This window comes from Triticum aestivum, chromosome 3B (genome assembly GCF_018294505.1).
Source record: "Triticum aestivum cultivar Chinese Spring chromosome 3B, IWGSC CS RefSeq v2.1, whole genome shotgun sequence".
In the NCBI taxonomy this organism is placed as follows: Eukaryota; Viridiplantae; Streptophyta; class Magnoliopsida; order Poales; family Poaceae; genus Triticum; species Triticum aestivum.
The window spans coordinates 444,316,091-444,388,179 of NC_057801.1; the positions used below are offsets into that span (position 1 = coordinate 444,316,091).

General features: G+C 43.2%; 1 protein-coding gene across 1 annotated transcript; it reads right to left on the reverse strand.

The window, feature by feature from the left end:
* Nucleotides 1–42,577: 42,577 nt before the first annotated feature.
* On the reverse strand, nt 42,578–44,409 carry LOC123070271 (uncharacterized). Its single transcript, XM_044493382.1, has 2 exons — nt 44,092–44,409; nt 42,578–43,991 (listed from the first exon to the last, which is right to left on the reverse strand). The coding sequence occupies exon 2, from the start codon at nt 43,937–43,939 to the stop codon at nt 42,743–42,745; it is 1,197 nt and encodes a 398-aa protein (XP_044349317.1). The 5' UTR covers nt 43,940–43,991; nt 44,092–44,409; the 3' UTR covers nt 42,578–42,742.
* Between the last annotated feature and the right edge of the window lie 27,680 nt (nt 44,410–72,089).

Below are 72,089 nucleotides of genomic sequence, written 5' to 3' on the forward strand. Positions count from 1 at the left end.
AAACTGGTTCATGTCAATCCTTCACAAAATTCTGTGTCTTGGACATCTTCTGGTAATTGGTAAACCGCCATGTTGTCATCATTTCTGGCTGTTGTAAACCGACATGACGTCATCATGAAATTTGTCATTTATAACGCCCTCTTTTAACGGCAGCTCCTGGATCCGCGCGCTTGACCTAACTCTGTTGCCTTATAAATAAGACCGAATGGTCATCTCCTTTCTTTTCCCCTCGTCTCTTCTTCTTCGTCTTCCTCGCGTCGCCAGCCTTGGAGCTCCGCCGCCACCGTCGACCTCGGCTTCGTCTTGGGCCGCTGCATCAACCTGAGCGCACCAGAGCACTGCGGTATCGTACCGCATCTTCTCTGTTCCCAGTAAGCTTTCTCCTCTTCTTGACCTAGATATGTTCTTAGGGTTCCATGTTCGTGCTATGTTCGTCACTTGCTCATACTTGTATTTCGACTCTTGGATGAATCTGTAAACTCCCGCTGTGTTCAGTAGTAATCTTTAAGCATCCGCCTGTTATTTCTTATCTAAGCCCATAGATCTCACGCACATACCCGCTCAATGGTTCACTTCCGTTCCGCCTTACTCTTCGGAATATTTTCTGTTTTTGTGAGCTCGTTGTAGATCCGCGGCTGTAATAAGATCTTGTGAAACCTGTTTCTGTATACCTAGTTGTCCATAGCTTCAATTTCTTCCGATGTTTAGGTCAGGCGGTTTAACTTATCATAGAAAAAAGTTACTAAACCGGTATATACCATTAGTCCCCTGGTTGAACCGCCAGAATCCACATGATGCCGCATTGTGGAAGACCGGTTTATATGTACTGTCCCCGGTTTATCGTAGTTTAGATCAACACCTTCTTTTACCCAGCGTGTTCTTGAACCGGATCACCTATTTCTTGTAGATCTCGCCATGGCCAAACAAGTGTATGAGTGCAATTGGGTTCCTTCTCGCGTCACGGAATCACAGTTGGATGATCTAGTCTTGATCGGCGCTTTAGACAGTAAAGATACGATCCACTGGAGGGTTCCTGGAAATGAATGTCCACCTACCCCCCAGGAAGGAGAGGTTGTGGTCTTCGCAGATCACTTGGCCCGGGGCTTCAAACCGCCCGGCTCTAAATTTTACCGGGATGTGTTAGCCAATTTTCAGCTCCATCCACAGGATATTGGCCCCAACTCTGTTACCAATCTATGCCACTTCCAAGTGCTCTCTGAGGTATACTTTTAAGAGGAGCCTTCAGTCGAATTGTTTAGAGACCTCTTCCATTTAAACCGTCGCACTGAATTCACCGATGGCCCCAACACTGAATTGGGCGGTATGGCCATTCAAAAGAGGAAGGAAATCACTTATCCCCACGTCAAACTCCATACTCACCCCAAGGAGTGGAATGCAACTTGGTTTTATTGCAAGGATACCTCCCCTGACAATGAAAATCCCTTGCCTGGTTTCCGTCCGGAACGGCTCAGCAACACGCACCCTTTTCCACAAAGACTAAGCGCCAAGGAAAGAATTAAATACGCTCCGCAACTGTCCAAGCTCCAAGCTTTTATGGCCAACGGCTTAACGGGAATAGATCTTGCACGCTGTTGGATATCATGGAGCATACTGCCTCTGAGTCGGTGCTCCAATTTGATGTGCAAGTATACTGATAGTGTCGATGACCCACTCCGACACACTAAAATCCAACTCCCCGATGACGAAGTCACAGAATCTGTGAAAAAAGATGCTGAATGAACCGGAGCACCTCTGTGCTCAAACCGGTCTACCTCCTTACTGCACCACCAACAAACCGCCAGCGGTAATATTTTAATTGCTCTATTGTTGAACCGGTTACTGCTTTATATGTTTGACATTTAATTACTGCTGATCCAGGGCGATAATCCATTTTGGAGCAAGAAGCTTTCTCAAGACAAAACGGAGAAAGCAGGGCGGCCAATCCGTCCCAAGACCAAGGTTATTAAGAAGCCAGCTCATAAGAGAAAAACCACCGCTTCAACTGATCCAGCTATTGATGACGATGTGGGTAACCCGGACCTTGAGGTAGAACTTGACTCGCTTGGCTTATTTTTTACACGCCTTATTGATGATGATGCTTGTCAGGATGACGCTGAAGCCAGCAATGCGGAATTCGTTGAGGTAACTATTCTCTCTTCCAATTCAGAAATCTTGCCTTTGCCAAAATTTCGACAGGCAAACCGGAAAGTTAAATTTTCTCATCCTCTTGCTTATTTGGATCCTAAATTTCATATGAAGACTCAGCAACATGAAGCTCGCCGCACAACCCGGCACAGTGGCCAGGTAGTTACCTCCACCGGTTTACCAAACAGTCCGGTTCGAAAACGCCGCTCCGAGGTCTCTGACCTTTTTTTTGATTTACATCCTAAAGCGGGTTTCTTCCGTCAACCTCTTAACCCATCCGACTCCGATTATCAGGTTACTTCTCATTCATCTTCTGGTGAATCGTCGGCCACTCAGCTGCCACCGTTAAAAACGGTTCTTGGGTAAGCTAAGCTGAACATATGCTTCCAGTACACTATGTAATGGCTTATGCTTTTCCTTGACTCTTTGGTTTTCTTTCAGGGCCAAACCTAAACCGAGCAAGAAAGCCCGCCTGGATAAAGCGGTTGAAGAAGATGTAGCCCAAGAACATGACAAAACGCCAGATCTTGAGTCATTTGCTCCTGAGGATATTCCCAATGATCCTCCTTTACAAGACGATGCTATTCCCGAAGAGAGGCCTATTAATACTTCAGTCTCTGCTGACCCGCCTGTCAGCTCCGTCCGGATTGAGAAATCCCACAGTCTTGCTGACAAACCGATCACACTAACACAAACCGGCGAGTCCAAAGATGATGATGTTGTGATTACCAACAAATAGGTTTGCAATAGTCCTTATAGTAGTGGTTTGCTTTCTTATACTAACGGATCTAACGAAGGTTTGTTGAGTTTTGTGTGATTGAAGTTTTCAAGTTTTGGGTGACCTTGCGATGGATGAAGGAACAAGGATTAGCAAAAGGCTAAGCTTGGGGATGCCCGAGGCACCCCAAGGTAACATTCAAAGAAGTAGCAAGCAACTAAGCTTGGGGATGCCCCTGAGTGGCATCCCCGCTTTCTTCTAACAACCATCGGTATTTTACTTGAAGCTATATTTCTATTCATCACATATTTTGTGTTTTGCTTGGAGCGTCTTGTAGGATATGAGTCTTTGCTTGTTTTGATTTGTGTTTCAAGTCTTGAATCCTTGCTGAACACACCTTTTTGAGAGATCCAAAAATTATGCTATGCTTGCTCCTATGCTTCACATAAATTTTTAGAGCCATGGATTTGCTCTAGTGCTTCACTTATATCTTTTTGAGCACGATGTGCTTTGTTATTTTTGAAGAAATGCTCTCATGCTTCACTTATATTTATTTGGGAGTTAGTAAAATTTTCAGAAATTCTCTCTTGCTTCACTTAGATTATTTTGAGAGAAAGAAAAATTATGCTCATGTTCTTCACTTATATTTGTTTGAGCTTATCAAAAACAACATATGAAAATAGTCCCAAAGTGATAGATATCCAAGGAGGATATAATAAAAACTTTCATGAAGATCATTAGAAACTTGATTCTTAGTAATGGTTTTGAGATATGACGATATGATATGTGAGCCATGTTGATGAGTAATTGTGCTTTAGTAAGAATATTGATGTTAAGGTTTGTGATTCCATATGCAAGCAGGAGAGTCAATAGTTATGCAATGAAATTTATATCCTACTTGTGGTGCATTATTTGGTGTTACTTATGCTTGATGCTTGGGTACAAGATTTTTAGCTTTTTGGTTGGTCACTTCTCAATCTTTTTTCTAGCCTTCGTTTTGCACTAAGTATGATCACTACTTGTGCATCCAAAATCCTTTAAACCAGTTTTGCCATATGAGTCCACTATATCTACCTATATGCGGTATTTCCATGCCGTTCTAAGAAAATTTTCATGTGCCATCTCTAATTTTCAAAATAAATTTCTCTTTTGTGTGCTCTACTGCTCGCGAGGCGGTGAGGGGTGGCCAATATTTTCCATGCTAGATGTGTTATTCTCACGATGAGTGTTTATTCACTTGTCATTGCACGAGAGTATGGCAAAGGTATTAAGGATGCCAAGTCTCGAAATGAAAAATGAATTTACTTTATGTTGTAAAATAATAAATTCCTTGGAAAGTGTTGGTATGGAGGGCACCCGTGGATACGGTTAGCCATGGAAAGTGAAAGTAGTGATGGGCAAAGGAACAAACTTTATTTTCTGTTTGGGAACCGCCTATGATGTATCTAGCATGGAAAGTGTTGGGAGCTCTAAGTCATTTTCGTTGGTGGGAAAAGTATGCCTCTCAAAAATGTTTTTATCTCTCAATTTAAGCTTTGAGCTCTAGCACCTCTACAAATCCCTACTTCCCTCCATGAAGGGCCTTTCTTTTACTTACGCAATTTTTATTTCGACTTCTAGTCTCCATCTTCTCTTATAAAGCACCAACTAAGGGGCACTATGATCGTATTTGAGCATTGAGTGTAGCTAATATTCGAGTGTGTTTCATGAATGGATCAACGATTGAGCATATTAGGCTAGCGATAACTTGCTTTAGTGTTGATATTTTGAAAGACATGGTTGCTTGTTGGCATGCTTCAGTATTAAAGTCTTCATGTCAAAACTAGACTATTGCTTTGAATCATATAAAAGTCCAAATGTCCATGCCATAAAGAAAAGAAATGTGATGAACATGTTAGTCAGCATTCCACATCAAAAATTCTATTTTTATCATTTACCTACTCGAGGACGAGTAGGAGTTAAGCTTGGGGATGCTGATACGTCTCCAATGTATCTATAATTTTTTATTGTTCCATGATGTTATATTATCATTCTTGGATGTTTTACAATCATTTTATAGTCATTTTATATCATTTTTTGCATGTTCTTTACATTGTAGGAAATCAATACCAAACTGAGTCCAAACGCAACGAAACTTTTTGAGGATTTTTTTTGGGCCAGAAGACATCTAGTGGGCCAGAAACGCACCTGAGGGGAGCACTGAGGGGAGCACAACCCACCAGGGAACACCTGGGGGCCCAGGCACGCCCCGGTGGGTTGTGCCCTCCTCGTTGGCCTCCTGCACTGCATCTTTGCTCTATAAATACCCCAATATTCTAGAAACCCTAGGAGAGTCAACGAAAATCAATTCCAGCCGCAGTAATGTCCAGAAACACAAGATCCAATCTAGATACCATCTCGGAGGGGTTCATCATGTCCATTGGTGCCTATCCGATGATGCGTGAGTAGTTCTTTGTAGACCTACTGGTCCGTAGTTAGTAGCTAGATGGCTTCCTCTCTCTCTCTCTCTCTCTCTCTCTTCATTATCAATACAATGGTCTCTTGGAGATCCATATGATGTAAGCCTTTTTGCGGTGTGTTTTTTGGGATCCAATGAACTTTGAGTTTATGATCAGATCTATGTTTTTATCCATGAAAGTTATTTGAGTCTTCTTTGATCTCTTATATGCATGATTGATTATAGCCTCGTATTTCTTCTCTGATATTTGGGTTTTGTTTGGCCAACTTGATCTATTTATCTTGCAATGGGAAGAGGTGCTTTGTGATGAGTTCGATCTTACGGTGCTTGATCCCAGTGACAGAAAGGGAAATGACACGTATGTATCATTGCTATTAAGGATAACAAGATGGGGTCTATTTATACATAAATAGATCTTGTCTACATCATGTCATCGTTCTTATTGCATTACTCCGTTTTTCCATGAACTTAATACACTAGATGCATGCTGGATAGCGGTCGATGTGTGGAGTAATAGTAGTAGATGTAGGCAGGAGTCAGTCTCCTAATCTTGGACATGATGTCTATATAATGATCATTGCCTGGATGTCGTCATGATTATTTGAATTTCTATCAAGTGCCCAGCGGTAATTGTTTTCCCACTGTTTGCTATTTTTCTCGAGAGAAGCCACTAGTGAAACCTACGACCCCCGATTCTCTTTTCATCATATTTGCCTTTGAGATCTGTTTTCTTTTGCATTTATTTTCAGATCTATTAGACCAAAAATACAAAAATACCTTGCTGCAATTTATTTGTTCCGCGATCTATTTATCCTATCTATCACTTTTACCTCACGTTATTTGCCTATCTTGAGGCATCGTCCCCGAAAGGGATTGACAACCCCTTTAACACGTCAGGTTGCTGTAGCGACCACGATCCCAATGGACCGAAGTCTCTGTGCTCAAGTGTCATCCCTGGATCGGTAATGCTGACACACACAGTACTCAAGGAATTATAGCAGAGTTCAATCACACACTTATTACATCGAGGTCCTCATAAAGAGTATGATTACACAAAATAATATGGCTGAAGGCCATCTAAACTAAATAATTGTGGAAGCTTTGAAGGTAGATGAGTCCATCAACTCCAACGGCATAGCTGAGTGCATGGCAATGACCTATCGCACCTTATTCGTCGTCTGCGTAGTCTGCAACATGAGACGTTCCAGCCGTGTAGGTCAGCACATTGAATATGCTGGCAGAGTTACACTATACACCAATGAATGCAAGAACTATATCTACGTGCAATATTTGGCTGGTGGAGGCTCTAAGTTTAAGATTTTGTACAAAGGTAATTTTTCCCTACAACAAAGGATTAAATTTTTATTTACTACTCCCAAGTTGTACCAATATTTGAGAAGGTTCCTCCAACTCAATTCCCAATTAAACAAGTATCATCATTAAACCCAATTCAATTAATTTATAGAGTGATGAGATCAACAATAATATCCAATTCCAGATATCCAAGATTTCCATAACCGGGGACACGTCTAACCATGATTAGTTTATACACTCTGCAAAGGTTGCGCACTTTTCCCCACAAGACTCGACCGCGTCCATGATCAAAAGATCAAGACATGGTCTTTCTGAAGCATTAACTCTCTACTCTGGGCAGGCCGGTACGCCTACTTTCCCCTACATCTGGTAGTCCACCTCTTCGAGAGCTCATACAACTTACTCAACTATGCCAGAGCCCATAATGGCTTGTGGCTGCACATGGAAGTTTCTAGTCATGAAATATCATATGATCCCTTTGAGTCTGGGTGGCGAACTGAGGAAAAATCACACGGGTACTCCGGGATTTCCCAAATGGACAAACACTGGATTCTCCAGGTGCCCCAACCAATCCACCCAGATGTGTATTAAAGTTGCCACCTTAATGTTATCCAAGATTAATAACTCTCATAACTTCCATGTGTATCACGAACCAATCCCCGTCTACGAACATGGCTAAGCAATAATAGAGCATAACGTATATTCCCGGGGTGATCAACGATATTAGGTTCCTACCTCAAATACTACAACCAAACCACATGTTCCCAATCCTACTCATGCAAATATTTGGGGGGCAAAACTAATGCATAGTAAAAACTGGGTATATAAGAGTATGATCAAAGTGTAACTTGCCTTGCTGACAATCTGCAAACTCTAGGGATTCGTAGTAACAAGCTTCGCACTTTAGGTATTCTAGCATGGACAAACAGTAGCATACATAAGCAACCACTCAAATGAAACAAAGAAAAATCAAGAAAAGATCCAAATCAAACTCGAAACAAACAAATGACTAAACTAAACATAAAACAAAATCTAACAGCATTATTTTCATGTGGATTAGATCTTAACAGTAGGTACATGTGATTAGCTACGATTTGCAAAAAGAAACAACTCAAACGGAGTTACGAAACTCAAGATACAAACGAAACAAGATCGAATACTAATCTGAACTAAAGTCAAATTTTAAATTGTCAAAATCATGTTCAAGTTGGTTTACTGGAAAGAGGGGATAGTTATGAAGATTTAGGCATTGGTTTCATCTAATTTGGATAAACAAGCAAAAAAGTTACGCTGGTGCTAAGATCAGGGGCTAAATCGTGAGAAAACTATTCGTGGATAGGTCCCTGGTTGAAAATAAAACTAAAAAGAAAAATCTATCGGACAAACGTCCGCTAACAGAACCTAACAAACGAATTCGTTGGTTAAAATAAACTAATGCATGAACGTTCGTCAAATAACAAACTAAAAATAAAAACTGATCTATATAAAAAAGTGTAAACAAAACCGGCGAACCGGGCGGTTTTTACCGGCTAGCCGGAGTCGACCGGCGGCGACGGGGTCCGGCGGGGCGGGGCACGGCTCTGGCGGGCGAGGTGGGGCGAGGCGACGCGGGGCGGAGGGTGCAGCAGCAGCAGCGGTGACGACTAGCGGCGGCGTCGCGACTCGGTGGAGGCGGGGCTCGGTGACGGCGGCGACTTGGAGAGGAGGGGGGTCCGACTCCTTATAAAGGGGGAGGAGAGGCGGCAGCGGCCTCCGACTTGGGAAGGGGGTCAGGCGGCGCGGGGCGTGCTCGGACTCCCACCGGAGTCCGGCGGCGGCGTGGCGCTGGGCCGGCCTAGGATTTTTTTTAACGATTCCCGCGAATAAAATCCTAATAAGTAAAAATAAATCTAAAAATTTCAGAAACAATTTTCACCGTCCAAACCTAATATTTGGGACAAAATGAATGTTTTTCTAGACTAAATGCAATTTTTTTAAAATGCATATTTTTCTCTAATTCAAATAAAACTGCAAATAAAATTACAAATAAAATATTAATTTGATTTCAAAATTTCTTTTCCAATATTTTATCTCTGTTTTGAAGAAGTCATTTTATCTTCTCTCATTTATTTTTATTGTTGGAATTAATTGGAAAGAAATTATTGAAAATCAAATTGATCCACTTTTCAAATTTGAAATAAATTCAAAATGAAAATTTAGATGAAACCTCCAACTCTCTCCTTGGGTCCTTGAGTTGCTTCAGATTTTGTGGATCACAACCAAATGCAAATAAAATATGATATGCATATGATGATCTATGTATAACATCCAAATTGAAATTTGGGATGTTACAGTTGTGAGTATTTGTTATTTGTGTACAAGTGTTGTTTACGTGGTGTGAGGAAGTTCTCCTACTGGTTCGATAACCTTGGTCTCATCACTAAGGGAATTACCTAGCGTCGCTATACTGCATCATCTCTTCCTCTTTGGGAAAATACCGACGTAGTTCTAGCAGACATCAAATACCTATTCTGAACAACTCCAAATGTCCTAAAACTTTATGGAGAATTTTTTTGGAATATATATAATATATTGGGCGACGAAACAACAGAGGGGGACTCACCAGGTGGCCACAAGCCTGGGGGTGCGCCCTACCCCCCAGGGTGCGCCTCCAAAGCTTGTGGGCCTCCTGGCCAGCCCCCGGTTCCCATCTTCTGCTATATGGAGGGTTTTGACCTACAAAAAATCACAAGGAAGTTTTCACTACGAAGCGCCGCCATCTCGAGGCGGAATCTGGGCAGAAGCAATATAGAACTCCGGCAGATCGATTTTGTCGGGGAAACTTCCCTCCGAGAGGGGGAAATCGAATCCATCATCATCACCATCGATCCTCTCATCATGGGAGGGTCAATCTTCATCAACATCTTCACCAACACCATCTCCTCTCAAATCGTAGTTCATCTCTTGTATTCAATCTTTGCCTCAAAACCTCAGTTTCGTACCTGTGGGTTGCTAGTAGTGTTGATTACTCTTCGTAGTTGATGCTAGTTGTTTTATTTGGTGGAAGATCATATGTTTATATCCTTAATGATATCCAGTACCCCTCTAATATTGAACATGAGCATGCTTTGTGAGTAGTTACGTTTGTTCCTAAGGACATGGGAGAAGTCTTGTTATAAGTAATCATGTGAATTTGGTATTCGTTCGATATTTTGATGAGGTGTATGTTGTGTTTCCTCTAGTGGTGTTATGTGAACGTCAACTACATGACACTTCACCATGATTTGGGCCTAGGGGAAGGCATTGGGAAGTAATAAGTAGATGATTCGTTGCTAGAGTGACAGAAGCTTAAACCCTAGTTTATGCGTTGGTTCGTAAGGGGCTGATTTGGATCCACATGTTTCATGTTATGGTTAGATTTATCTTAATTCTTCTTTCGTAGTTGCGGATGCTTGCGAGAGGGGTTAACCATAAGTGGGAGGCTTGTCCAAGTAAGGACAGCACCTAAGCACCGGTCCACCCACATATCAAATTATCAAAGTAACGAACGTGAATTATATGAGCATGATGAAAACTAGCTTGGCAATAATTCCCATGTGTCCTCGGGAGCGCTTTGCTTTACATAAGAGTTCGTCTAGGCTTATACTTTGTTATAAAAAGGATTGGGCCACCTTGCTGCACCTTTGCTACACTTGTTACTTGTTACCTGTTATGAATTATCTTACTACCAAACTATCTGCTACTGGTAATTTCAGTGCTTGCTGAAAATACCTTGCTGAAAACCGCTTGTCATTTCCTTCTGCTTCTCGTTGGGTTTGACACTCTTACTTATCGAAAGGACTATGATTGATCCCCTGTACTTATGGGTCATCAAGACTCTTTTCTGGTGCCGTTGCCGGGGAGTGAAGAGCCTTTGGTGAGTGAAATTTGGTAAGGAAAAATTTATATTACGTGCTAAAATTTACTGTTACTTGTCACTATGGAAAATAATCCTTTGAGGGGCTTGTTCGGGGTATCTTCACCCCGACTGGAAGAAGAAGGAGTTGCTCCTCAACCTACTGCACTTATTGAAAATATTTATTATGAAATTCCTTCGGGTATGATAGAGAAACTGCTGGCTAATCCTTATGCAGGAGATGGAACACTACATCCTGATATGCATCTAATCTATGTGGGTGAAGTTTGTGGATTATTTAAACTTGCAGGTTTACCCGGAGATGAAATCAAGAAGAAGATCTTCCCTTTATCTTTGAAGGGGAAGGAATTGACATGGTATGGGCTATGTGATGATATTGGAGCTTGCAATTACAACCAATTGAAATTGGAATTTCATCAGAAGTTTTATCCTATGCATCTGGTTCATCATGATAAGAATTATATATATAATTTTGGCCTCTTAAAGGAGAAAGTATCACTCAAGCTTGGGGGAGGCTTATGTCAATGTTATATTCATGCCCCAATCATGAGCTCTCAAGAGAAATTATTATCCAGAATTTTTATGCTTGACTTTCTTGTAATGATCAATCCGTGCTCGTTACTTCTATGAAGAAGACTATTGAATTCAGATGGGATCTTTTGGAAAGAACTAAACGCAACTCTGAAGATTGGGAGCTCGATGAATGTAAGGAGTCAGGTATAAAACTTGAGTTTGATTGTGTTAAATCTTTTATGGATACCGATGCTTTTCATAATTTTAGCACTAAATATGGACTTGACTATGAGATAGTAGCTTCTTTCTGTGAATTATTTGCTATTCATGTTGATCTCCCTATGGAGAAGTGGTTTAAATATCATCCTCTCATTGAAGTAAAAATAGTAGAACCCATTGAAGCTAGAGAAGAAACCACCACTTAAAATGTTGATCCTGTTATTTCTACTGCTTACATTGAGAAACCACCTTTTCCTGTTAGGATAAAAGAACATGCTAAAGCTTCAGCCGTGGTTCGCAAGAGTTAGACAAGAACACCTACACCCTCTGAACAAATTAAAGTTGAACCTAATTTTGCTATGGTTAAAGATCTCTTGGCTAAAAATATTGATGGGCATGTTATTTATTTCTATGATGAAACCACTAGAATTGCTAAATGCGATGGAAAGATAAACATAGACCTCTTGTTAGCATGCATGTTGTCTCTGTTAAAATAGGAGATCATTGTTATCATGGCTTATGTGATTTGGGTGCTAGTGTGAGTGCAATCCCATTTACTTTATATCAAGAAATTATGAATGATATTGCACCTGTTGAGATAGAAGAAATTGATGTTACTATTAAACTTGCGAATAGAGATACTATTACACCACTTGGGATTGTTAGAGATGTTGAAGTCTTGTGTGGGAAATAAAATACCCTATTGATTGTCTAGTTCTTGGTTCCCCACAAGATGATTTTTGTCCCATATATTTGGTAGACCTTTCCTGAACACTGTTAATGCAAAGAATATATTCTGAGAAAGAAACTGATGATCTCTTGATGCATTAGTCCCACTCTATGTCAGCATAAAATTAATATGGAACCTGATGCTAAACTAGTTGTTGATCACTAGGGACGGTTAAATCCTAAGATGAAAGAAGTGGTAAGAAATGAAATATTAACTGGAAGCAGGTATAATCTATCCTATTGCTGATAGTAGATGGGTAAGTCATGTTCATTGTGTCCCTAATAAGGGAGGTATTACTGTTGTCCCTAATAATAAAAATGAATTTATCCCACAAAGAATTATCACAGGTTATAGAATGGTAATTGATTTTAGAAAATTCAACAAAGCTACTAGGGAAGATCATTATCCTCTATCTTTCATTGATCAAGTGCGAGAAAGACTATCAAAACATACACATTTCTGCTTTCTAGATGGATACTCTAGTTTTTCTCAAATACATGTGTCACAAGAGGATCAAGAAAAAACTACTTTTACATGCCCTTTTGGTACTTTTGCTTATAGATATATGCCTTTTGGTTTATGCAATGCACATACTACCTTTCAAAGATGTATGACTGCTATATTCTCTGACTTTTGTGAAAAGATTGTTGAGGTTTTCATGGTATGATTTTTCGTATACAAAACTTCTTTTGATGATTGCTTAAGCAACCTTGATCGAGTTTTGCAGAGATGTGAATAAACTAATCTTGTATTGAATTGGGAGAAATGTTGTTTTATGGTTAATGAAGGTATTGTCTTGGGGCATAAAATCACCGAAAGGGGTATTGAAGTTGATAAGGCTAAAGTTGATGCTATTGAGAAAATGTCATATCCTAAAGACATCAAAGGTATAAGAGGTTTCCTTGGTCATGTTGGTTTCTATAGGAGATTTATTAAAGACTTCTCTAAAATTTCTATGCCTCTCACTAACCTTTTGCAAAAAGATGTTCCATTTGTCTTTGATGATGATTGTGTAGAAGCATTTGAAATCCTTAAGAAAGCCTTAATTTCTGCACCTATTATTCAACCACCTGATTGCAACCTACCCTTTAAAATTATGTGTGATGCTAGTGATTATGTTGTTGGTGTTGTCCTAGGACAAAGAGTTGATAAGAAATTAAATGTTATCCATTATGCTAGCAAAAATCTAGAAATTGCTCAAAGAAATTATGCTACAACTGAAAAAGAATTTTTTTTAGCAGTTGTGTTCGCTTGTGACAAATTTAGATCTTACGTTGTTGATTCTAAAGTAATTTTTCACACTGATCATGCTACTATTAAATATCTTATGGAAAAGGAAGATGCTAAACCTAGTCTCATTAGGTGGATTCTCTTGCTACAAGAATTTTATTTACATATATATGATAGGAAAGGACTTGAGAACCCCATAGCAGAAAACTTGTCTACGTTAGAAAATATTCTTGATGACCCACTACCTATTGACGATAGCTTTATTCATGGTGCCTTTCGTAAATTGCTTGCTAAGTATGATGTTAACCATAGAATTGCATCTCCATATCATCCTCAGTCTAGTGGTCAAGTAGAATTATGTAATAGAAAAATAAAATTGATCTTGCAAAAGTCTGTTAATAGATATAGGAAGAATTGGTCTAAGAAACTCGATGATGCATTATGGGATTATAGAATTGCTTATAAAAATCCAATGGGTTTGTCTCCATATAAAATGGTTTATGGGAAAGGATGGCACTGACCTCTTGAATTGGAACATAAAGCTTATTGCACAATTAAAGAACTCAACTATGATTTCAATCTTGCCGGTGAGAAGAGGCTATTTGACATTAGCTCACTTGATGAATGGAGAACCCAAGCCTAAAAATGCCAAGTTGTTTAAAGAAAAGGTTAAAAGATGGCATGACAAAAGAATACGTAAGCGGGAATTTAATGTAGGTGACCATGTCTTGCTATACAATTCTTGTTTAAGATTTTTTGTAGGAAAACTTCTCTCCAAATGGGAAGGTCCTTACATTATCGAAGAAGTTTATCGTTCTGGTGCCATCAAAATCAACAATGCCAAAGGCAACAACCCAAAGGTGGTGAATGGTCAAAAAATCAAACATTATATCTCAGGTACACCCATAAATGTTGAAACTAATATTATTCATTCCATAACACCAGAGGAGTACATAAAGGAAACCTTCCAGAACGCTCCAGAACCCTGAAAAGGAATAGGTATGTGATACGGTAAGTAAACTGACTGCAAAAGTTTTCCAAAAGCAATTTTACTCCGTTTTGGAATATTTAAAAAAGGAAAATAAAAAGTAGTCTGAAAAGTGCAAGAGAAGGCGACAAGCATGGGGGGTGCGCCCTACCCCCCTGGGTGCGCCTCCCAAGCTTGTGGCCACCTCATGTACGTCCCGGACTCTGTTTTCTCTCAGAATACTTGTTTTTCATGGTAAAAATTCATTATATAATCTCCCAGAGGTTTTGACCAACGTATCACGCCAATATCCTCTGTTCTTGTCTTGAACTATTTTCTGACAGATCTAGATCGCCATGACGTCTCCAAGTGCCCCCAAGGACAAGTTATACGAGAAGGTCATCAACCCCTACCTTTCAGAGGTGATGAAACAACCTCAAATCATTGAAATGCAAGAGGGGGTGCTTCACATCCGGGATGTTCAAGGGCCAAGGAGGACCAGAAGCGTGGAGGCCAGGTTCGAAGTGGTGGAGCAGGAGGTCCTCAAGTGCCAAGGGATGGTGGAACGTGGACTCAACGCCAACCACTCCATGATCACGGAATTTACCCGTGACCATAAGATGGACAACAATGATATTGGAGAGTCTATCTTCAAGCTTCATGAGAAAATCGATCACCTCCAAGCCCAGATCTATGACCTGCAAAATCAAAACTGTGAGTATGAATATAGATTTAAGAGGCTAAGTTTGGCTGCAGATCTGAGGATTCCAGAGACCCGTTCATCCTTCTACGATGGTGAGCCTATGCCTTAGAAGACGGATAATAAGCCTACCACATCATCAACTTCATCACCACCACCTCCTAAGAAGGAGACTTGAGTACATGGGTATGGGAACTCTCCTTGGCTTGTGCCAAGCTTGGGGGAGGTGCCCCGGTATCATATCACCATCACAACTTTATCTTTATCATTTATCTTAGTTCGATCTGAAGGAAATATGCCCTAGAGGCAATAATAGAGTTGTTATTTTATATTTCCTTATTCATGATAAAGGTTTATTATTCATGCTAGAATTGTATTGATTGGAAACTTAAATAGATGTGTGAATACATAAACGAATGTCGTGTCCCTTGTAAGCCTCTACTAAACTAGCTCGTTGCTCAAAGATGGTTAAGGTTTCCTAACCATGTACAAGTGTTGTCATTTGATAACGAGATCACATCATTAGGAGAATGATGTGATGGATAAGACCCACCCGTTAGCTTAGCATAATGATCGTTCAGTTTATTGCTATTGCTTTCTTCATGTCAAATACTTATCCTTCGGCTATGAGATTATACAACTCCTAGATACTGGAGGAATATCTTGTGTGCTATGAAACATCACAACGTAACTGGGTGATCATAAAGATGCTCTACAGGTATCTCCGAAGGTGTCTGTTGAGTTGGCATAGATCGAGATTAGGATTTGTCACTCCGAGTATCGGAGAGGTATCTCTGGGCCCTCTCGGTAATACACATCATAAGCTTGCAAGCAAATGACTAAGGATTTAGTCGCAAGGTGATGTATTAAGGAACGAGTAAAGAGACTTGTCGGTAACGAGATTGAACTAGGTATGAAGATATTGATGATCGAATCTCGAGTAAGTAGCATATTGATAGACAAAAGGAATTACATATGTTGTCATAATGGTTCGACTGATAAAGATCTTCGTAGAATATGTAGGAGCCAATATGGGCATCCAGGTTCCGCTATTGGTTATTGACCAGAGAGGTGTATCAGTCATGTCTACCTAGTTCTCAAACCTGTAGGGTCCGCACGCCTAACATTCGCTAACGATATAGTGTTATATGAGTTATATGTTTTGGTGACCGAATGTTGTTCAGATTCCCGGATGAGATCACAGACATGATGAGGAGTCTTGAAATGGTCGAGAGGTAAAGATTGATATATAGGACGATTGTATTTGGACACTGTAAGTGTTTCGGGGCATACCGGGAAGGAATCGGGTCACCTGAAGGGGTTTCGGGCACCCCCGGCAAGATATGGGCCTTAGTGGAGGGCCTTAGTGCTATTAGTTTTATCTTACTAAATTCGTGCATGTACATACTTGTTAGTATTAATTTGATGTCATCCAAACACTATCGTTGTGCTATTGCATTTATATTTAGCTTCCTCATAAAATGTCCAGTTTGTTATTTATAGTACATGATTAAGAACTTGTAGCGTTGCTGCAGTTAATTATGGCTTGTGATGTTCCTGAATTTGGTTGTTGTCTCGGTAGCAATTAATTCATTTACACATTGATCTATTTGATAAGATATGTCATAATTAACGTGTTTCTTTAGTTTTTCAAAATATGTATGTGGTGATTTTCTATGTTGCTAGAAACCCTTTTTCCCTACAATTGTAAATGATTTAGTTTTAAATATTATAGGATGAACAGAAGTGTTCTTACCTGGAGTGAGTTGATCAAGAGCGGACACAATCTTTGAAGATGTGCCTAGAAAAGCTCTAGGGCATGTATGAGGAAGAGGACAGAGATAGGCTTAGACAAAATGTTGTGAACACTGAAAAATATTTCAAGATACGGGAAAAAAGAGAAAGATGGAGAATGAGCTGAATTTTTTTTAAATTAGACTTTGTTAAGATGGTGCTTGCAAAGGAGGATGCACTTTCCCAGTTGGTCACTGCAAAACAGGTTCTTGCTGAACTGAAAATAGAGGTGGAGAAGACGAATTTGGCTGATCATGCATCAGTCGATTAGGGAAATGAATATATTGTTCTAATATTGTGCTCAACATACTTTCTGTTTATGAAGTTGAACTAGCTATATGATGTATTGTGCTATTTTCACGTAGCTATCATACTATGATGTTAAAATATATTTGTGTGCTTGATATGGAAGTGGCAAACAGTTGTTTGATATGAATTGTGAATTTGCTTAATATTGGAATTATTAATAGTAAACTAATAAACCTGCTAAATGGGTCATGGAACTTTACAAACGTTTCTAGCAGTAAAATTGTGTGTGATGGACAGCCCAATGTCATACAATTTTCCTCATCGAATCGTGTGGGATGTACTTGAATAACGCAAATGGTTAACGGAGGCAGTGCATGATCATTACACCTATCACAGACGAGCCTATATAGAAAACTATGTGAGATGGCAAGACAATCTCCCACAGCTTGTCCTACGAAAGCGGTTGCATTGTCTCCCCGGATGGCACACGAACGGAAAGTTATGTGTGATGTACATACGAACGGGAACGTTTGTCTGGAATTCACTGTGTAGGATGTACATACAACGGAAACATTTGTCTAGGATTCACTGTGTGATATGTACATACGAACGGAAATGGTTGGGGTTGTATAATTGTATCTGATGGCTCGCCCGATCGCACACGAGCTCATTTTGCCCCACGTGTGTGACCGAAGGACCTATCGCCGACAGTTTCTAGGCTGTGTGGGATCGACCCCTATCACACACACGCGCAAGGTGACGGTTTAAAACACCCTTGCAGAAAGTGGGTACAATATCACACAATAGGCAAGGTGATGGTTTAAAACTCCATTCCGGAAAGGGGTAAAAACCCATTTGTATAGCAGGTCACTGCACGTCTGCACCAGTGATCATCGACACGCCAATGAAACGCAAATGTCAACACTTCATTGCCAGGTCTTCATCAATGTAGTCTTCACCAAAATATTCGTCAACACACACCATCGCTACTTTGTTCACAATATGGACATCTCCAATGTCCTCTAGCAGTACTACTGCAAGATGCATGTAAGTGCAACTAATCCCCAAATGGTTTTGGTAATTCATAACAACATATACATCATTGAACTAATGTCTATTTAAAGAACATTTCAGGAAAGTTCAATTAGATATGTCAATAAGATGTGAATGTGGACCCCTCAAATGCAAAGGATAAAGCATTAGCAAAAGCTCCAGGACTCTACATTTTTTGTTTAGTGATCAAAGATCACATTGAGTCCATAGGAAAGCCAATACTATTAAAAGAGTATAAAATTTTGATCATGAGTCATTTGCTAAAGTGCTTAGAGATATTACTCCAAAAAACCTCAACCGCACCCACACATTCCTATCTGTCCAAAACCATAAAGTCAATCTCGGTCCCACTGATACACATCTTCCCAGACCCACCAAGATACACTTGATAGAGCCACTGCCTAAACCCTAGAAACTCGGCCTCACCGAGATGACGTTCGGTCCCACCAAAGTGTACATGCCTTCTATAACCAATCGACTTCATCTCATAATTTTTGAGTGGTTTCAATCCATGCCACTGAATTGTGGAAAGTGGTTAGGTCATCACCAATAGATTTCACCAAGTGGTTTCATCGAGTCTCACCACAAAGCGTAAAGTTCAAACCTTTTTCACTAGTCGGTCTCACCGAGTGGTTTCACCCGGTCCCAACGAGTTGTGCATAAAGGTGTGTAATGGTTAGATTTTTAGTGATGGCTATATACACCAACCACTCCACCAACTCTCAAAGAGAGCGACCATGACAAAGCTACAACTTCCTATATCCATTTTCCGAGAAAGAACACCTACACTTGTGTTCAAATCAAGGGGAATCCACTCCAACCTTTGATCCTTGATTTCTAGCCCCCTCAAGTTCCACTCCAATCCTTCTACTACCATGCCAAATCTGTGAGAAAGTGATTGAGTGTTGATGAGACTATCTTTCGAAGCACAAGTGCAAGGAGTTCATCATCAACAACAACATCTATTGCCTTTTGGAGAGTGGTGTCTTCTAGATTGGTTAGGTGTCACTTGGGAGCCTCTAAATCTTGTGGAGTTGAACCAAGGAGTTTGTAAGGACAAGGAGATTGCCTAATTCCTGAAGATCTACCCCAGATGAGGCTAGTCCTTCATGGACGAAAGCCATGATGGCATAGACAAGGTTGCTTCTTCATGGACCGTTTGTGGGCGGAGCCCTCCATGGACTCGTGTAGCCATTACCATCTGTGGGTTGAAGCCTCCATCAACGTGGACGTACGATAGCACCACCTATAGGAACCCCACCAAAAATCACCATGTCTTCATTGTGTTTGATTTCTTCAGTCCCTCCTTTACGTTCATATGCAAAGTCTTTACCTTCCGCTGCCTACTATCTAGACTTGCATGTGTAGGGTGTTGCTTGACTTGTGTGAATTGCTAAAACTTGCCAAGAACTAAGATAGGGAAAATGCTAGGTTTTATTTGGTCAAGTAGTCTAGTCACCCCTCTCTAGACCTACTTATGATCCTACAACGCGTCATCAATGGCGGGAAGGACCATGCCATACATGACAACATGATTGCAGCGACACGGTGTCACTGTAGTGGCGACCCCTGCACAGCCACACTGTGCTGGAAAAACCAATATGTGCTCAGTCGGTTTCCTTTGGTCCTGGCAAAACTAGTGGTCTCATCACCAATGGCACCATCTTACACCCGCAAGGTGCATCGTCCACGACTGCAACTTCGTCATCTACAAGATAGCGCAATTTTTTGCGCCTCCGGCTTTGTGCGGCTTCATCATCCACGATGACTACAACATCAATCATGTCTACCTCAACCATGGCTACTGCATGATCAGCTACATTGACACCGAGATAGAATATTTAAACAAACGATGACATATCTTGTACACCAAGTATAACCCCATGTTGTAATCTGTATATACCCCTATAATTGTCAGACCAATACTTCATAATAATTGAGCCATCCTATAATTTCTACATAATGTACATATATTAGAAGAAAATTTGTGCCTTGTTGTGCCGCTCTTGTTTGTGGGATTTATCATTTTTAGTTTATTGTTGGATGACAATTGATCTTTGTCAGATCCTCTTTGTGGACCTCAGTTTTATTAAGTGCATTTCTCTAGTTTGGTAACTTTGCTCTTTGTTTTCATGAATAGAGAAGTGTTGTTGGACCTTCCTTTTTTCTATTTATTGGTGGCCGACAGTTTATCTTTGTTGGGCCTATTTTCAGGGTATGATTTTATTGAGCAAGGTGTATTTCTCCGACTTGGCATCTTTGGTGTTTTTCATGTGATTTGTTGAGGAATAGAGGATGATGTACCTAGAGAATGCATGATAATCTCCAAGTGTATGGAGTATTGTAGCACTTTCCAAAGTGGACGTGGTAAGTATGAAGTGTCAAACCCGAAAGAAGATAAAGGGAGTATTCGTATTCTCTCGGGTTCTATCGGCCACTGACACAATCCTACATATACGGGACGTTTGCTTTACCTGAAAACAAGAAATAAAACTAGAAGTACTTCACAAGTATAAAAGAATAACTTTGCAAGAAAGTGAAGAACTTATAAATAAGAGTTAGTTTTTGTAAAGTAAAGGAATAAGAAAGTAAAAGATAGCAAGTGTAGATTAGCGGTGATAGGAGGTGTGAAATTGTCCCTATGCAATTTACTATGACACTAGACCATAATCATCATTGAAAGTTTACACGTGGGAGAGACCTCTCCTAACATATTATCCATACTTGGACCCATACGTACTTATGATTGAAATCCTTAGCAAGCATTCGCAAATACAAATGATTCATCAAGTTAGAACCCAACCATAGCCTAGAAGGAACACCCACCCAACATTCAAGGTAATAAAAATATAGCACCTTCTCCCCTGGATTTTCCAAAAGGCAAGTGGTGGCCACTTTTGCGTAGCTATGGCTTCACCACCTGGCCTTTCGGTCCAGGTAGCAGCTTAATCGTCATTGCTAGCTGGACATGCCTTGGTTGATGGAGACGCGTGTCATGGTCGTTCGTTTTGGCTATCGGTCGTACCTAGACGCGGAGGTGTCTACCCTGCCTGAGCCCTTACCATCGTGGGCCCTGATGACCCACAAGTATAGGGAATCACAACAATCTTCGAGGAAAGTATTTCAACCCAAATTTATTGATACGACACAAGGGTGGTCAAAGAATATTTATAAGTCTTATCATTTGAGTTATCAATTCAACCACACCTAGATAGATATCTTGCTTGAAACAATTTGTTGGTAGCAAAGTGATATGATAGCAATAGTAATGAAGTAGTAACAGTATCGATATTGCAATAAAGTAATATATTGCAGTAGTATTAACTGTAAAGAGAGCAACGATGATGAAAAAGCATGGGCATGAAAGTATATAAATGTGTGTTGAATGGATGGATAAGATCAATTATGCAATAATCATAACATATAAAGATAGCAAGCTAACTTCAGTTCATCGATCATATGTAGACATGTATTCCGTATGTACTAGACATGTATTCCGTATGTAGTTGTACATGTTGGGTTATGTAGTAATTTCAGAGAAATTCCTACGCACACGCAATATCATGGTGATGCATAGCAACGAGAGGGGAGAGTGTTGTCCACGTACCCTCGTAGACCAAAAGCGGAAGCGCTAGCACAACACGGTTGATGTAGTCGTACGTCTTCACGATCTGACCGATCCAAGTACCGAACGTACGGCACCTCCGAGTTTAGCACACGTTCAGCTCGATGACGTCCCACAAACTCCGATCCAGCAGAGCTTTGCAGGAGAGTTCCGTCAGCACGACGGCATGATGACAGTGTTGATGATGCTACCGACACAGGGCTTTGCCTAAGCACCGCTACGATATTACCAAGGTGGAATATGGTGGAGGGGGGCACCGCACATGGCTAAGAGATCAATGATCAATTGTTGTTGTGTCTAAAGGTGCCCCCTACCCCCGTATATAAAGGAGCAAGGGGGAGGGGGCGGCCGGCAAGGAGGGGGCGCGCCAGGAGGAGTCCTACTCCCACCGGGAGTAGGACTCCCTCCTTTCCTTGTCCAAGTAGGAGAGGGGGAAGGAAGGGAGAGAGGGGAGGAAGGAAAGGGGGGCGCCCCCCCTCCTTGTCCTATTCGGACTAGAGGGGGCGGGGGCGCGCGGCCTGCCCTGGCCGCCCCTCCTCTTCTCCACTTTGGGCCCATGAGGCCCATTAACCCCCCGGGGGGTTCCGGTAACCCCCCGGTACTCCGGTATATATCCGATAACCCCCGGAACCATTCCGGTGTCCGAATATAGTCGTCCAATATATCAATCTTCATGTCTCGACCATTTCGAGACTCCTAGTCATGTCCATGATCACATCCGGGATTCCTAACTATCTTCGGTACATCGTAACACATAAACTCATAATATAACTGTCATCTAACTTTAAGCGTGCGGACCCTACGGGTTCGAGAACTATGTAGACATGACCGAGATACGTCTCCGATCAATAACCAATAGCGTAACCTGGATGCTCATATTGGCTCCTACATATTCTACGAAGATCTTTATCGGTCAAACCGCATAACAACATACGTTGTTCCCTTTGTCATCGGTATGTTACTTGCCCGAGATTTGATCGTTGGTATCTCAATACCTAGTTCAATCTCGTTACCGGAAAGTCTCTTTACTCGTTATGTAATGCATCATTCCATAATTAACTCATTAGCTACATTGCTTGCAAGGCTTATAGTGATGTGCATTACCGAGAGGGCCCAGAGATACCTCTCCGACAATCGGAGTGACAAAGCCTAATCTCGAAATATGCCAACTCAACAAGTACCTTCGGAGACACCTGTAGAGCACCTTTATAATCACCCAATTATGTTGTGACGTTTGGTAGCACACAAAGTGTTCCTCCAGTAAATGGGAGTTGCATAATCTCATAGTCATAGGAACATGTATAAGTCATGAAGAAAGCAATAGCAACATACTAAACGATCAAGTGCTAAGCTAACGGAATGGGTCAAGTCAATCACATCATTCTCCTAATGATATGATCCCGTTAATCAAATGACAACTCATGTCTATGGCTAGGAAACTTAACCATCTTTGATTAACGAGCTAGTCAATTAGAGGCATACTAGTGACACTCTGTTTGTCTATGTATTCACACATGTATCAAGTTTCCGGTTAATACAATTCTAGCATGAATAATAAACATTTATCATGAAATAAGGAAATAAATAATAACTTTATTATTGCCTCTAGGGCATATTTCCTTCAGTCTCCCACTTGCACTAGAGTCAATAATCTAGTTCACATCACCATGTGATTTAACACCAATATTCACATCTGTATGTGATTAATACCCATAGTTCACATCGTCATGTGATCAACACCCAAAGGGTTTACTAGAGTCAATAATCTAGTTCACATCGCTATGTGATTAACACCCAAAGAGTACTAAGGCATGATCATGTTTTGCTCATGAGAGAAGTTTAGTCAACGGGTCTGTCACATTCAGAGTCGTATGTATTTTGCAAATATCCTATGTCTACAATGCTCTGCACGGAGCTACTCTAACTAATTGCTCCCACTTTCAAAATGTATCCAGATTGAGATTTAGAGTCATCTGGATCGGTGTAAAATCTTGCACCGATGTAACTCTTTACGACGTGCTCTTTTATCACCTCCATAATCGAGAAATATTTCCTTAGTCCTCACTAAGGATATTCTTGACCGTTGTCCAGTGATCTACTCTTAGATCAAAATTGTCCCTTGCAAAACTTAGAACAAAGTATACAATAGGTTTGGTACACAACATAGCATACTTTATAGAACCTATGACCGAGGCATAAGGAATGACTTTTCATTCTCTTTCTATTTTCTACCATGGTCGGGCATTGAGTCTGACTCAACTTAACACCTTCTAATACAGGCAAGAACCCTTTCTTTGACTATTCCATTTTGAACTACTTCAAAAACTTATCAAGGTATGTACTCATTGAAAAATCCTATCAAGCGTCTTGATCTATCTCTATAGATCTTTATGCTCAATGTGTAAGCAGCTTCACCGAGGTATTTCATTGAAATTTTTTTACTCAAGTATCCTTTTATGCTATCCAGAAATTCTATATCATTTCCAATCAACAATATGTCGTCCGCATATAATATCAGAAATGCTACAGAGCTCCCACTCACTTTCTTGTAAATACAGGCTTCTCTAGAAGTCTGTATAAAACCATATGCTTTGATCACACCATCAAAGCGTTTATTCCAACTCCGAGAGGCTTGCACCAGTCCATAAATGGATCACTGGAGCTTGCACACTTTGTTAGCACCTTTCGGATCGACAAAACCTTCTGGTTGCATCATATATAACTCTTCTTCCAGAAATCCATTCAGGAATGCAGTTTTGACATCCATTTGCCAAATTTCATAATCATAAGATACGGCAATTGCTAACATGATTCGGACAGACTTAAGCATCGCTATGGGTGAGAAGGTCTCATTGTAGTCAACCCCTTGAACTTGTCGAAAACCTTTCGCAACAAGTCGGGCTTTGTATATAGTAACACTACTATCAGTGTTCGTCTTCCTCTTGAAGATCCATTTATTCTCTATAGCTTGCCGATCATCGGGCAAGTCCACCAAAGTCCACACTTTGTTCTCATACATGGATCCCATCTCAGATTTCATGGCCTCAAACCATTTCGCGGAATCTGGGCTCATCATCACTTCCTCATAGTTCGTAGGTTTATCATGGTCTAGTAACATGACTTCCAGAATAGGATTACCGTACCACTCTGGTGCGGACCGTACTCTGGAAGACCTACGAGGTTCTGTAGTAACTTGATTTGAAGTTTCATGATCATCATCATTAGCTTCCTCACTAATTGGTGTAGGCATCACTGGAACTGATTTCAGTGATGAACTATTTTCCAATTTGGGAGAAGGTACTATTACCTCATCAAGTTCTACTTTTCTCCCACTCACTTCTTTCGAGAGAAACTCCTTCTCTAGAAAGGATCCACTCTTAGAAACGAATATTTTGCCTTCGGATATGTGATTAGAAGATGTACCCAACAGTCTCCTTTGGGTATGCTATGAAGACACATTTCTCCGATTTGGGTTCGAGCTTATCAAGTTGAAACTTTTTCACATAAGCGTCGCAACTCCAAACTTTAAGATACGACAGCTTGGGTTTATTGCTAAAACATAGTTCATACGGTGTCGTATCAACGGATTTAGATGGTGCCCTATTTTAACATGAATGCATCTATCTCTAATGCATAACCCCAAAATGATATTGGTAAATCGGTTAGAGACATCATTGATAATCCCCAAGTGCAAGGAATCATCGTAGCACTTTCCAAAGATGGAAGTGATAAGTATGAAGTGTAGAACCCACAAGGACCTAAAGGTAAGATCAATATTCTCTCAAGCCCTATCTGCCACTGATACGACTCTACGTGCACCGAACGTTTGCTTCCAACTAGCAATGAGAAATAAAACTACATTGTGGGTATGGAGAGGATAACTTTGCATGATATCGGAGAGCTAAAACATAAAAGTAGGTGCTGTTATCATAAAGTTAGAATATAATACTAAATAATATAAACAGCGTGTGTGGAATAATGGTGGATCGGTGTGCGGAATTGTCCTAGGCAAATGTTAACAAGACCGATAATCACTATTGCAGTTTCATATGAGGGAGAGGCATAAGCTAACATACTTTCTCTACTTGGATCATATGCACTTATGATTGGAACTCTAGCAAGCATCCGCAACTACTAAAGATCATTAAGGTAAAACCCAACCATAGCATTAAAGCATCAAGTCCTCTTTATTCCCATACGCAACAATCCCTCTTACTCGGGTTTGTGCTTCTGTTCACTCACCAACCCACTATAAGCGAATCATAAACGTATTGCAACACCCTACAGCGGGAACCCCTCGCGCTTGCGCAACACGGAGGGCACCATAGGACAGCACCAAAGTAAAACATACAACTCATACCAATCTAGATCATCAATCAACCCAAAGACAAAAGATATCTACTCAAAACATCATAGGATGGCAACACATCATTGGATCATAATATGTGGCATAAAGCACCATGTTCAAGTAGGGGATTACAGTGGGGTGCGGGAGAGTGGACCACATAAAAGAGATGAGGATGATGATGATGATGGTGATGTTGATGAAGACGATCACCGCGGCGATGATTCCCCTCCCGATGGCACTCCGGCACCACTGGAAGAGAGGAGGAGAGGTTCTCCCCCTTGTTCTTCTTCCTCCGTGGCCTCCACCTTCTGGTCCTTGGCCTTTATGGTGATGAAGACCCCTCCGGGATACTCCTCCATGGCCTCCGATGATGATGGTCCCCTCCGGCAGGGTGCTGGAGAGGGCCCCGATTGGTTTTTCGTGGCTACAGAGGCTTGCGGCGGCGGAACTTCTGATCTAATCTCCGTTCTGGAAGTTTTAGGGTACGAGAGTATATATGGGTGCAGGAGGTACGTCGGTGGACTTCCGGGCTGGCCACTAGGTAGGGGGGCGCGCCCCAGGGGGGTGGGCGCGCCCCCCACCCTTGTCGGCAGCCTGGGACTCCCCTGGTGAGCTTCCGGTACTCCCATGGTGAGCTTCCGGTACTCCATGGGCTTCTTTTGGTCCAAAAACAGGTTCCGTGGAGTTTCAGGTCTTTTGGACTCCGTTTGATATTCCCTTTCTTCGAAACACTGAAATAGGCTAAAAACGACAATTCTGGGTTGGGCCTCCGGTTAATAGGTTAGTCCCAAAAATAATATAAAAGTGGAAAATAAAGCCCAATCTTGCCCTAAACAATAGATAATATAGCATGGAGCAATCAAAAATTATAGATATGTAGGAGACATATCAGGCATCCCCAAGCTTAATTCCTGCTCGTCTCGAGTAGGTAAATGGTAAAAAGATAATTTTTGATGCGGAATGCTAGTAAGTGCTTAAGTTTGATCAATGATAATTCCAATCACTTTTTGTAGCATCATTACATATCATAACTATAGCTTATCTCATAAAACTTTTCATGATCAAGTAACAATCTATTCACAATGTCAAGCATGGTTCAGAAACTTCATTGAGAACTAACAAACTACAATCTCAGTCATTGAAGCAATTGCAATTTATCATAACATCAGAAAGAGTCAAGAATAGAGCTTTTCAGCAAGTCCACATACTCAATTATCATATAGTCTTCTACAATTGCTAACACTCATGCAATACTTGTGGTTATGGAATTTCAGCCGGACACTGAGAAAGATAGGGGCTTATTGTGTTGCCTCCCAACGTATTCACCTTTAGGTGATGTCAACAATAATAGCCCATGCTAACTTACATCCAATTGGATATATATATATCATGATCTTTCAAACACAAGGAGCTTGCCAAAGGATAAAATGAAAAAGGGAATGGTGAGGATCACCTTGACTCAAGCATAAAGTAAAAACATAAAGTAAAAGATAGGCCCTTCGCAGAGGGAAGCAGAGGTTGTCATGCGCGTTTAGGGTTGATGCACAAAATCTTAATGCAAAAGAACGTCACTTTATATTGCCCCTTGTATGTGGACCTTTATTATGCAGTCCGTCGCTTTTATTACTTCCACAACAAGTTCGTACAAAGCTTATTTTCTCTGCACTAATAAGTCATGCATATTTAGAGAGCAATTTTTATTGCTTGCACCGATGACAACTTACTTGAAGGATCTTACTCAATCCATAGGTAGGTATGGTGGACTCTCATGGCAAAACTGGGTTTATGGGTATTTGGAAGCACAAGTAGTATCTCTACTTGGTGCAAGGGATTTGGCTAGCATGAGGGAGAAAGGCAAGCTCAACATGTTTGGAAGGTCAATGACAATATACTTTAACTGAGATGTCGGAAAACATAAACCATTACGTTGTCTTCCTTGTCCAATGTCAACTCTTTTAGCATGTCATGCTTAATGAGTGCTTCACAATCATAAAAGATGTCCAAGATAATAAATTTGTATGTGATCCTGTCTTTCCTTATTACTTCCTATTAATTGCAACGATGACCAAAACTACGTTTGCCAATTCTCAACAACTTTTATGCCTCATACTTTCTATGTGTGAAGTCATCACTAACCATGTTATAAGCATATGAAACATATAAAAATTCAGATTTATGACATTCAATTCATTCCCCCATTTACTCATAGGATATACATGAAGCACAAGAGTAAATGACAAACTACTCCAAAAGATATGAGTGAAGGACACTGAGTAGGCAAATAATTAACTAGCCATGGGAGGGTTCCCCTTGTTTATTCAATAATTCAGATCCAATGATTTTATTCAAACAGCAAGTAAAACAAAATAAAATGACATTGCAAGGATAGCACAACTCATGTGAAGAAGCAAAAACTTAGGCTCAACCGATACTAACCGATAGTTGTTGAAGAAGAAAGGTGGGATGCCTAACGGGGCATCCCCAAGCTTAGATGCTTGAGACTTCTTGGAATATTATCTTGGGGTGCCTTGGGCATCCCCAAGCTTGAACTTTTATATCTCCTTAATTCCTCTCATATCATGGTTTCTCTTTTTATCAAAGCTTCATCCACACCAAACTCAACAAGAACTCGTGAGATAGGTTAGTATAAACCAATGCAAAACCTTATCATCTTCTACTGTAACAAATCACTAAAATTATTATTCAATATTGCATACTAAATGCCTCTGCATATTTAATACTCCTATCCTCAAATAGAATCATTAAACAAGCAAACATATGCATACAATGCAAACATAACAGCAATCTGTCAAAATAGTACAGCATGTAAAGAATGCAAGAGTATCAATACTTGCCTAACTCCAAAAATTATGAGAGAAAATTACTACTGTAGTATATCTATAGATCTCATTATGCAAAAAGTTTCAACATTATATCATGCTCTGACCTTTCTAGGGAATTTTTGCAACAGCGGTAAACTTTCTGTTTTCAAACAGCAACATGTATACTAGCAAAATAAGCATGATAAAGGCTATCCTTGACATTTTTATTGAAACTAAAGATGCAAAATACTATTCTAAATAGAATCAAGCTAATACTAACAAAATAAAATGACGCTCCAAGTAAAACACATATCATGTGACGAATAAAAATATAGCTCCGAGTAAGGTGTACCGATAGTTTTGAAGACGAAAGAGGGGATGCCTTCCGGGGCATCCCCAAGCTTAGGTGCTTGAGTCTTCCTTGAATATTACCTTGGGGTGCCTTGGGCATCCCCAAGCTTAGGGTATCTCCACTCCTTATTCTCCTCATATCGATATCTCACCCAAAACTTGAAAACTTCAATCACACAAAACTTAGCCAAACTTCGTGAGATAGGTTAGTATGATAAAGAGCAAACCATTCACTTTGGTACTGACAAAGACAAGGTTCATAATTGTTTTCACACAATTCCTACTGTACCATATCATTTCTACAAATTATATTAAGAAATATAAGCCATAGAAACTAGAAAACAAGCAGACTATGCAATGAAAACAGAATCTGTCAGAAACAGAACAGTCTGTAATGATCTGAACAATAACCATACTTCTGCTACTCCAAAAATTATGAAATAAATTGGTGGACGTGAGGAATTTGTCTATTAATATTCTTCAAAAAGAATCAACTGAAAATTACTCTTCTGTAAAAAATGACATCTATTCTCGTGAGCGCAAAGTTTCTGTTTTTTACAGCAAGATCACTTTAACCTTCACCCAAGTCTTCCCAAAGGTCTTACTTGGCACTTTATTGAAACAAAAGCTATAAAACATGATTACTACAGTAGCTTAATCATGTAAACACACAAAAATAGTAAGGGTAAATATTGGGTTGTCTCCCAACAAGCGCTTTTCTTTAATGCCTTTTAGCTAGGCATGATGATTTCAATGATGCTCACTTTAAAGATAGGAATTGAAGCACAAAGAGAGCATCTTGAAGGATATGACTAGCATATTTAAATCTAACACACTTCCTATGCCTAGGGATTTTTTGATCACACAACTTATAAGAACAACAATCAACTAGCATAGGAAGGCAAAACAAGGATAACTTTCAAAACTTTAAGCACATAGGGAGGAAACTTAATATTATTGCAACTCCTACAAGCATGTATTCCTCCGTCATAATAATTTTCAGAGGCATCATGGATAACAACTTTGTTCTCATACTCAATTGGAACCTCTTCCGAAATAGTGGGATCATTACTAACTAAAGTTTACACTCTTCCAAATCCACTTTCATAAATATCACACTAAGATTCAATATCTTCCAAAATAGTGGGATCACTAATTCCTAAAGTTGACACTCTTCCAAACCCATTTTAAATGATAGTATTATTCATACTCCAAAAGATATAAGTGAAGTTCATGGAGCATTCTACAACTAACCAATATCCAAGCTCAAAATGTATAAGTGAAGCACATGAAGCATTCTATAAAACCATACTCAAAAAGATTTAAGTGAAGCACAAAGAGCAATTCTATAAGATCATACTTAAAAGATTTAAGTGAAACACATGAAGTATTCTATAAATCAATGAAGGGCTATCTCATGATAGCATGGTTCTTGAAGAAAGGAAAAACACAAAGGACGCAAATCATGTGAGCAAAACAAAAACCGAGGTATACCGATATTTGTTGAAGAAGAAAGATGGGATGCCAACCGGGGCATCCCCAAGCTTAGATGTTTGAGCATACTTTTAAATATTTACTTGGGGTGCCTTGGGCATCCCCCAGCTTGAACTATTGCCTCTCTTTATTCTTCTCATATTGATAGCTCCTCGACCTTCGGACACTTCATCCACACAAAACTTTAACAAAAACTTGTGAGATCCGTTAGTGTAATAAAGCACATTTAGGTACTGTAATGAACTCATTATTTATTTGTATTGATGTTAAATATAATGTATTCCAACTTCTCTATGGTTCATACCCTCCGATACTACTCATAGATTCATCGAAATAAGCAAACAACACACGCAAAACAGAATCTGTTAAAAACAGAACAGTCTGTAGTAATATGGAAGTTTGCCAAACTTCTGTAACTCCTAAAATTATAAACTAAATTTGAGAATTTTAACAATTTATACAAAAGTAATTTTCAAAAAGAATAAGAACCATTTGACTTTCCAGTTGAACATGTAAATTCATGCACTACAGCCAAAGTTTCTGTTTTTGTTTTGCACAAAGCAAACAAGCAATCTAATCATCCTAAAACCAAAGCTTGGCACATTATTTTTATAATACAATGAATATATACAAGGGGATAATTATTTACAGAGAAACATTCATGAAAAATTCTACATTGTTTCTATGAGCATGAGCACAAGTGCTCAAGGTCGACTCTCACTTCTTCAATGCAAAACCTTCCAATCACTTCTCTTTTTGAAAAACTTTTTAGGCATGAGAGGCAAGTAATAATTTTTTTTGTATTTTCATTTTTAATTTTTTTTCTATGTTTCACCCACAACTAAACAAAAACAAAAAGGAAAAACGAAATCTACTTAGTGAAGGAAGCAAACAAGCACACACGAGAATATCAACCCCACGCTATTACTCCCCGGCAACAGCGCCAGAAAAGAGCTTGATAATACCCAAGTGCAAGGAATCATCGTAGCACTTTCCAAAGATGGAAGTGATAAGTATGGAGTGTCAAACCCACAAGGAGCTAAAGGTAAGATCAATATTCTCTCAAGCCCTATCTGCCACTGATACGACTCTACGTGCACCAAACGTTTGCTTCCAACTAGCAACGAGAAATAAAACTACATTGTGGGTATGGAGAGGATAACTTTGCATGATATCGGATAGCTAAAACATAAAATTAGGTGATGTTATCATAAAGTTAGAATATAATACTAAATAATATAAACAGGGAGTGTTGAATAATGGTGGATCGGTGTGCGGAATTGTCCTAGGCAAATGTTAACAAGACCGATAATCACTATTGCAGTTTCATATGAGGGAGAGGCATAAGCTAACATACTTTCTCTACTTGGATCATATGCACTTATGATTGGAACTCTAGCAAGCATCCGCAAGTACTAAAGATCATTAAGGTAAAACCCAACCATAGCATTAAAGCATAAAGTCCTCTTTATTCCCATACGCAACAATCCCCCTTACTCGGGTTTGTGCTTCTGTTCACTCACCAACCCACTATAAGCGAACCATAAATGTATTGCAACACCCTACAGCGGGAACCCCTCACGCTTGTGCGACATGGAGGGCACCATAGGATAGCACCAAAGTAAAACATACAACTCATACCAATCTAGATCATCAATCAACCCAAAGACAAAAGATATCTACTCAAAACATCATAGGATGGCAACACATCATTGGATCATAATATGTGGCATAAAGCACCATGTTCAAGTAGGGGATTACAGCGGGGTGCGGGAGAGTGGACCGCGTAAAAGAGATGAGGATGATGATGATGATGGTGATGTTGATGAAGACGATCACCGTGGTGATGATTCCCCTCCCGGTGGCACTCCGACACCACCGGAAGAGAGGAGGAGAGGTTCTCCCCCTTGTGCTTCTTCCTCCATGGCCTCCACCTTCTGGTCCTTAGCCTTCATGGTGATGAAGACCCCTCCGAGATACTCCTCCATGGCCTATGGTGATGATGGCCCCCTCCGGTAGGGTGCCGGAGAGGGCCCCGATTGGTTTTTCGTGGCTACAGAGGCTTGCGGCGGCGGAACTTCTGATCTAATCTCCGTTCTGGAAGTTTTAGGGTACGAGAGTATATATGGGTGCAGGAGGTACGTCGGTGGACTTCCGGGCTGGCCACGAGGTAGGGGGGGTGCCCCAGGGGGGTGGGCGCGCACCCTCGTGGGCAGCCCGGGACTCCCCTGGTGAGCTTCCGATACTCCATGGGCTTCTTCTGGTCCAAAAACAGGTTCCGTGGAGTTTCAGGTCTATTGGACTCGATTTGATATTCCCTTTCTTCGAAACACTGAAATAGGCTAAAAACAGCAATTCTGGGCTGGGCCTCCGGTTAATAGGTTAGTCCCAAAAATAATATAAAAGTGGAAAATAAAGCCCAATATTGCCCGAAACAATAGATAATATAGCATGGAGCAATCAAAAATTATAGATACGTTGGAGACGTATCAATCATTGATCGCACCATATCAAATAAAGTGCGGTTATGATGTTCGGACACACCGTTACGTTGTGGTGTTCCAGGTGGGATGAGTTTGTGAAACTATTCCACATTATTTTAACTGAAGGCCAAACTCGTAACTCAAATATTCATCTCCACGATCAGATCGTAGAAACTTTATTTTCTTGTTACTATGATTTTCCACTTCACTCTGAAATTCTTTGAACCTTTCAACTGTTTCAGACTTATGTTTTATCAAGTAGATATACCCATATCTTCTCAAATCATCTGTGAAGGTCAGAAAATAACGATACCCGCCACGAGCCTTAATACTCATTGGTCTGCATACATCAGTATGTATTATTTCCAACAAGTCAGTAGCTCATTCCATTGTTCCGGAGAACGGAGTTTTAGTCATCTTGCCCATGAGGCACGGTTCGCAAGCATCAAATGATTCATAACCAAGTGATTCCGAAAATCCATCTTTATGGAGTTTCTTCATGCTCTTTACACTGATGATCCAAACGGCAGTGCCACAAATAAGTTGCACTATCATTATTAACTTTGCATCTCTTGGCATCAATATTATGAATATGTGTATCACTATGATCGAGATCCAACAAACTATTTTTATTGGGTGTATGACCATTGAAGGGTTTATTCATTTAAACAGAACAAGAATTATTCTCTGACTTTAAATGAATAACCGTATTGCAATAAACATGATCAAATCATGTTCATGCTCAACGCAAATGCCAAATAACATTTATTTAGGTTTAACACTAATCCCGAAATTATAGGGAGTGTGTGATGATGATTATATCAATCTTGGAACTACTTCCAACACTCATCGTCACTTCTCCTCAACTAGTCTCTATTTATTATGTAACTCCTGTTTCGAGTTACTAATCTTAGCAACCGAACAAGTATCAAATACTCAGGGGCTACTATAAACACTAGTAAGGCACACATCAATAACCGGTATATCAAATATACCCTCGTTCACTTTGCCATCCTTCTTATCTACCAAATATTCAGGGCATTTCCGCTTCCAGTGACCATTTCCTTTGCAGTGTAAGCACTCAGTTTCAGGCTTTGGTCCAGCTTTGGGCTTCTTCGCAGGAGTGACAACTTGCTTGTCATTCTACTTGAAGTTCCCTTTCTTTCCCTTTGCCCTTCTCTTGAAACTAGTGGTCTTGTCAATCATCAACACTTGATGCTCTTTCTTGATTTCTACCTTCGTCGATTTCAACATCACGAAGAGCTTGGGAATCGTTTTCGTCATCCCTTGCATACTATAGTTCATCACAAAGTTCTAGTAACTTGGTGATGGTGACTAGAGAACTCTTTCAATCACTATCTTATCTGGAAGATTAACTCCCACTTGATTCAAGCGATTGTAGTACCCAGACAATCTGAGCACATACTCACTAGTTGAGCAATTCTCCTCCATCTTTTAGCTATAGAACTTGTTGGAGACTTCATATCTCTCAACTCGGGTATTTGCTTGTAATATTAACTTCAACTCCTGGAACATCTCATATGGTCCATGACGTTCAAAACGTCTTTGAAGTCCCGATTCTAAGCCGTTAAGCATGGTGCACTAAACTATCAAGTAGTCATCATATTGAGCTAGCCAAACGTTCATAACGTCTGTATCTGCTCTTGCAATAGGTCTGTCACCTAGCGGTGCATCAAGGACATGATTCTTCTGTGCAACAATGAGGATAAACCTCAGATCACGGATCTAATCCACATCATTGCTACTAATATCTTTCAACATAGTTTTTCTCTAGGAACATATCAAAAATAAACATAGGGAAGCAACAACGCGAGCTATTGATCTACAACATAATTTGCAAAATACTATCAGGACTAAGTTCATGATAAATTTAAGTTCAATTAATCATATTACTTAAGAACTCCCACTTAGATAGACATCCCTCTAATCATCTAAGTGATCACGTGATCCAAATCAACTAAACCATGTCCGATCATCACGTGAGATGGAGTAGTTTTCAATGGTGAACATCACTATGTTGATCATATCTACTATATGATTCACGCTCGACCTTTCGGTCTCCAGCGTTCCGAGGCCATATCTGCATATGCTAGGCTCGTCAAGTTTAACCCGAGTATTTTGCGTGTGCAAAATTGTCTTACACCCATTGTATTTGAACGTAGAGCTTATCACATCCGATCATCACGTGATGTCTCGGCACGAAGAACTGTCGCAACGGTGCATACTCAGGGAGAACACTTATACCTTGAAATTTTAGTAAGGGATCATCTTATAAAGCTACCGCCGAACTAAGCAAAATAAGATGTATAAAAGATAAACATCACATGCAATCAAAATATGTGACATGATATGGCCATCATCATCTTGTGCCTTTAATCTCCATCTCCAAAGCATCGTCATGATCTCCATCGTCACTGGCATGACACCATGTTCTCCATCATCTTGATCTATATCAATGTGCCGTCACATGGTCGCCTCGCCAACTATTGCTCTTGCAACTATTGCTATCGCATAGCGATAAAGTAAAGCAATTATTTGGCGCTTGCATCTTATGCAATAAAGAGACAACCATAAGGCTTCTATCAGTTGCCGATAACTTCAACAAAACATGATCATCTCATACAACAACTTATATCTCATCACATCTTGACCATATCACATCACAAGATGCCCTGCAAAAACAAGTTAGACGTCCTCTACTTTGTTGTTGCAAGTTTTACGTGGCTGCTATGGGCTGAGCAAGAACCGTTCTTAACTACGAATCAAAACCACAACGATATTTTGTCAAGTTAGTGTTGTTTTAACCTTCACAAGGACCGGGCGTAGCCACACTCGGTTCAACTAAAGTTGGGGAAACTGACACCCGCCAGACACCTATGTGCAAAGCACGTCGGTAGAACCAGTCTTGCGTAAGTGTACGCGTAATGTCGGTCCAGGCCACTTCATCCAACAATACCGCCGAACCAAAGTATGACATGCTGGTAAGAAGTATGACTTGTATCGCCCACAACTCACTTGTGTTCTACTCGTGCATATAACATCTACGCACAAAACCAGGCTCTGATACCACTGTTGGGTTATGTAGTAATTTCAAAAAAAATCCTACGCACACGCAAGATCATGGTGATGCATAGCAATGAGAGGGGAGAGTGTTGTCCACGTACCCTCGTAGACCGAAAGCGGAAGCGTTAGCACAACGCGGTTGATGTAGTCGTACGTCTTCACGATCTGACCGATCCAAGTACCGAACGTATGGCACCTCCGAGTTCAGCACACATTCAGCTCAATGACGTCCCACGAACTCCGATCTAGCAAAGCTTTGCGGGAGAGTTCCGTTAGCACGACGGCATGATGACGGTGTTGATGATGCTACCCACGGAGGGCTTCGTCTAAGCACCGCTACGATATTACTGAGGTGGAATATGGTGGAGGGGGGCACCGCACACGGCTAAGAGATCAATGATCAATTGTTGTTGTGTCTAGAGGTGCCCCCTGCCCCCGTATATAAAGGAGCAAGGGGGAGGGGGCGGCCGGCCAGGAGGGGCGCGCCAGGAGGAGTCGAGTGGGAGTCCCTCCTTTCCTTGTCCAAGTAGGAGAGGGGGAAGGAAGGGAGAGAGGGGAGGAAGGAAAGCCCCCCCCCTCCTTTTCCTATTCAGACTAGAGGGGGAGGGGGCGCGCGGCCTGCCTTGGCCGCCCCTCCTCTTCTCCACTTTGGGCCCATGAGGCCCATTAACCCCCCGGGGGGGTTTCGGTAACCCCCCGGTACTCCGGTATATATCCGATAACCCCCGGAACCATTCCGGTGTCTGAATATAGTCGTCCAATATATCAATCTTCATGTCTCGGCCATTTCGAGACTCCTCGTCATGTCCGTGATCACATCCGGGACTCTGAACTATCGTCGGTACATCATAACACATAAACTCATAATATAACTATCATCTAACTTTAAGCGTGCGGACCCTACGGGTTCGAGAACTATGTAGACATGACCGAGACACATCTCCGGTCAATAACCAATAGCGGAACCTGGATGCTCATATTGGCTCCTACATATTCTACGAAGATCTTTATCGGTCAAACCGCATAACAACATACGTTGTTCCCTTTGTCATCGGTATGTTATTTGCCCAAGATTTGATCGTCGGTATCTCAATACCTAGTTCAATATCATTACCGGCAAGTCTCTTTACTCGTTACGAAATGCATCATTCCGTAACTAACTCATTAGCTACATTTCTTGCAAGGCTTATAGTGATGTGCATTACCGAGAGGACCCAGAGATACCTCTCCGACAATCGGAGTGACAAATCCTAATCTTGAAATACGCCAACTCAACAAGTACCTTCGGAGACACCTGTAGAGCACCTTTATAATCACTCAGTTACGTTGTGACATTTGGTAGCACACAAAGTGTTCCTCCGGTAAACGGGAGTTGCATAATCTCATAGTCATAGGAACATGTATAAGTCATGAAGAAAGCAATAGCAACATACTAAACGATCAAGTGCTAAGCTAATGGAATGGGTCAAGTCAATCGCATCATTCTCCTAATGATGTGATCTCGTTAATCAAATGACAAATCATGTCTATGGTTAGGAAACTTAACCATCTTTGATTCAACGAGCTAGTCAAGTAGAGGCATACTAGTGACACTCTGTTTGTCTATGTATTCACACATGTATCAAGTTTCCGGTTAATACAATTCTAGCATGAATAATAAACATTTATCATGAAATAAGGAAATAAATAATAACTTTATTATTGCCTCTAGGGCATATTTCCTTCGGTACATGCTTGTGATAAAAACTTGTATAATATCTTTTGTCCCGCCCTCCTATTTCAACGGTGAAAGGATCGATATGGTTGACTAGAGGGGGGTGAATAGGCAACTAACATTTTTTAGCTTTTCTTTACCAAATTAAACTTTGCATCAAAGTAGATTGTCTAGATATGTAACTAGGTGAGCAACCTATATGATGTAACAACAATAAGTGCACAAGCAAGTGAAGGATATAACATAATATAACTAGCACCAGTAAGGGTAAGAGATAACCATGAGTGAAACCGATGGAGACGAGGATGTGTTACTGAAGTTCCTTCACTTTGAGGGGAAGTACGTCTCTGTTGGAGCGGTGTGGAGGCACAATGCTCCCCAAGAAGCCACTAGGGCCACCGTATTCTCCTCACGCCCTCACACAATGCGAGATGCCGTGATTCCACTATTGGTGCCCTTGAAGGCGGCGACCAAACCTTTACAAACAAGATTGGGGCAATCTCCACAACTTAATTGGAGGCTCCCAACGACACCACGAAGCTTCAACACAATGAATTATGGCTTCGCACTGACCTCAACCGTCTAGGGTGCTCAAACACCCAAGAGTAACAAGATCCGCAAGAGATTAGTGGGGGGAATCAAATTTCTCTTGATGGAAGTGTAGATCGACGTCTTGTCAACCAATCCCTAAAAAATCAACAAATTTGATTGGCAAGGGAGAGAGATCGGGCGAAAATGGAGCTTAGAGCATCAATGGAGCTTGAGGATGAAAGAGGTGGTCAACTAGGAGAAGAAGACTCCCCCCCCCTTTATAATGGAAGAACAAATCCAACCGTTATCCACCAACTCAGCACGCGACGCGCGGTACTACCGCACCAAACAAGTGGTACTATCGCACGGGCCCGCGGTACTACCGCGGGGGACCGTGGTACTACCGTTGGCTCGGCAGAGGCCAGGACTAGACCTGTTGTGCAAAGACAGGGAGCGGTAGAACCGCTGGTGCGATACTACCGCGTCCCCCTTGCGGTACTACCGCAAGGCAGGGATAGTCAAGCCAGAGAAGGCACGAACATAAAAAATTACATCTGTAACTACTTCCGCTGAGTTTAGGTCTATGCAAAAATCCAACACGATACTACCGCACGACCAGCTCGGTACTACCGTGTAGGGCGCGGATGTAAAAAGTTACATCCGCCCCTACTTCTGTTCATGCCACTGAGCCTGGCCAGGGCTTACGGTACTACCGCGCCCTCGCGCGTTGGGCGCGGATGTAAAAAATTACATCCGCCCCTACTACCGCTCGAGCAGCAGTGCCTGACCAGAAGCCTACGGTACTACCGCTCCCACGGAGCGGTACTACCGCGCAGGATGCCGGTACTACCGCAAGGGCAAGCGGTAATACCGCTCTAGGGAGCAGTACTACCGCGTGCCTTAGTACAACAACATTAGGAGTCCTTCATTTTGCCTAGACATGGAAAGACAGAGGATGCTCCAAAGAGCCAAAGGAAAGGTGATGCAAAAGGAGCAAATGTGTACGTGAGATTCCATCCAAACCTTTCCACCGCGGACCCCCTCTTAATAGTACGGCTTTCCTACGACTCAAATCCATCAAAAAGAAACGTAGAGAAACTCCGTCTTCAATAGTCTTCGAGGGGCACAAAATCAACTTGTGTTTAGACATGATATATCTGAAATGCTCAATGCACACGATTAGTCCGCAAAAGCATTGTCATCAATCACCAAAACTACTAAGGAATAAATATGCCCTTACAAACGGGATCCTCATGAAAATTCAGGGTAACTAAGATGCTTTTCTAAATAGAGAACAAGATCAAATATTAACGATCAATGGATACATGTAAGCCTCAAGGTAAAGCCATTCATGTTGGTATCCCAATTATTGTCACCTTGGTGTCTCGGGTCAGAACATTAACAAGTGCATACAACTTGCAAGTACGATTCAAAACCCAAATATATTCACGAAAATATAAAGGGTTTAGGTCTAAATCATGACACTCGGTCCGTAGTATCAAGCATTAAGCATAACAAAGTTATGGCGATATCAATTTCAGAATATAATGGATAATAGACATCGAGCCTTAACAAATCTGTCATTTATTACATAAGAAATCTCAACCAATTCACATCTACGTCCATGTGCCTACAAAGGAATTACTCGCACATGGGTGAAACCATCATGAGATTGTTGTTGGAGAAGTGTTGTTGATGATGACGACGACAAATACCCCTCTCCGAAGCCCAAAACAGACTCTAGATCTGATCTTCGAAGGAAGAACAGAAGTGACGGCGGCTCCATATCATAAAAAGCGTTGGGGATTTTCTATGATTTTTTGGAGATGTATGAAATTTTATAGCCAAAGGAGGCTGGTGGAGGAGCCACGGGCCTCCATATGAGCACCCCACGCAGCCAACGGCATGGGGGCACATTGTCAGACCGTCCGTCTGGGCCTGGTGACCCTCCTCTTGTCCATCTGCGGTCCTTCGGTCTTCTAATTTTCAAAAATAATTCTCAAAAATTCCCATCTAATTTGAAGCACTTTAATTTTTATAAAAATTAACATCGTATGGCAATTATGCACAAAAATAATATCCAACTTGAGAACCTCGACATTACCATTTGGCACTTGGACGCCCAACCAAAGAGTGATGGATCAACATTACCGCTTGGTTCTTGGAGCACTCAACCAAGGAGTGATGGATAAACATGTCCGAAAGCAACGTCCAGCATAGACACACAATGGCCTCCCTGATTATGCTTGTGAGTTGGACCATATGGAATGAAAGAAATGCAAGGGTCTTCCGCTCTACATCGCCAACAATCCTTCTCGAGACCATTAGCAAAGGGGCAAAACATTATTGGGTCACTGCGGGTGCAAAACATTTGGGTCTAATCATGTCAGCAGGGTAGTGGCCTTTTTTTGGTTGGTGTCCATGAAATTGTAACTGTAACACTCTATTTCTCTCTTAATCAATGGATAAGGCAAATCTTTGCATCCATTTCGAAATAAAAATAAAAAATAACTGGAGAACTTCGCCTGAGCAGTAGATCACACCTTTGGGACAAGTGCATTCTGTCAACACAGTTTCCTGATGTGCAACACAAACCTGACAAGTTCCATCTTCGTCAATGAAGATGGATCTTTGCCAGGTCTCTGTCTTCGATATGTCAGCTTCTTAAACTGTCACATGTCCGCACACAAATTACGCACAGCCTTCTGACTGGAGGCAGGATTCAGTTTTCTGGTAAGCTTCCAGTTACAGGCTCGATGCTTTGTCACTGCATAGAACTCAAGTTCTGAAAATCGGCTGCATACTGCTCATCAGGCTGAACAGTTGCCATGCCTCTCAAATGCCCCGGCCCAAACATCTCCCTGAAATCTGAAGAGATGCATCTGAAACATCTCGTCAGCTTCTGGACCAAGAACGTCTGGTTTACAAGACCGTTATCACAAAAAGGATCGCTTGGTTTCGTAAACGTACGAAGACCAACAACATACTTCAATAGTAACAGGATCGCCTAGAGCAATTTAATCACCATTGGAACAGATTAATCATGCATAATTTTGCAACGCCAGGTACAATAGCCATGCTTATCGCAAGCTTTAATTGGAGGGAGAATCAGGAAATCTGGAATTGCCTTACTTCACTAGTCTAACGACAAATCGATTGCACTAGACGCATGGTAGCCGAGATCTGAGGCCACAGTGCCTGCTCTACAGGTCAAATTCTGAACCAGTACTACTGTGAAACATAGTAATTTTACTTGGTAGGTCTTGGTTATAGAAGTACAGAAAGAATATTGAAGCAGCTAAAGTGTGTTAACAATGCTATATATACAGATCATTTAGGGGCTATCTATGTTTTCCTCAAAAAAAAAAAGGGGCTACCTAAAGCTAGAAAGCCATCATTCCTACATAAGCTGTGACTGCAAAGTGTAACAAATGGAATACTCTGGATCTGTATATCCTGCATGGACTACTAATTGGTGATGTTTCTAGTTGTGTTGTGACTAGTGGATTCATTTCAATTTCTTCCATAAAAATGCAGAATTTCATCACCTATCTTAGCTTCAAAGGAAGTATATCAGTGGGACTAAATTATCACAAAAGGTTGACAAAACATGCATAAATTTAAGCTTCATCTAGTGTAATCAAGAATAAGGACTGTAACTTCTGTAGATTGATGATTCAAGCTGCAAAAAAAAAAACTACTAAATCATTGGTTCCTCCAGCCATAGTGTAAAATTTCCATTGGGCATAACTGCATAACAATCATATTTGGAAACAACATAATATAAACAAGATTGCAGAGGATATCAGAACATCTCTACCTGGCTCAAGGATGAAACCTGACTACAAGTTGACTAAACCTCCCATGGCAAGCCCTACTACACATCATGAGGGACCTTGCACCCCAAGTACGAGCTAATATCAAGGCATGGGCAATTGCTCCTGTTATCCACCAATAGTTTCATCTGGGAACTGCATGCTCTGTTTGGATCACGGTGCCCTGAGACGCCTCATAGGCTACGGGCCACTCGCGGAGAAGTTTCGTTTGCTAGATGACACAACCAAGCACAATTATCACAAAATTCGACGCTAGATTAGGGTTCCACAAAAAGGGAGTAAACAAACTCTAACAATGTTCAAGGGACACAAAATATGATTGATTGATGCTTCCAACATGCCATACATTTGTTCACATGAATCTACTTTCTTATTTCTGAATATACAGTGCCTAGCATCTTTTGGCATACTGCAAAAATTGCAAGGATACTAGACAGGCTTGCTAAATTCCACCAAACTGCATACTGAGTCAGGGCATAAACCAGATTGGTGGAGAGCCCTCTGAAGTAAATTTTCGCGGAAAGCGCCGCACACTACGCGCCCTATTTAGTGTTTTGCGACCATAAACACCCATGTCAGTACTGGAATACTTGCTCCCACTGCTTAACGCCAAGGATATGTCGAAGCTAGTATCGTCCAAATAATAGATGCTACCCAGTTGGAGCCTATTGAACTGAGACACCTCAACAGCCCTAGAGCAGCCTCGACCAAGCAAGAGCACCCGACCAGGAAGCGAGTGGAGCTCCACCCAAGAAGCTTCAGAGCCCCCAGCAGGAGCAACCACAAGGTTCATCTCAAAGATTCTGAACCCATGCTTGCCACGCCTGGCAAGCCGCAGGACCATTAGCAATTTCCCGCGGGATTCCACCAGATAGCGGGACACTGTGAGCGACTTGCGCCTGAGATTATCAGGCCTGTAATCAGCGCGCTTCTGGATCTGGTAGGTGGAACGGGACATAACCAGAGAGGCGCCCTCGACGCTGTTGGGCGTGTACACCACGATGTCCTCTGTATTTGACAGGACATGGAAACCTTGCTTCAGCCCATTCTCGTAATAGATGATGTCCTGGATCACGTCCAGAGCGACCGCGACACCGCAAGTGATCCAGTGGCCGTTCATTCCCGGCCGCCAGAACGCGATGTTGGAGGCGCTGGAGACATGCGCGGCGGCAAGGCAGTTCTCTGCTGAGGGTGACCCCGAGAAGGTGATGGTGCGGATGACCATGTGGTGCTCGCAGGCGGTGTTCGCCTGGGGAGCGAGCGGGTGCGCAGTCCTGAGCCTGTCGGGGAGAGGAACCGTCGCGCCAGAGAGGAGGTTGACGGCCGCATACCCTCGCCACTGCTCGAATGCTAGAGCGACCCAACCGCCATCATGGGAGCCACATAAGCGCGCGCCGCGGATGCTCTCCGGGAGGCGTAGGCGGCGTTTGGCCCCCGAGTGGAGGCTGAAGAAGGAGGGCTTGTCGGGGGACGGGAGAAGGAGCCACGGGAGCTGGCGCGGCGCCGGCGGGGTGCCAACAGCCCGCGCCACAGAGCGCCACGAGCGGCAGACGGCAGCGAAGCAGACACGGTCGGCGAGGCAGGCCAGGTCGAGGAAGATGACGCCAAGAAGCTCGGGCGGGACGCCGTCCGACCACTCACGGCGAGGCTTGCGAGCACGGGGCATGGTGGGGGATTTGGGGGCAGCCGCGAAGCGTCTCTTTGACCCGGGGTTAACGCTGCAACACGCCGGAAAAATAAATCTGGAGTCAGACTCTTGTTCAAGCACCGGGTGCTAGGTAGGGTTGACCCCTATGACCAGGCTAGATGCGCCCCTACCCGTGCGGCGTGGAAGACGAGTGACCGGTGCGTCGTGGATGACGAGCACCAGGCGCCCTATGCCGGGGAGGAGAGGGAGGAGCACGGCCCGAGCTGCAAGATCCAGGCGCGAGGTTGCCGGATCTGCGGGCTCCGGGTCTCTGGAGGCCGGATGAGGACGAGAAGGATATGGCGGCGGCGGCGGCGCTGCCGTACGCGCCCCTGCTCCTGGGTTTTTCTCGAAGAAGTTAGGTGAGAGGGGGGAGAGAGAGAACTAACTAGTGGGTCGCTCGGTAGCTTTTTCAGGACACGAAACATACAGGCCCAGGCAATTCTCACGGAGGCTCCCAGGCCACAGGTGTGATGCTGCGAGGATGCTATCCAAGCACACATTTTGGCTACACAAATTCCTAAAACTTTTGGGTCACCCTATGCGTCCGCGGACAGATAGCTAGAAAACATCCCCCGCCTTGCTGGCCGTTGGATGGACGGGAGGATGTCCATCCGATTAACCCACTCACAAGCCTCATCTCCCATTTGCAACAAAGGCGGTGTTGCGGAACAAGTTCTGGTATTATACTCCCTTCGTTCCTAAATATAAGTCTTTGCAGGGATTCCACTAGATGGAGCAAAATGAATGAATCTACACTTAAAATGCATCTATATACATCTGTATGTGGTTCATAGTGAAATCTCTATAAAGACTTATATTTATGAACGGAGGGAGTACATGATCATGTTAAGAATTAGCCATGGTAGATGCCTTCCTACTCTCTGGTAGTTTTGGGGTTAGCGGTAATCCCTATTTTATATTTTGAAGAATGGACAGAGTTTTATTGAAAAATGAAAGACACGTATTACTCCACTCTCTAGAATAAAAAGAGGCACTTTTTGAATCATCTTTCATAGTGTTTGCGAAGTTCAAAGTGAATGGCCTTCCAAATAGAAAAACTCCCTCCTCTGCTGGGTGTATGTGTGTGGGGGGGGGGGGGGGGGGGGGGGGATTCCTCGAGCGTCGCCGCCGGGTCCTCTCCCTCCCCCTTCCCATCTTGCCGCCACCGGCGAAGCCCGGGCGTGCACCAATGAGGGCGGCGGTAGGGCGGCTCTCTGGGCAACCTCCACCTCCTCCTCCCCTCCTCTTTAGGGCGCGGCGGCGCACACCAAATCTGTGAGGTCCAGCGGTGGTCCATGGCAGGCGGTGGGCGGGGCTCGGCGGCGGTGTGGATGCCTAGGTGTGCGGTGGGGAGGAGGCAGTGTCGGCCAGGGCTAGCGTGCCGGATCTGGGCGTCGTGAGCCTGCGGGCTGTTGTCGTCCTCGTCGCGGGTGGTGCAGCACCCGCTGCTCGTGATGGGTGTGGCGGTGGTGGATGGGGCTTCCGACGGTCTCCCGGTAGTGGCGTCGATCCGTGTGGTGGCGGGGTTGGCGGGCGGAGGTGTGGCCAGTGGTTGCGTGTTCCAGCGGACCTACGGCTTGGTCCCGGCGGGCGGCGCGGGTTTGGGCAGCAGCCCGGCGTGGTGGCTGCTCTGGTCGTGGGCTACCGCGGCGGCAGGAGGTATGGTGGCCTCCCTACTGCTTGGTGTCTACACGGCAGCTTGGCGGTTCCGACTGCAGCAACGGTTGGCTTCTCCGCCGGCGTCGGCTCATTTCCAGGTGGACTGTTTCGGCCTTTGTCCCCTCTCCTCGGCATCCGGGCGCTACTTTCGTCGAAGGGTGGGCTCTCCCCCAGTTGTGGTTCATCACTCGTCCCGCACACGGCAGTAGGACCGACCCCGTCTCGCGCCCCGCAGCAGGACTGACCTCGTCTCACACCCGATAGCAGGACCGAGCTCGTCCCGTGCCCGGCAGCAAGACCATGCTCGTCTCACCCCCAGCGACAGGATCGAGCTCGTCACGAACCCGGTGCCGAGGACGGGTTGACGGAGGCCAGTATTGGCCGGCCATTTGGGTCTCCGCACTGGAGGCCGCCCAGGGGTGCGAAAGGCGGGTCCTTTTCGCTCGTATCTTTGGTTGGGGCAGCGGCAGGGCTCGGGTGAGGTAGTGTCATGGTCTTGGATGCTGGGGCGGCGGCCCTAATGGTGGATCCGCAGTGTGAAGGAAATATGCCCTAGAGGCAATAATAAAGTTATTATTTATTTCCTTATATCATGATAAATATTTATTATTCATGCTAGAATTGTATTAAGCGGAAACATGATACATGTGTGAATACATAGACAAACATAATGTCACTAGTATGCCTCTACTTGACTAGCTCATTAATCAAAGATGGTTATGTTTCCTAACCATAGACATGAGTTGTCATTTGATTAACGGGATCACATCATTAGGAGAATGATGTGATTGACTTGACCCATTCCGTTAGCTTAGCAGTTGATCGTTTAGTATGTTGCTATTGCTTTCTTCATGACTTATACATGTTCCGACAACTATGAGATTATGCAACTCCCGTTTACAGGAGGAACACTGTGTGCTACCAAACGTCATAACGTAATTGGGTGATTATAAAGAAGCTCTACAGGTGTCTCCAAAGGTACATGTTGAGTTGGCATATTTCGAGATTAGGTTTTGTCACTCCGATTGTCGGAGAGGTATCTCTGGGCCCTCTCGGTAATGCACATCACTATAAGCCTTGCAAGCAATGTAGCTAATGAGTTAGTTACGGAATGATGCATTACATAACGAGTAAAGAGACTTGCCGGTAACGAGATTGAACTAGGTATTGAGATACCGATGATCGAATCTCGTGCAAGTAACATACCGATGACAAAGGGAACAACGTATGTTGTTATGCGATTTGACCGATAAAGATCTTCGTAGAATATGTAGGAGCCAATATGAGCATCCAGGTTCCGCTATTGGTTATTGACCGGAAACGTGTCTCGGTCATGTCTACATAGTTCTCGAACCCGTAGGATCCGCACGCTTAAAGTTTCAATGATAGTTATATTATGAGTTTATGAGTTTTGGTGTACCGAAGGTTGTTCGAAGTCCCGGATGTGATCACGGACATGACGAGGAGTCTCGAAATGGTCGAGACATGAAGATTGATATATTGGAAGCCTATATTTGGATATCAGAAGTGTTCTGGGTGAAATTGAGATTTTACGGGAGTAACGAGGGGTTACCGGAACCCTCCGGGGGCTTAATGGGCCATAGTGGGCCTTAGTGGAGAAGAGGGGAGGCGGCCAGGGTAGGGCCACGCGCCCCTCCCCCCTAGTCCAAATAGGACAAGGAGAGGGGGGTGGCGCCCCCCTTTCCTTCCTCTCTCTCTCCTCTTTCCCTCCTTCTCCTAGTCCAACAAGGAAAGGAGGGAGTCCTACTCCCGCTGGGAGTAGGACTCCCCATGGCGCGCCTCCTCCCTGGCCGGCCGCCCCCTCCCCCCTTGCTCCTTTATATACGGGGGCAGGGGGCACCTCTAGAGACACAACAACAGATCATTGATCTCTTAGCCGTGTGCGGTGCCCCCCTCCACCATAGTCCTCGATAATGTAGCGGTGCTTAGGCGAAGCCCTGCAATGGTAGAACATCATCATCGTCACCACGCCGTCATGCTAACGGAACTCTACCTCAACACTCGGCTGGATCGGTGTTTGAGGGACGTCATCGAGCTGAACGTGTGCTAGAACTCGAAGGTGCCATGCTTTCGGTGCTTGATCGATCAGGCCGTGAAGACGTACGACTACATCAACCGCGTTGTTCTAACGCTTTCGCTTTCGGTCTACGAGGGTACATGGACAACACTCTCTCCTCTCGTTGTTATGCATCACCATGATCTTGCGTGTGCGTAGGAAAATCATGAAATTATTATGTTCCCCTACAGTGGCATCCGAACATGGTTTTATGCGTTTATGTTATATGCACGAGTAGAACACAAGTGACTTGTGGGCGATACAAGTCATACTGCTTGTCATCATGTCATACTTTGGTTCGGCGGTATTGTTGGATGAAGCGTCCCGGATCGACATTACGCGTACGCTTACGCGAGACTGGTTCTACCGACGTGCTTTGCACATAGGTGGCTGGCGGGTGTCAGTTTCTCCAACTTTAGTTGAACCTGGTGTGGCTACGCTCGGTCCTTGATAAGGTTAAAACAGCACTAACTTGACGAACTATCGTTGTGGTTTTGATGCGTAGGTAAGAACGGTTCTTGCTCAGCCCGTAGCAGCCAAAATTTGCAACAACAAAGTAGAGGACGTCTAACTTGTTTTTGCAGGGAATGTTGTGATGTGATATGTTCAAGATGTGATGCTATATTTTATTGTATGAGATGATCATGTTTTGTAACCGAGTTAACGGCAACTGGCAGGAGCCATATGGTTGTCGCTTTATTGTATGCAATGCAAACGCCCTGTAATTGCTTTACTTTATCACTAAGTGGTAGCGATAGTCGTAGAAGCAATAGGTGGTGAAACAACAACGATGCTACGATGGAGATCAAGGTGTCGCGCCGGTGACGATGGTGATCATGACGGTGCTTCGGAGATGGAGATCACAAGCACAAGATGATGATGACCATATCATATCACTTATATTGATTGCATGTCATGTTTACCCTTTATGCATCTTATTTTGCTTTGATTGACGGTAGCATTATAAGATGATCCCTCACTAAATTTCAAGGCATAAGTGTTCTCCTGAGTATGCACCATTGCGAAAGTTCTTCATGCTGAGAAACCACGTGATGATTGGGTGTGATAGGCTCTACATTCAAATACAACGGGTGCAAAACAGTTGCACACGCGGAATACTCAGGTTAAAATTGACGAGCCTAGCATAAACAGATATGGCCTCGGAACACTAAGACCGAAAGGTTGAACGTGAATCATATAGTAGATATGATCAACATAGTGATGTTCACCATTGAAAACTACTCCATCTCACGTGATAATCGGACATGGTTTAGTTGATTTGGATCACGTGATCACTTAGATGACTAGAGGGATGTCTGTCTAAGTGGGAGTTCTTTAGTAATATGATTAATTGAACTTAAATTTATCATGAACTTAGTAACTGATAGTATTTTGCTTGTCTATGTTTGTTGTAGATAGATTGCTCGTGCTGTTGTTCCGTTGAATTTTAATGCGTTCCTTGAGAAAGCTAAGTTGAAAGATGATGGTAGCAATTACACGTACTGGGTTCGTAACCTGAGGATTATCCTCATTGCTACACAGAAGAATTACGTCCTGGAAGCACCGCTGGGTGCCAGGCTTGCTGCAAATGCAACTGACGACGTTAAGAACGTCTGGCAGAGCAAAGTTGATGACTACTCGATAGTTTAGTGTGCCATGCTTTACAGCTTAGGACCGGGACTTCAGCGACGTTTTGAATGTCATGGAGCATATGAGATGTTCCAGGAGTTGAAGTTAATATTTCAAGCAAATGCCTGGACTGAGAGATATGAAGTCTCCAATAAGTTTTATAGCTGCAAGATGGAAGAGAATAGTTCTGTCAGTGAACATATACTCAAAATGTCTGGGTATAATAATCACTTGATTCAACTGGGAGTTAATCTTCCTGATGATAGTGTCATTAACAGAATTCTTCAATCACTGCCACCAAGCTACAAGAGCTTCGTGATGAACTATAATATGCAAGGGATGGACAAGACTATTCCCGAGCTCTTCGCAATGCTAAAGGCTGCGGAGGTAGAAATCAAGAAGGATCATCAAGTGTTGATGGTCAATAAGACCACCAGTTTCAAGAAAAAGGGTAAAGGGAAGAAGAAGGGGAACTTCAAGAAGAACAACAAACAAGTTGCTGCTCAAGAGAAGAAACCCAAATCTGGACCTAAGCCTGAGACTGAGTGCTTCTACTACAAGCAGACTGGTCACTGGAAGCGGAACTGCCCCAAGTATTTGGCGAATAAGAAGGGTGGCAAGGTGAACAAAGGTATATGTGATATACATGTTATTGAGGTGTACCTTACTAATGCTCGCAGTAGCACCTGGGTATTTGATACTGGTTCTGTTGCTAATATTTGCAACTCGAAAGAGGGACTATGGATTAAGAGAAGATTCGCTAAGGACAAGGTGACGATGCACGTGGGAAATGGTTCCAAAGTCGATGTGATCGCGGTCGGCACGCTACCTCTACATCTACCTTCGGGATTAGTTTTAGACCTGAGTAATTGTTATTTGGTGCCAGCGTTGAGCATGAACATTATATCTGGATCTTGTTTGATGCGAGACGGTTATTCATTTAAATCAGAGAATAATGGTTGTTCTATTTATACGAGTAATATCTTTTATGGTCATGCATCCTTGAAGAGTGGTCTATTTTATTAAAACTCGATAGTAGTGATACACATATTCATAATGTTGAAGCCAAAAGATGCAGAGTTGATAATGATAGTGCAACTTATTTGTGGCACTACCGTTTGGGTCATATTGGTGTAAAGCGCATGAAGAGACTCCATACTGATGGACTTCTGGGATCACTTGATTATGAATCACTTGGTACTTGTGAACCGTGCCTCATGGGCAAGATGACTAAAACGCCGTTCTCCGGAACTATGGAGCGAGCAACTAATTTGTTGGAAATCGTACATACTGATGTGTGTGGTCCAATGAATATTGAGGCTTGCGACGGGTATCGTTATTTTCTCACCTTCACAGATGATTTGAGCAGATATGGGTATATCTACTTAATGAAACACAAGTCTGAAACATTTGAAAAGTTCAAAGAATTTCAGAGTGAAGTGGAAAATCATTGTAACAAGAAAATAAAGTTTCTACAATCTGATCGTGGAGGAGAATATTTGAGTTATGAGTTTGGTTTACATTTGAAACAATGCGGAATAGTTTCGCAACTCACGCCACCCGGAACACCACAACGTAATGGTGTGTCCGAACGTCGTAATCGTACTTTACTAGATATGGTACGATCTATGATGTCTCTTACTGATTTACCGTTATCGTTTTGGGGTTATGCTTTAGAGACGGCCGCATTCACGTTAAATAGGGCACCATCAAAATCCATCGAGACGACACCTTATGAACTGTGGTTTGGCAAGAAACCAAAGTTGTCATTTCTTAAAGTTTGGGGCTGCGATGCTTATGTGAAGGAACTTCAACCAGATAAGCTCGAACCCAAATCGGAGAAATGTGTCTTCATAGGATACCCAAAAGAGACTATTGGGTACACCTTCTATCAGAGATCTAAAGGCAAGACTTTTGTTGCTAAATTCGGATCCTTTCTAGAGAAGGAGTTTCTCTCAAAAGAAGTGAGTGGGAGGAAAGTAGAACTTGATGAGGTAACTGTACCTGCTCCCTTATTGGAAAATAGTTCATCACAGAAACCGGTTCCTGTGATGACTACACCAGTCAGTGAGGAAGCTAATGATTTTGATCATGAAACTTCAGATCAAGTTACTACAGAACCTCGTAGGTCAACCGGAGTAAGATCCGCTCCAGAGTGGTACGGTAATCCTATTCTGGAAGTCATGTTACTTGACCATGGCGAACCTACGAACTATGAGGAAGCGATGATGAGCCCAGATTCCGCAAAATGGCTCGAGGCCATGAAATCTGAGATGTAATCCATGTATGAGAACAAAGTATGGACTTTGGTTGACTTGCCCGATGTTCGGTAAACCATCAAGAATAAATGGATCTTCAAGAAGAAGACTGACGCTGATGGTAATGTAACTGTCTACAAAGCTCGACTTGTTGCGAAAGGTTTTCGACAAGTTCAAGGAGTTGACTACGATGAGACTTTCTCACCCGTAGCGATGCTTAAGTCTGTCCGAATCATGTTAGCAATTGCCGCATTTTATGATTATGAAATTTGGCAAATGGATGTCAAAACTGCATTCCTGAATGGATTTCTGGAAGAAGAGTTGTATATGACGCAACCAGAAGGTTTTGTCGATCCAAAAGGTCCTAACAAAGTGTGCAAGCTCCAGCGATCCATTTATGGACTAGTGCAAGCCTCTCGGAGTTGGAATAAACGCTTTGATAGTGTGATCAAAGCATATGGTTTTATACAGACTTTTGGAGAAGCCTGTATTTACAAGAAAGTGAGTGGGAGCTCTCTAGCATTTGTGATATTATATGTAGATGACATATTATTAATTGGAAATGATATAGAATTTCTGGATAGCATAAAGGGATACTTGAATAAAAGTTTTTCAATGAAAGACCTCGGTGAAGCTGCTTACATATTGGGCATCAAGATCTATAGAGATAGATCAAGACACTTAATTGGACTTTCACAAAGCACATACCTTGGTAAAGTTTTGAAAAAAGTTCAAAATGGATCAGGCAAAGAAAGGGTTCTTACTTGTATTAGAAGGTATGAAGTTGAGTCAGACTCAATGCCCGACCAAAGCAGAAGATAGAGAGAAAATGAAAGATGTTCCCTATGCTTCAGCCATAGGCTCTATCATGTATGCAATGTTGTGTACCAGACCTGATGTATGCTTAGCAATAAGCTTGGCAGGGAGGTACCAAAGTAATCCAGGAGTGGATCACTGGACAGCGGTCAAGAATATCCTGAAATACCTAAAAAGGACTAAGGATATGTTTCTCGTTTATGGAGGTGACAAAGAGCTAGTCATAAATGGTTACGTCGATGCAAGCTTTGACACTGATCCGGACGATTCTAAATCGCAAACCGGATACGTGTTTATATTGAACGGTGGAGCTACCAGTTGGTGCAGTTCTAAACAAAGCGTCGCGGCGGGATCTACATGCAAAGCGGAGTACATAGCTGCTTCGGAAGCAGCAAATGAAGGAGTCTGGATGAAAGAGTTTATTTCCGATCTAGGTGTCATACCTAGTGCATCAGGACCAATGAAGATCTTCTGTGACAATACTGGTGCAATTGCCTTGGCAAAGGAATCCAGATTTCATGAGAGGACCAAGCACATCAAGAGACGCTTCAATTCCATCCGGGACCAAGTCCAGGTGGGAGACATAGAGATTTGCAAGATACATACGGATCTGAATGTTGCAGACCCGTTGACTAAGCCTCTTCCACGAGAAAAACATGATCAACACCAAGACTCCATGGGTGTTAGAATCATTACTGTGTAATCTAGATTATTAACTCTAGTGCAAGTGGGAGACTGAAGAAAATATGCCCTAGAGGCAATAATAAAGTTATTATTTATTTCCTTATATCATGATAAATGTTTATTATTCATGCTAGAATTGTATTAACCGAAAACATGATACATGTGTGAATACATAGACAAACATAATGTCACTAGTATGCCTATACTTGACTAGCTCATTAATCAAAGATGGTTATGTTTCCTAAACATAGACATGAGTTGTCATTTGATTAACAGGATCACATCATTAGGAGAATGATGTGATTGACTTGACCCATTCCGTTAGCTTAGCAGTTGATCGTTTAGTGTGTTGCTATTGCTTTCTTCATGACTTATACATGTTCCTACAATTATGAGATTATGCAACTCCCGTTTACCGGAGGAACACTTTGTGTGCTACCAAACGTCACAACGTAACTGGGTGATTATAAAGGAGCTCTACAGGTGTCTCCAAAGGTACATGTTGAGTTGGCGTATTTCGAGATTAGGTTTTGTCACTCCGATTGTCCGAGAGGTATCTCTGGGCCCTCTCGGTAATGCACATCGCTATAAGCCTTGCAAGCAATGTAGCTAATGAGTTAGTTACGGAATGATGCATTACATAACGAGTAAAGAGACTTGCCGGTAACGAGATTGAACTAGGTATTGAGATACCTTCGATCGAATATCGGGCAAGTAACATACCGATGACAAAGGGAACAACGTATGTTGTTATGCGGTTTGACGGATAAAGATATTCGTAGAATATGTAGGAGCCAATATGAGCATCTAGGTTCCGCTATTGGTTATTGACTGAAAACGTGTCTTGGTCATTTCTACATAGTTCTCGAACCCGTAGGGTCCGCACGCTTAAAGTTTCAGTGATGGTTATATTATGAATTTATGAGTTTGGATGTACCGAAGGTTGTTCAGAGTCCCAGATGTGATCAAGAACATGACGAGGAGTCTTGAAATGGTCGATACATGAAGATTGATATATTGGAAGCCTATATTTGGATATCGGAAGTGTTCCGGGTGAAATCGGGGTTTTACCGGAGTACCGAGGGGTTACCGGAACCCTCCGGGGGCTTAATGGGCCATAGTGGGCCTTAGTGGAGAAGAGGGGGGCGGCCAGGGTAGGGCTGCGCACCCCTTCCCCATAGTCCGAATAGGACAAGGAGAGGGGGGCGACGCCCCCCCCCCCTTTCCTTCCTCTCTCTCCCTCCTCCTTCCCCCTTCTCCTAGTCCAACAAGGAAAGGAGGGAGTCCTACTCCCGGTGGGAGTAGGACTTCCCATGGCGCGCCTCCTCCCTGGCCGGCCGCCCCTCCCCCCTTGCTCCTTTATATACGGGGGCAGGGGGCACCTCTAGAGACACAACAATAGATCATTGATCTCTTAGCCGTGTGCGGTGCCCCCCTCCACCATAGTCCTCCTCGATAATATTGTAGCGGTGCTTAGGCGAAGCCCTGCGATGGTAGAACATCATCATCGTCACCATGTTGTCGTGCTGACGGAACTCTCCCTCGACACTTGGCTGGATCGGAGTTCGAGGGACGTCATCGAGCTGAACGTGTGCTAGAACTCGGAGGTGTCGTGCTTTCGGTGCTTGATCGATCGGGCCGTGAAGACATACGACTACATCAACCGCGTTGTTCTAACGCTTCCGCTTTCGTTCTACGTGGGTACATGGACAACACTCTCTCCTCTCGTTGCTATGCATCACCATGATCTTGCGTGTGCGTAGGAAATTTTTGAAATTACTACGTTCCCCTACACGATGCTCATGGGCAGAGCCCATGGCTCGATGCTGCCCGGTGCCACGGCCGTGTGGGCGGCGTGGTAGCCGGGATGTGGCATGCAGTGGCGATGAGTTTGGGTGGGGTGAAAACCTGATCTATCGTTGGATGGACCGGCAACGGCGAAGCTCGTTCCCTTCTTGAAGGCGTCGTCGTGGCTCTCATTGCCTATCGTGGTGCTCCAGGGGAAACTCTGATCCTCGGATCAGGCGATGGCGGCGCTCCCGTGTCGTTTCCTTCCTGAAGGCACTGCCTTGAAACCCACGACTTGTCAGATGTGGCTTCACTTCTACGTGGTGGCGTGTTCACGGCGGTAGCCCCCGGCTGCTCTTGTAGTGCTAGGGATGGTGTTGTTGCGCTCAGCACCTATGTATCTTGTCTTGTGTGTGAGAGAGTGTGTAGTGGGTGTGTGTGTTTGTATCAGGTGCCGTTTATCATTTGTAAGGGCATATTTCTTCCTAAGTGGTTTTGGTGATTGATGACAATGCTTTTGCGGACTAATCGTGTGCATTGAGCATTTCAAGTATCTCTTGTATAGGCACAAGACGATTGCATGCCCCTCGGAGCCTAGTGAAGACGGCGTTTTTCTATGTTTCCTTTTGGTGGATTTGAGTCGTAGGAAAGCTGCACTATTAAGAGGGGGTCCGCTTCGGAAAGGTTAGGGTGGAACCATCACGTACACGTATGTTCGTTTGCACCACTTTTCCCTTGCCTCTTTGGAGCACCGATCAGTTATCTGTGTCTTTGCAAAATGTATGACTCCAAGTGGTAGTGTGTTGTGGGGTACCGTAGTACTGCTCAAGGGAGCAATAGCACCGCAGAGGCTCACGGTAGTACTATCCCGAGGATGCGGTAGTACCACACCTCCTTGCGGTAGTACTGCTCCGAGGTCGCGGTAGTACCATGACTTGTGGCCCAGCGCTGCTACTCGCACGGAAGTAGGGGCGGATGTAATTTTTTACATCCACGCCCTATGTGGTAGTACCACTCCCTGGTTGCGGTAGTACCGCATTGGGTTTTTGCACCGATCTAAACTCAGCAGAAGTAGTCACGGATGTAATTTTATTCATCCGTGCCTTCCCAGGCCAGTCAAACCCTTCCTTGCGGTAGTACCGCAAGGGCGCACGGTAGTACCGCTCCGGCGGTTCTACCGCTCGCAGTGTCAACGCAAAAGGGCCTCTTCTGGTGTCTGTCGTGGGTGCGGTAGTACCGCACCACCTTGTGGTAGTAACGCACCACCTTGTGGTAGTAACGCAACTCCTTGCGGTAGTACCGCTTGTCTGATGCGGTAGTACCGCATGTCGCGGGCTGGTTAAGTGGATAACGGTTGGATTTGTCCCTTGACTATAAAAGGGGAATCTTCTTCTCCGAGTTGACTACCTCTTCCACCTCTAAGCTCCATTGATGCTCTAAGCTCCATTTTCACCCGATCTCTCTCCCTAGCCAATCAAACTTGTTGATTCTCTAGGGATTGGTTGAGAAGGCCTCGATCTACACTTCCACCAAGAGAAATTTGATTCCCCCACTAATCCCTTGCGGATCTTGTTACTCTTGGGTGTTTGAGCACCCTAGATGGTTGAGGTCACCGCGGAGCCATAGTCCATTGTGGTGAAGCTTTGTGGTGCCGCTGGGAGCCTCCAATTCAGTTGTGGAGATTGCCCCAACCTTGTTTGTAAAGGTTCGGTCGCCGCCTCGAAGGGAACCAATAGTGGAATCACGACATCTCGCATTGTGTGAGGGCGTGATGATAATACGGTGGCCCTAGTGGCTTCTTGAGGAGCATTGTGCCTCCACACAGCTCCAACGGAGACGTACTTCCCCTCAAAAGGAAGGAACTTCGGTAACACATCCTCGTCCCCATCGGTTCCACTTTTGTTATCTCTCACCTTTACTTGTGCAAGCTATATTGTGTTATATCTGTTGCTTGCTTGTGTGCTTATTGTTGTTGCATCATATAGGTTGCTCACCTTGCTGCATATCTAGACAACCTACTTTGATGCAAAGTTTAATTTGGTAAAGAAACGGTAAAATTTGTTAGTTTCCTATTCACCCCCCCTCTAGTCAACTTTATCGATCATTTCAATTGGTATCAGAGCCTCGTTTCTTTATTAAGGACTTCGCCGTCCAAAGAGTATGGTTGACACCATAGACGGTGAGGAGGAGGACCCCGGTGTGAATCCGTCTTTGTCTACAGCCGATGGGGGATCCCCGGTCTCACGTGAGGAATTCAATGTGGCTTTGGACACATTGAAAACCTCCATGATGACCAAGGTCAAAGGCATGTTCAAAGAGTTTCTTGATGGCCTTAACTTAACCACCGCGCCTTTGGAAGTGGCCGCTCCCACTAACAAGGTGGCGGATGCTAACTCCGATAAGGGGGAAGCTTCTTGTGATAAAGTTCCTTTATCTAGTGGTAGAAATGGTAGTGGCATCTTTGCCCAAGTTGAACCTCCACTTACTTATGGAGGACCGGTTCCCTGCACTCATTTGAATCATGTTGGTCCTCCTCCTAAGATTGTGAAAAATGAGGATTTTGACTCTTGGGTCTATCACTTTAAACATCATTTAAACCATGTTAATACTAATCTTTGGAGAATTATTGAGCAAGGTTTCTATCCACATGACCCAAGCAACTTCACCCCGAGAGAAGCCTCAGACCATCAATTCAACGAGAATGATCTCTTCATCATCCAAGATGCAATTCCATCCGAAGATATTGCACATCTCCGACCCTTCTCCGTGGCCAAGGAAGCATGGCACCATGTTGTTTCCATTTACAAGGGAAGCGCAAGCATTCAATGCTCCAACTATGAAGTGGTGCAAGATGAAGCCAATGAGTTTGCAATGAATGAAGATGAAGAACCTCGTGAGCTTTACCGGAGATTAACAACTCTCGCAGTCTCTCTCCGAGATCATGGGAGCAAGGATATGGATGATAACTGGATCAAGCGCAAATTCCTCAAGGCCATGATGCCTTACCACAAGGCCATGTCCTCCGTCATCCGTCAAAGGTCGGACTTCCATACCTTGTCCTCAAGTGAAGTGTTGGATGAGTTTGTGGTGATGAGGATCTTGGACAAGACCGCCGACAATGTGGTGTTGCATTCTCAAAGAGCAAAGAAGCCCAACCTTGCCTTGAAGGCCAAGGCTAGTGTGGAAGAAGAGGATGAAGAGGAAGATGAGGAGAGCAACCCCGAAGATACGAAATATGATTACCATGAGCACATGGCTCTTGCTTCAAGGCAATTTTGGAGAAAGAAGAACTCAAGGCCCAATTTCAACAAGAACAACTCAAGTGGCTTCAAGGGCAAGCAACGTGTGAGAACATGTTACAATTGTGGCAATGTGAGCCACTTTGTTGCGGAGTGCCCTTACGAGAAGCGGGAAGACAATGGTGACAAGCTCATCCAAAAAGACAAAGCCAAGTCCTTCCCTAACAAGAACAACTTCACCAAGAAGACTCCGACCAAAGTGTTGGTGGCACAACAAGAATACAATGAGGATGATGATGAAGAAGAAGATGGTGAAGCCGTGGCCATGGCCTCTGTTGCCATTGCCTCAACTCCACGGGTGTCTCTGTTCGATTCACCCAACGAGAACATCACCGCCAAGTGCCTCATGGCCAAAGCCACCAACAAGGTAACCCCCAACATCAAAACTACCATCATTACTAATCCTTCCTTGACGGATTGCATTGATGAAAGTGAGGGTTCTAATGAGGAAGTAAATGAATTTGAGTCTTTTATGAGTAAGCTCACGGGAAAATCCAAGAAGCACTTCGTTGCTCTCGCTCTCTTGGAACAACTTGGTGAAGCCAATGACATGATCGAGGCTCATGAAGAAACCATCTCTAAGATGGAAGGTGATAGTCATGACTATGCACTAGACCATGATGGCGCGCGTTGCCGCACCCGTCCATTTTTATAATTAATGATAGGTATTTTGGCAAATATATTGAGATACAAACATAGAACTTAATTTTATCCATATTAGAAGAATATGTTGTTGTTTTTTAAGCTTGATTAGCTCTCATTGTCAACATCATCATCATATATAATGTAAAGGCAAGTAAAGAAAAGGATTGAGCAAGCCTACATTTCTGATCAAGCAGAGAGCAGACAATCCATCCGACCGTCGATCAGAATGCCTCCCAAGGAGAAAAATACTTCCCTTCTGCAACAACACACACAATTTCTAAAAAAGTTATAAATGAAAGTTTATAAACAACCAACAAAAAGAAAAGACTTAAATTTAGAGAGAAAACCATGCAAAATAAATAAGATGAGCAATGGTCCCGGTTTTATTAACCTTTTCACCAATTTCACAAAGCTAAATCCCATGGTAGGAGCAGTGGGACCATGTTGCTCCCTGGTCCTCACCCTTCCTCTTGTACTTTCTTCTAGCCCTCACCACCTCCATCATCTTCCTCAACAGCCGTAGCAGCATCACAGCAAGGATTTTCCCTAGGTTGGGAGAGCATGGGGGTAGCAAGGGCGAAGTTGAATAAAATAGTTGATGATGAGACGATACCTATTTTGAACTGCAAAGTGAATACAAAATGTAACTACATGTGAAGTAAATTTAACTAAAGTACATTTAAAGTTACAAACATTAGTACGTAGCATATCTACTTTATATGTGCAAAGTTGATAATTCAGTTTTGGTTTCCACAAAATGGGAATACTCAATTGTGTTGGATATAATAATACATCCAGAGAACTTCAAAATAAGCTGTAGGAATTACTCCATGAAGCCATAATTGTCCAACGTTAATAATAAAATAAAGCTTTAAGTTACATATTTAAATACTTTTGTGCTTTTCATAGAAACCAGAAAAAAAATGTCTAGTGGGAGTGTGATATATGGAAGTCACCTCCATTGCATATGTATTGGTCTTTCTCTTTGTAACAACATGCATCGCATGAAAAGGAAGCTATTTCAATCTGTATAGTAAGTTATTTTTTCATGCAAGTGTAGAATAATTTCTGCAAAAATTAACTGAATCGGGCGTACCAATTATTTATTGTTTGCTTGGTCGACTACTACAACTATTAAATCTAATCACACACGCCTGAAAAATACATTAGCACAACAACAGTATAGCCCTCCATTCCTTCTTTCCCTGCGTATATATAAGCAAGAAGAGATGATGATTGATGAACAAATGCATGTTGATTGAGAAATGAGAGAACTCAAGATATATAAGATTCAAGCCTTTGGAAATGAGCATACAATATGTCGACGCTGTAGTGTAGTATCCTGAATTCCCGATCTGCACCACTTCTAGATGGTCTCATAGTCAGTGTTGGTTGGGATCCATCTGCACCGAATGGACAACGTCCAACAAGTGAACATACTTTACCAGCCCTATTGACTATAGCCCCTCAAGGCCTCAACTATGTCAAAGATGTAGCGATTCAGGAGCATGCCCTGTTGGGCAGATCAAAATTATTATACATAACTCATTGAAACTACAATCAGGTGACCAAAGAGGGTAAGAGCAGAACTTTTTATGTAAGACTACACAGTGAATAAACAGTGACTATGAGGAAATGTAAAGCTTCACATAATAGCATTAAATCAACTAAAGAAACTATTACTGACCTGATGATTAGCAAAATATGAACTATTGGTTTGTATTTGATTCTTAGCCATGATGCATCACAACATGCTGCATGGACAGAAGCCTTATTCTTAAGCATATATTTCGGACACAGCAATCCACCAGCTCCTAGAATCTGTGGAGTGGCTGCTTGCTCGCTGCAAGATTTTGAACTACAGCTCCGTCCGTTCCTAGAGCGGAGTGACACTGAACGGGCCCTTCGACACTGATCAGAAGATGGAAACAAACTGGGCATGTGAAACTACAAATTAGGGAGGCGATGCAGAGACAGAAGCCTTATTCTTAAGCATGTTGTATGGAGGACGATTATGTCCGGGTAGAGCTTATAACCGGAATAGGAGCGGCAGGGCACGCGACAAGAGTCATGGAGGAGCAGAGCAGTTCAGATGTTCCTCTCAGAGCCAAAGACATTGAAAACAGAAGCGCGTGTGGTGGGATGAAGGTGCCGCTGTGAGGCGAGGAGGACAGGGGAGGGAAGAAAGTAGCGAAAGACATGCTATGGCTCCTCGCGGTGCAGTGGTGCTAGAGATACTCTTGTAACGGCGGCGGCGCACTTCGAGGTCGGGAGGGAGGAGCGTGGAGTGATCCGTCTGGTGGACTGAGTTGAGGGCGACACCCACAAACGGCCCATTCGTAGTCCCACGCCGGATGAACGACGGGCCTTCAAAAATGCTACGAGAGTAGCGGCCCTTTTAGGACATCCACGCCAGATTTGGCCTACGACATGCTAACAGAACTTTCATGTGAATCGGACGGCCATGTACGTCAAATTGCAAGGATGGACGGCTCTGGAGTCTAATGACCTGAGAGGACAGGATTAGTGCTCAGTTTTAATATATCTAAATATGAGATATGTTGGGGAATGTAGTAATTTTAAAAAAAATCTTACGCGCACGCAAGATCATGGTGATGCATAGCAACGAGAGGGGGAGTGTTGTCCACATACCCTCGTAGATCGAAAGCGGAAGCGTTAGAACAATGCGGTTGATGTAGTCGTACGTCTTCACGGCCCGACCGATAAAGCACCGAAACTACGGCACCTTCGAGTTCTAGCACATGTTCTGCTCGATGACGATCCCCGGACTCCGATCCAAAAGAATGTCGGGGAAGAGTTCCGTCAGCACGACGGCGTGGTGACGATCTTGATGTTCTACCGTCGCAGGGCTTCGCCTAAGCACTGCTACAATATTATCGAGGACTATGGTGGAGGGGGGCACCGCACACGGCTAAGAGATCAAGAGATCAATTGTTGTGTCTAGAGGTGCCCCCTGCCCCCGTATATAAAGGAGCCAAGGGGGAGGGGCGGCCGACCAAGGAGAGCGCGCCAAGGGGGAGTCCTACTCCCACCGGGAGTAGGACTCCCTTCTTTCCTAGTTGGAGTAGGAGAGGGGGGGAAGGAGGAGGGAGAGAGGAAGGAAAGGGGGGGGGGCGCCGCCCCCCTCTCCTTGTCCTATTCGGACTAGGGGGAGGGGCGCGCCGCCCAGCCCTTGCCTCCTCTCCTCCTCTCCACTAGGGCCCATGCAGGCCCATTAAGCCCCCGGGGGGTTCCGGTAACCTCCCGGTACTCCGGTAAAATCCCGATTTCACCCGGAACACTTCCGATATCCAAATATAGGCTTCCAATATATCAATCTTCATGTCTCGACCATTTCGAGACTCCTCGTCATGTCCGTAATCTCATCCAGGACTCCGAACAAACTTCGGTACATCAAAACTCATAAACTCATAATATAACTGTCATCGAAACCTTAAGCGTGCGGACCCTACGGGTTCGAGAACTATGTAGACATGACCTAGAACTATTTCGGTCAATAACCAATAGCGGAACCTGGATGCTCATATTGGCTCCTACATATTCTACGAAGATCTTTATCGGTCAAACCGCACAACAACATACGTTTGTTCCCTTTGTCATCGGTATGTTACTTGCCCGAGATTTGATCGTCAGTATCCAATACCTAGTTCAATCTCGTTACCGACAAGTCTCTTTACTCGTTACGTAATGCATCATTCCATAACTAACTCATTAGCTACATTGCTTGCAAGGCGTACAGTGATGTGCATTACCGAGAGGGCCCAGAGATACCTCTTCGACGATCGGAGTGACAAAACCTAATCTTGAAATACGCCAACTCAACATGTACCTTTGGAGACACCTGTAGAGCTCCTTTATAATCACCCAGTTTCGTTGTGACATTTGGTAGCACACAAAGTGTTCCTCCGATAAACGGGAGTTGCATAATCTCATAGTTATAGGAACTTGTATAAGTCATGAAGAAAGCCTTAGCAACATACTAAACGATCAAGTGCTAAGCTAACGGAATGGGTCAAGTCAATCACATCATTATCCTAATGACGTGATCCCGTTAATCAAATGACAACACATGTCTATGGTTAGGAAACATAACCATCTTTGATTAATGAGCTAGTCAAGTAGAGGCATACTAGTGACATTATGTTTGTCTATGTATTCACACATGTATCATGTTTCCGATTAATACAATTATAGCATGAATAATAAACATTTATCATGATATGAGGAAATAAATAATAACTTTATTATTGCCTCTAGGGCATATTTCCGTCAGTCTCCCACTTGCACTAGAATCAATAATCTAGATTACACAATAATGATTCTAACACCCATGGAGTCTTGGTGTTGATCATGTTTTTCTCGTGGAAGAGGCTTAGTCAATGGGTCTGCAACATTCAGATCCGTATGTATCTTGCAAATCTCTATGTCTCCCACCTGGACTTGGTCCCGGATGGAATTGAAGCGTCTCTTGATGTGCTTGGTCCTCTCATGAAATCTGGATTCCTTTGCCAAGGCAATTGCACCAGTATTGTCACAGAAGATCTTCATTGGTCCTGATGCACTAGGTATGACACCTAGATCGGAAATAAACTCTTTCATCCAGACTCCTTCATTTGCTGCTTCCGAAGCAGCTATGTACTCCGCTTTGCATGTAGATCCCGCCACGACGCTTTGTTTAGAACTGCACCAACTGGCAGCTCCACCGTTCAATATAAACACGTATCCGGTTTGTGATTTAGAATCGTCCGGATCAGTGTCAAAGCTTGCATCGACGTAACCATTTATGACTAGCTCTTTGTCACCTCCATAAACGAGAAACATATCCTTAGTCCTTTTTAGGTATTTTAGGATATTCTTGACCGCTGTCCAGTGATCCACTCCTGGATTACTTTGGTACCTCCCTGCCAAGCTTATTGCTAAGCATACATCAGGTCTGGTACACAGCATTGCATACATGATAGAGCCTATGGCTGAAGCATAGGGAACATCTTTCATTTTCTCTCTATCTTCTGCTTTGGTCGGGCATTGAGTCTGACTCAACTTCATACCTTCTAATACAAGTAAGAACCCTTTCTTTGCCAGATCCATTTTGAACTTTTTTCAAAACTTTACCAAGGTATGTGCTTTGTGAAAGTCCAATTAAGTGTCTTGATCTATCTCTATAGATCTTGATGCCCAATATGTAAGCAGCTTCACCGAGGTCTTTCATTGAAAAACTTTTATTCAAGTATCCCTTTATGTTATCCAGAAATTCTATATCATTTCCAATTAATAATATGTCATCTACATATAATATCACAAATGCTAGAGAGCTCCCACTCACTTTCTTGTAAATACAGGCTTCTCCAAAAGTCTGTATAAAACCATATGCTTTGATCATACTATCAAAACGTTCATTCCAACTCTGAGACGCTTGCACTAGTCCATAAATGGATCGTTGGAGCTTGCACACTTTGTTAGCACCTTTTAGATCGACAAAACCTTCCGGCTGCATCATATACAGCTCTTCTTCTAGAAATCCATTCAGGAATGCAGTTTTGACATCCATTTGCCAAATTTCATAATCATAAAATGCGGCAATTGCTAACATGATTCAGACAGAATTAAGCATCACTACGGGTGAGAAAGTCTCATCATAGTCAACCCCTTGAACTTGTCGAAAACCTTTCGCAACAAGTCGAGCTTTGTAGACAGTTACATTACCATCAGCGTCAGTCTTCTTCTTGAAGATCCATTTATTTTCGATGGCTTGCCGATCATCGGGCAAGTTAACCAAAGTCCATACTTTGTTCTCATACATGGATCCCATCTCAGATTTCATGGCCTCAAGCCATTTTGCGGAATCTGGGCTCATCATCGCTTCCTCATAGTTCGTAGGTTCGCCATGGTCAAGTAACATGACTTCCAGAATAGGATTACCTTACCACTCTGGTGCGGATCTTACTCTGGTAGACCTACGAGGTTCGGTAGTAACTTGATCTGAAGTTTCATGATCAATATCACTAGCTTCCTCACTGATTAGTGTAGTTGTCACAGGAACCGATTCTTGTGATGAACTACTTTCCAATAAGGGAACAGGTACACTTACCTCATCAAGTTCTACTTTCCCCCCACTCACTTCTTTCGAGAGAAACTCCTTCTCTAGAAATGATCCGAATTTAGCAGCAAAAATCTTGCCCTCAGATCTGTGATAGAAGGTGTACCTAATAGTCTCTTTTGGGTATCCTATGAAGACACATTTCTCCGATTTGGTTCGAGCTTATCTGGTTGAAGTTTCTTCACATCACCATCGCAGCCCCAAACTTTAAGAAATGACAACTTTGGTTTCTTGCCAAACCATAGTTCATAAGGCGTCGTCTCAACGGATTTTGATGGTGCCCTATTTAACTTGAATGCGGCCGTCTCTAAAGCATAACCCCAAAACGATAGCGGTAAATCAGTAAGAGACATCATAGATCGCACCATATCTAGTAAAGTACGATTACGACATTCGGACACACCATTTCGTTGTGGTATTCCGGGTGGCGTGAGTTGCGAAACTATTCCGCATTGCTTCAAATGTAAACCAAACTCGTAACTCAAATATTCTCCTCCACGATCAGATCGTAGAAATTTTATTTTCTTGTTACGATGATTTTCCACTTCACTCTGAAATTCTTTGAACTTTTCAAATGTTTCAGACTTGTGTTTCATCAAGTAGATATACCCATATCTGCTCAAATCATCTGTGAAGGTGAGAAAATAACGGTACCCGCCGCGAGCCTCAATATTCATTGGACGACATACATCAGTATGTATGATTTCCAACAAATAAGTTGCTCGCTCCATAGTTCCGAAGAACAGCGTTTTAGTCATCTTGCCCATGAGGCACGGTTCGCAAGTACCAAGTGATTCATAATCAAGTGATTCCAAAAGTCCATCAGTATGGAGTTTCTTCATGCGCTTTACACCAATATGACCCAAACGGCAGTGCCACAAATAAGTTGCACTATCATTATCGACTCTGCATCTTTTGGTTTCAACATTATGAATATGTGTATCACTACTATCGAGATTCAATAAAAATAGACTACTCTTCAAGGGTGCATGACCATAAAAGATATTACTCATATAAATAGAACAACCATTATTCTCTGATTTAAATGAATAACCGTCTTGCATCAAACAAGATCCAGATATAATGTTCATGCTTAACACTGGCACCAAATAACAATTATTTAGGTCTAAAACTAATCCCGATGGTAGATGTAGAGGTAGCGTGCCGACCGCGATCACATCGACTTTGGAACCATTTCCCACGTGCATCGTCACCTTGTCCTTAGCCAATCTTCGCTTAATCCGTAGTCCCTATTTCGAGTTGCAAATATTAGCAACATAACCAGTATCAAATACCCAGGTGCTACTGCGAGCATTAGTAAGGTACACATCAATAACATGTATATCACATATACCTTTGTTCACTTTACCATCCTTCTTATCCGCCAAATACTTGGGGCAGTTCCACTTCCAGTGTCCAGTCTGCTTGCAGTAGAAGCACTCAGTCTCAGGCTTAGGTCCAGACTTGGGTTTCTTCTCTTGAGCAGCAACTTGCTTGCTGTTCTTCTTGAAGTTCCCCTTCTTCTTCCCTTTGCCCTTTTTCTTGAAACTGGTGGTCTTATTGACCATCAACACTTGATGCTCCTTCTTGATTTCTACCTCCGCAACTTTTAGCATTGCGAAGAGCTCGAGAATAGTCTTGTCCATCCCTTGCATATTATAGTTCATCACGAAGCTCTTGTAGCTTGGCGGCAGTGATTGAAGAATTCTGTCAATGACACTATCATTAGGAAGATTAACTCCCAGTTGAATCAAGTGATTATTATACCCAGACATTTTGAGTATATGTTCACTGACAGAACTATTCTCCTCCATCTTACAGCTATAGAACTTATTGGAGACTTCATATCTCTCAATCCGGACATTTGCTTGAAATATTAACTTCAACTCCTGGAACATCTCATATGCTCCATGACATTCAAAACGTCGTTGAAGACCCGGTTCCAAGCCGTAAAGCATGGCACACTGAACTATCGAGTAATCATCAGCTTTGCTCTGCCAGACGTTCTTAACATTGTCAGTTGCATCTGCAGCAGGCCTGGCACACAGCGGTGCTTCCAGGACGTAATCCTTTTGTGCAGCAATGAGGATAATTCTCAGGTTACGGACCCAGTCCGTGTAATTGCTACCATCATCTTTCAACTTAGCTTTCTCAAGGAACGCACTAAAATTCAACGGAACAACAACACGAGCCATCTATCTACAACAAACATAGACAAGCAAAATACTATCAGTTACTAAGTTCATGATAAATTTAAGTTCAATTAATCATATTACTTAAGAACTCCCACTTAGACAGACATCTCTCTAGTCATCTAAGTGATCACGTGATCCAAATCAACTAAACCATGTGCGATCATCACGTGAGATGGAGTAGTTTCAATGGTGAACATCACTATGTTGATCATATCTACTATATGATTCACGTTCGACCTTTCGGTCTCCGTGTTCCGAGGCCATATCTGTATATGCTAGGCTCGTCAAGTTTAACCTGAGTATTCCGCGTGTGCAACTGTTTTGCACCCGTTGTATTTGAACATAGAGCCTATCACACCCGATCATCACGTGGTGTCTCAGCACGAAGAACTTTCACAACGGTGCATACTCAGGGAGAACACTTCTTGATAATTTAGTGAGAGATCATCTTAAAATGCTACCATCAATCAAAGCAAGATAAGATGCATAAAGGATAAACATCACATGCAATCAATATAAGTGATATGATATGGCCATCATCATCTTGTGCTTGTGATCTCCATCTCCGAAGCACCGTCGTGATCACCATCGTCACCGGCGCGACACCTTGATCTCCATCGTAGCATCGTTGTCGTTACGCCATCTATTGCTTCTACGACTATCGCTACCGCTTAGTGATAAAGTAAAGCAATTACAGGGTGTTTGCATTTCATACAATAAAGCGACAACCATATGGCTCCTTCCAGTTGTCGATAACTTGGTTACAAAACATGATCATCTCATACAATAAAATATAGCATCACGTCTTGACCATATCACATCACAGCATGCCCTGCAAAAGCAAGTTAGACGTCCTCTACTTTATTGTTGCAAATTTTACGTGGCTGCTACGGGCTGACCAAGAACCGTTCTTACCTACGCATCAAAACCACAACGATAGTTCATCAAGTTAGTGTTGTTTTAACCTTCGCAAGGACCGGGCATAGCCACACTCGGTTCAACTAAAGTGAGAGAGACAGACACCCGCCGGTCACCTTTAAGCAACAAGTGCTCGTAACTGTGAAACCAGTCTCGTATAAGCGTACGCGTAATGTCGGTCCGGGACGCTTCATCTCACAATGCCGCTGAACCAAAGTATGACATGCTGGTAAGCAGTATGACTTGTATCGCCCACAACTCACTTGTGTTCTACTCGTGCATATGACATCTACGCATAAAACCAGGCTCGGATGCCATTGTTGGGGAACGTAGTAATTTCAAAAAAATTCCTACGCACACGCAAGATCATGGTGATGCATGGCAACGTGAGGGGAGAGTGTTGTCCACGTACCCTCGTAGACCGAAAGCGGAAGCGTTAGAACAACACGGTTGATGTAGTCATACGTCTTCACGGCCCGACCGATCAAGCACCGAAACTACGGCACCTCCGAGTTCTAGCACACGTTCAGCTCGATGACGATCCCCAAACTCCGATCCAGCAGAATGTCGGGGAAGAGTTCCGTCAACACGACGGCACGGTGACGATCTTGATGTTCTACCATCGCAGGGCTTCGCCTAAGCACCGCTACAATATTATCGAGGACTATGGTGGAGGGGGGCACCGCACACGGCTAAGAGTTCAAGAGATCAATTGTTGTGTCTAGAGGTGCCCCCTGCCCCCATATATAAAGGAGCCAAGGGGGAGGGGGCGGGCGGCCAAGGAGGGCGCGCCAAGGGGGAGTCCTACTCCCACCGGGAGTAGGACTCCCTTCTTTCCTAGTTGGAGTAGGAGAGGGGGGAAGGAGGAGGGAGAGAGGAAGGAAAGGGGGGGCGCCGCCCCCCTCTCCTTGTACTATTCGGACTAGGGGGGAGGGGCGCGCGGCCCAGCCCTTGCCTCCTCTCCTCCTCTCCACTAGGGCCCATGTAGGCCCATTAAGCCCCCGGGGGGTTCCGGTAACCTCCCGGTACTCCGGTAAAATCCCGATTTCACCCGGAACACTTCCTATATCCAAATATAGGCTTCCAATATATCAATCTTCATGTCTCGACCATTTCGAGACTCCTCGTCATGTCCGTAATCTCATCCGGGACTCCGAACAAACTTCGGTACATCAAACTCATAATATAACTATCATCAAAACCTTAAGCGTGCGGACCCTACGGGTTCGAGAACTATGTAGACATGCCCTAGAACTGTTTCCAGTCAATAACCAATAGCGGGACCTGGATGCTCATATTGGCTCCTACATATTCTATGAAGATCTTTATCGGTCAAACCGCATAACTGTTGGGGAACGTAGCAGAAATTCAAAATTTTCTACGCATCACCAAGATCAATCTATGGAGTAATCTAGCAACGAGGGAAAGGGAAGTGCATCTACATACCCTTGTAGATCGCTAAGCGGAAGCGTTCAAGTGAACAGGGTTGATGGAGTCGTACTCGTCGTGATCCAAATCACTGATGATCCTAGTGCCGAACGGACGACACCTCCGTGTTCAACACAAATGCAGCCCGGTGATGTCTCACATGCCTTGATCCAGCAAGGAGAGAGGGAGAGGTTGGGAAGACTCCGTCCAGCAGCAGCACAACGGCGTGGTGGTGGTCGAGGAGCGTGCCACTCCAGCAGGGCTTCGCCAAGCACCGCAAGAGACGAGGAGGGAGAGAGGTAGGGCTGCGCCAGGAAGAGGTCAAAACTCATGTGTTTGCAGCCCCAAAGACCTCAACTATATATAGCAGAGAGGGAGGGGCTGCGCCCCCATCTAGGGTTCCCTCCCTAGGGGTGGAGGCAGCCCCAAAACTCATCTAGGGTGCGGCCAAGGGGGGGAGAGGGGGAAACTTGCCCCCCAAGCAAGGTGGAGGCGCCCCCTCCCCAAACCCTAGGCGCCTTGGGCCCTGGTGGGGGAGCACCAGCCCACATGGGGCTGGTCCCCTCCCACACTTGGCCCATGCAGCCCTCTGGGGCCGGTGGCCCCACCCGGTGGACCCCCGGGACCCTCCTGGTGGTCCCGGTACGTTACCGATAGCACCCGAAACTTTTCCGGTGACCAAAACAGGACTTCCCATATATAAATCTTTACCTCCAGACCATTCCGGAACTCCTCGTGACGTCTGGGATCTCATCCGGGACTCTGAACAACATTCGGTAACCACGTACATTTATTCCCTATAACCCTAGCGTCATCGAACCTTAAGTGTGTAGACCCTACGGGTTCGGGAGACACGTAGACATGACCGAGACAACTCTCCGGCCAATAACCAATAGCGGGATCTGGATACCCATGTTAGATCCCACATGTTCCACGATGATCTCATTGGATGAACCACAATGTCGAGGATTCAATCAATCCCGTATTCAATTCCCTTTGTCTACCGGTATGGTACTTGCCCGAGATTCGATCGTTGGTATCCCGATACCTTGTTCAATCTCGTTACCGACAAGTCTTTTTACTCGTTCCGTAACAAATCATCCTGTGATCAACCCCTTGGTCACATTGTGCACATTATGATGATGTCCTACCGAGTGGGCCCAGAGATACCTCCACGTCACACGGAGTGACAAATCCCAGTCTCGATTCGTGCCAACCCAACAGACACTTTCGGAGATACCCGTAGTGTACCTTTATAGCCACCCAGTTACATTGTGATGTTTGGTACACCCAAAGCATTCCTACGGCATCCGGGAGTTGCACAATCTCATGGTCTAAGGAAATGATACTTGACATTAGAAAAGCTTTAGCATACGAACTACACGATCTTTGTGCTAGGCTTAGGATTGGGTCTTGTCCATTACATCATTCTCCTAATGATGTGATCCCATTATCAACAACATCCAATGTCCATGGTCAGGAAACCGTAACCATCTATTGATTAATGATCTAGTCTACTAGAGGCTTACTAGGGACATGGTGTTGTCTATGTATCCACACATGTATCTGAGTTTCCTATCAATACAATTATAGCATGGATAATAAACGATTATCATGAACAAGGAAATATAATAATAATAACTAATTTATTATTGCCTCTAGGGCATATTTCCAACAGTCTCCCACTTGCACTAGAGTCAATAATCTAGTTCACATCGCCATGTGATTAACACTCACAGGTCACATCGCCATGTGACCAACATCCAAAGAGTTTACTAGTGTCACTAAACTAGTTCACATCATCATGTGATTAAGACTCAATGAGTTCTGGGTTTTGACCATGTTTTGCTTGTGAGAGAGGTTTTAGTCAACGGGTCTGCAACATTCAGATCCGTATGTACTTCGCAAATCTCTAGGTCCTATTGTAAATGCTGCTTCCACGCTCCACTTGGAGCTATTCCAAATGGTTGCTCCACTATACGTATCCGGTTTGCTACTCAGAGTCATTCGGATAGGTGTTAAAGCTTGCATCGACGTAACCCTTTACGCCGAACTCTTTATCACCTCCATAATCGAGAAACATGTCCTTATTACTCCAAGGACAATTTTGACCGCTATCTGGTGATCCACTCCTTGATCACCTTTGTACCCTCTTGCCAGACATGTGGCAAGGCACACATGAGGTGCGGTACTTAGCATAACATACTGTAGAGCCTACGTCTAAAGCATAGGGGACGACCTTCGTTCTTTCTCTCTCTTCTGCCGTGGTTGAGCTTTAAGTCTTAACTTCATACCTTACAACTCAGGCAAGAACTCCTTCTTTGACTAATCCATCTTGAACACCTTCAAGATCATGTCAAGGTATGTGCTCATTTGAAAGTATCATTAAGCATTTTTGATCTATCCTTATAGATCTTGATGCTCAATGTTCAAGCAGCTTAATCCAGGTTTTTATTGAAAAACACTTTTCAAATAACCCTATATGCTTTCCAGAAACTCTACATCATTTCTGATCAACAATAGTCAACAACATATACTCATCAGAAATTCTATAGTGCTCCCACTCACTTCTGTGGAAATACAAGTTTCTCATAAACTTTGTATAAACCCAA

Coding starts and splice junctions, on each gene's coding strand:
- LOC123070271 (XM_044493382.1), bottom strand. CDS start 43,939: ATGCCCCGTGCTCGCAAGCCTCGCCGTGAGTGGTCGGACGGCGTCCCG.